This window comes from Lissotriton vulgaris, chromosome 2_1, assembly GCF_964263255.1.
Source record: "Lissotriton vulgaris chromosome 2_1, aLisVul1.2, whole genome shotgun sequence".
NCBI classification, from domain to species: Eukaryota; Metazoa; Chordata; class Amphibia; order Caudata; family Salamandridae; genus Lissotriton; species Lissotriton vulgaris.
Window position 1 is genome coordinate 741087736 of NC_141687.1, and position 72089 is coordinate 741159824.

A 72089-nucleotide genomic window follows, 5' to 3' on the forward strand; every position below is an offset into this window, starting at 1 on the left:
ACCCTTTAAGTAAATCACAAATGAATCCACACAATTCGATTTACAAGTAGAGAAAACACAGCTGCGTGTTGTGGAAGGACAGTTGTGAAACAGGAGAATGCATGAGACATGTAGCGAAGGACAGCAGATAAGATAACTAAAGGAAACAATGGTGTGAACCAACATGTAGTCCGGACGGGGATTAATCAGCTCAGACAGGAATTAGTGTACTCGACCAGACCCTGACACTCGTTAGTAAACATAAGCAAAGAAGCCACCTAACACGCAAAGGCAGAAACGACAAACACATCGCGTTCGCCGAGCTGCCTGAGTGAGGGCAACATAAAATGGCGGTGATCACAAAATGGAGGCTGATTACAAACGAGTTCGTAATTTTCAGAACCTCACCCCCTCCTTTTGCCAATACTCAGGCAAAAACAACCTAACTCATGTTAATCTGAGTCGGAATCAACACTGATGTTTGTAAGATCCTCAAGCTGTTGCTGCACCATCATTCTAATATTCTCTGTCTTCTGAGTAGAGGATTGTGGAATACATAAAGTAGCCAACAGGCCTCAAACTCCAGGACCACATTGAACGCATAGGCAACAGGAGAATATGATGGCCAAAATTGCTCCAAGGAACATTAAGATCTTCCATCCCCAAGTTAACAATATTCCCCAGAACCATCCCATAAAAGACCAATCTCCTTCATCCTGATGAATCGACTCGGAGACTTTGTGCAATTTGGAAATGGCTTGCTATACTGCCGGGGAGTCATCTGGAATATAAATGCAGCAACTAAATCTGATCAATCTACAAACACCTCCTCGGTCTGCTAAGATCATGTCTAACGCAATCCGATTTTGTAATGTCATAAGACGGTCAGCCTGCAGCTCTGCTGTAATATTACCAATCGCACCTGCAGTAACATTAATAGTGGTCTCAACCACTCGAACCAGTTGCCTGATGTGTCTGCTGTTGATCATCAGGCCCCAAAAGGGAAGGAATCCTTTAAGGAAATCTCCTCCCTCTTGTTCTGCTGTGTCTTTGGCATCAAATACACTTCTGCTATGTCTAACTCTGTATTGTCTGACGGAGCCGTATATGTAGGGGGAAGGAGGAAAGCTATGTAGCAGGTTCCAGAAAAATTGGAAGGCAGCCAAGTATAAGCTCGGTCATTACATACAAAATATGTTCCTTGAGACGGAACTAACGTAGGGAAATCAAGGGACGAGAAAATATACGTATATAAACATTTCTGATGGATGTCAGCTTTCTTGCTATTGACTTGGAGACAGAAATTACCTTGATGGGGTACAGTCCATACTGGAGAAGACTCACCCTTCTTAGTTTTGTCACCAAGAATAGAGACATAGTGGGTAATATTCCATCCATCATAAGCTCTCTTCTCATCTAATGGAATCTTATTCTTCTCTATAATCTTGTCCATTTCCACTATACCTTTAATCAAGGAGCTGTGACTAAAATCTAGTCCATTCCCAGAAGTTCTAACAGGGCTTCTAAGTCTGTTGTGGTATACGGCTGAAAACATTGTTAAATAGGCCCAAGATGAACCTTCATATGAGAAAGGAAGAACCAAATATGGCATTCCCTTTTGTGTATTGTGTGGCAGGAGTCCACACACCCAACAATCAGTCATAATAATGGCCAACTGATGTTGGTGCAACAACTGAATAAACGTATTATTCATATACTTGTCTCTCCTTATTTGTTCATGAGGGGGTAGAGTATGCATTTTGTGTGAAAAGACAGAAAGACGAGAAGGCAAAGAATTTGTAGAATTAGCAACATTTCCTGATTGCAAAATATTTATAATCCAACCTGTGCAAGCTAATAAAATACACAAAAACATAAGAACACACAAAGTTACGCCAAATCTACTACGCAGTAATTTACAAAACTTTGATCTCATTTCCTGCTTCCTATTTTGCCTACCTACGATTGTTGTACCATCCATCTTTATCTAAAAAAAAGGTCGCTCACGGCACTCTTCCTTAATCACTCAGCTAGTCACTTCTGTATATCCTGAGGCACTAGCCACTTACTAAAGAACAAAATCAGGTTACAGTCTGAGTCTCCTATCGTGACCCTGTGACGGAGACAGATGGCACATCTAATACTAATATCACACCAGAAAAGTAAAAAAGGACTTAAAAAAAGAATGTCTTTAAATAATAAAAGAAGTGTTCAGGAAAAATATTCAGTTCTTTTTGTTGACTCTTGGTCTTAGGTTGTAACGTGTTTTGCTCGGCACGGTCTGATCTTTAAACAATGTTTCTGGATTGGTAGTGTCTATTCGACGATACACAGGCACAGCGGCTTGAAGAATATCATCATCTGCTTTTTCAGACTGAGTCCCATAAATTTGAGCATCACTGAAGGGAACAAAACAAGGAACCGCTGCAAATCCACTGGTCGAAGGGTAATGGTAGCGGCACTTTCTTACAGTGCACTCCATGCACCCAACTGCGTTTCCAGACCACTTTCACCGCCGTGCGGGTAACGAGCAAAGCTTGCGTAGGCGTAGACTAGAGAGGCTCCTAATTCTTAGTCCGTTGAAAGTTCTTCGTACAGACCCAGTCACCGGGCAAGATGGTGTGACCTGGGTCTGTAGAGGCCTCCTGCAAAGCACTTTGAACCTGTTGGCAAATAACACTTAATTTAGTAGTCAAATCATGCAAATAATCAATTAACAGAGGATATGGTATGTCTGAGTATCTTTTAGGATGGGGGACGCCCCAAACATTAGCTGGGCGTCCAAATACCACTTCATATGGGCTAAGTCCCATACGAGAGTGCACAGTATTTCTGGTTGACAAAAGAGCTAGGGGCAACGCATCAGGCCAAGCAAGACCTGTACTGGCTTGAATCTTGGCTACCTTAAGCTTGAGTGTACCATTGTAACACTCAACCAAACCCGCTGACCGTGGATGGTTTGCCGCATGGAATTTCTGTTTAATACCAAGACCAGAACATACTTTCTGCATAATTTGGCCCATAAATTCACTTACATCGTCACTCCAGACAATGCGCGGCAAACCAAATCTAGGAAAGAATTCCTTAATTAATACTTTAGCAGTTGACAGAGCAGTGTTATCTTTCAAGGGGTAGGCCTCTATCCAAAGGGAAAAGGCACATACTACCACCAGAACATACTTGAGATTGTTGCAGCGATCCTTGTGAATGTAATCAATCTGCAACACTTCAAAAGGGTATGACGGGGGAGCAAAATGACCTGCCGTAGTTGCGGTACCCTTTCCTGGGTTATGCATTAGACAAACAATACAATGCTTAACCACATTTTCTGCACATTTCGGGATTCCTTCATTCTGCCACACAGGAGCCAAGAGCTTGCATATGCCTTTAGCACTAATGTGAGCTGGACCATGAGCCATAGTCACAACCGGCAACACATAAGCATCCGGTAACAACCATCGCTGATGTTCCGACAACTCTGTCCAACAACCCATCGAATCTAACATTCCTGTACTTTCTTTCCACATACTCAATTCCTTCTCAGTAGCCTCTCCCTGATTCGTTTTCACACTTTCAATCGTGTCTTCACACATTCCAATTTCCCTCACCCAATTTGCAGGACCTGCCACATACATTCGACTAGTGGTGTTTCTAGCTGTAGCTTTCGCTACCTCGTCTGCAAACGCATTTCCACGACCCACATCATCCGTAACTTTCTTATGTGCGCTACCCTTTATGATCGCTATTTGTGTAGGTAAGGTAAGTGACTCAAGAAGATCAGTTACTAACTGATCATGCTGAATTTTTGTCCCGTGGGAGGTAAAGAATCCTCTCTCCCTCCACAACTTTCCAAAACTATGTGCGACGCCGAACGCGTACTGACTATCTGTGTACACATTCACTCTCTTTCCCTTCGACAGCACACACGCTCTAGTCAAAGCTATCAACTCAGCTGCTTGGGCTGAATTGTGTCCAATACATGCCGTCTCAACAATTGTACATAAGGTGGTGACAGCATAGGCAAAAGTAGTTTCTCCATTCGGAAGCTTAAAACAAGAACCCATAGGATCCCGTCCGGGTCCTTGAGCGGAGTGTCCTTTAAATCAATCCTACCCTTCATTTCTTCTTCTGTTCGGAGAAAACAATCATGCTTTTCCTGATCACCTTTCTCATCTGGGAGCGGCAACAATGTAGCTGGATTTAACGTGTTACATCTTTGGATATGTACATGGCTCGCTAGAAGTGTCAGCTCGTAACCAGACAAACGAGCACTCGTAAGATGCTGTGTCTAGGTTCTATTCAACAAAGTATCCACTGCATGCGAAACCATAACAATAAGTGTGTTATCCAACACTAATCCGTCAGACTGTCTAATAGAAATTGCAGCAGCTGCTGTAGCTTTGAGACAACTGGGCAAAGCTTTAGCTACTGGGTCTAATGTAGCGGAGAAACAGGCGCATGGCCTCTGCTTATCTCCGAATTGCTGTGTCAAAACTGACAACGCGCAACCTTCTCTCTCGTGAACGTACAATGTAAAGGACTTGCTATAATCTGGAGTACCCAACACTAGAGCAGAACACAGAGCAGTACCTAAGTCAACAAAACTTTTCTGACATTCATCCGTCCAAGGGAGCGGATGGGGCGTATCTTTCAATGTTAATGCCACCAATGGTTTCGCCAATAGTGAAAAATTGGGAATCCATTGTCTACAGTAGGAAGTGATACCCAAAAAGGCACGCACTTCTCTTTGTGTGGTAGGTACAGACATCTGTGAAATAGCATGAATACGTTCTGGAGTCAATCGCCTTCCCTCCTTTGACAAGAGATGACCTAAATAGGTCACTTCTTGTCGGACATATTGCAACTTGGAGGGCGATACTTTATGGTTTAAAGCAGCCAAATGATGCAACAACACAACAGTCACACTCCTAAACACATCTTCCGTATCAGCAGCCACCAATAAATCATCCACATACTGAACAAGCGTAGCGCCTGGAGGTAAAGAAAAGGTATCAAGTTGACATTTAAGAGCTTTGCTATAGATGGATGGACTTTCACAATAGCCTTGAGGAGCTCTTTTAAATCTAAAACTTCGGCCACCCAGAGAGAAACCAAATATATCCCTACTTTCTTCAGCAATAGGAATACTAAAGAAAGCGTTCTTGAGGTCTATCACCGAAAACCAAGCTGCCGAAGCAGGGATCATTGTCAATAAAGCAGTAATATCCGGAAAAACAGGAAACTGTGGCACCACTATTTTATTGACTTCCCTCAGGTCAATAACAAATCGATAGACAGGAGGCTGTGAAGGATCCGTCCTCTTAAGGATTGGAAGAACAGGGCTATTACAGATATTGCCTCTGGTCTCTTCGACCACACCTTTCTGAATACAATCAACAACAATAGCCAATAGTGCTCTCTCTCCATCATTAGAAATACAATATTGGGGAATGCGTGGCATTCTAACATTATCTTTAATTGTGACAACATAGGGTGGGATCGCAAGACGACCCACGTCATTTGGGCCCGTGGCCCAGAGACTTTCTGGGAGAGAAAGCAACTCGGGCGGAAATTGGTTTCGGGACAAATACATGGGACAATCTCTTTCCCAACGTAAGATGCAAACCAGAAGGGGAACAATACAATGTTGCATGTAGCCTTTTCAACAGATCTAAACCCAGCAAATTCTCACCACAACCAGTAGTCAGAATAAGGGGAGCTTCCAAATCGTAGGGACCAATCGAGACAGGCAAAGGGCAAAAAACCAGATTACAGACAGGAGCGCCTGTCCAGCTTAGATACCTAGTGGAATGGCATCGCCTGTAATCGGAGAAGCATTGGCTGTTCCAGGACCAGGCAGTCATGGGCAGGCCACTGCAGGGTTTTCCCATCTCCGCAAACAACACAGACCACCCGAACGCTATGCTTCATACATGGCTTGGCAGTTCGGGCTGGACTGTTCCCATGAGGCACAGGGTCAGACTGATTTGCCTATGGCCATGTCTGAACTTGGGTGGCTGAGTGAGCTAAAGAATGGTGATGAATTAAACCCAGATCAGTTGACTGGGGGTGAGTGTTTGATTTGCTCAAACGCTCCGTCCATCATCCCCTTTTATATCGCTTTGTTCACCCTAATTTGGCAGGGTATGCTCAGACATGAGTCCCTTGCTCACTTGGCCACTGGATTCAAGATAGCTTGGCTGATGAGGATTATGAATCCGAAACCGGTCCCAGGATGCTCGTTTCCGGTTCAGGGAAGACATGGCTTGGCAGTTCGGGCTGAACTGTTCTCATGAGGCCCAGGGTCAGACTGATTTGCATATGGACATGTCGGAACTGGGGTGGCTGAGTGAGCTAAAGAATGATGATGGATTAAACACAGATCAGTTGACTGGGGGTGAGTGTTTGATTTGCTCAAACGCTCCGTCCATCATCCCCTTTTGTATCGCTTTGCTCGCCCTAAGTTGGCAGGGTATGCTCAGACGTGAGTCCCTTGCTCACTTGGCCACTGGATTCAAGATAGCCTGGCTGATGAGGATTATGAATCCGAAACCTGTCCCAGGATGCTTGTTTCCAGTCCAGTGAAGACACGGCTTGGCAGTTCGGGCTGGACTGTTCCCATGAGGCACAGGGTCAGACTGATTTGCCTATGGCCATGTCTGAACTTGGGTGGCTGAGTGAGCTAAAGAATGGTGATGGATTAAACCCAGATCAGTTGACTGGGGGTGAGTGTTTGATTTGCTCAAACGCTCCGTCCATCATCCCCTTTTGTATCGCTTTGTTCACCCTAATTTGGCAGGGTATGCTCAGACATGAGTCCCTTGCTCACTTGGCCACTGGATTCAAGATAGCTTGGCTGATGAGGATTATGAATCCGAAACCGGTCCCAGGATGCTCGTTTCCGGTTCAGGGAAGACATGGCTTGGCAGTTCGGGCTGGACTGTTCCCATGAGGCACAGGGTCAGACTGATTTGCATATGACCATGTCTGAACTGGGGTGGCTGAGTGAGCTAAAGAATGGTGATGGATTAAACCCAGATCAGTTGACTGGGGGTGAGTGTTTGATTTGCTCAAACGCTCCGTCCATCATCCCCTTTTGTATTGCTTTGTTCGCCCTAAGTTGGCAGGGTATGCTCAGACGTGAGTCCCTTTCTCACTTGGCCACTGGATTCAAGATAGCCTGGCTGATGAGGATTATGAATCCGAAACCGGTCCCAGGATGCTTGTTTTCGGTCCAGGGAAGACATGGCTTGGCAGTTCGTGCTGGACTGTTCCCATGAGGCACAGGGTCAGACTGATTTGCATATGGCCATGTCTGAACTGGGGTGGCTGAGTGAGTTAAAGAATGGTGATGGATTAAACCCAGATCAGTTGACTGGGGTGAGTGTTTGATTTGCTCAAACGCTCCGTCCATCATCCCCTTTTGTATCTCTTCATACATCACAGGCACTATTATGGAATCCTGGGACTGCACCAACGTTTCAAACCAGCTGACCACCTTCCCATCACCCCTCACACGACTATTACATAATCCACAGTTTCACCCCGGTACGGATGACCAGACGTTTCAGGCCTGGCGCTCCTCCCCCTGCAGGTCCCGGGGTCATCTTTTCGATTTAGATGGCATCATTCCATTTCCATAGCTCAAACAAGACTATGGCCTTTCAGAACTAGAATGCTTACCATATCTCCAAATTAGGCACTGGGCACTTCACCCACACATCAAACCACAGGCACAGCGTCTTCTGACTCCATATGAAAAATGGCTTATAACGTGTACCTCTGATAAGAAAATCATCTCCGACCTATACAAAATGCTCCTAGCCAATACCACACACACACACAACGCGGGCTGAGCCCACTGGGAAAGGGACCTAGGGAGATCACTAAGCCACAAGAATTGGAAGGCATGTCCCAGAGTGCCGGCACTCGGCCTACCATATGGGTCTCACGGAGACCTTGACCAAGATTGCCACCAATTGGTATTACACGCCAGAGTGCTTACTTTGCTTTGACCCCCGACGGAGTGACCTTTGTTGGAGGGAGTGTGGGGAGGTGGGTACCCTTGAACATGTTCTCTGGAGCTGTACCTGTATACAACCATATTGGTTCCAAGTCCTTGACGAAAAAGATTTACACGTTGAGACGCAGCTTCCACGCTTTCCTACCTACGTCCTCCTGGGCTTACCCAACCCATTGACATATCCACCTAAATCCTGGAAGGGTTGGCTGATTGCTATTGCCTTAGGAGCAGCCACACAAAACATCCAGGTACACTGGCACTCCACCCAACTCCCTACACACTCTGGCTGGCGTTAGGTATGGAGAAGCTCACTCTTTCGCTGTCCGGTAGAGGGTCTGAATTCCCAGAGTTGTGGCGGCCCTTCCTGACTTTACTAGTGTCCGAGTTCCGAGAGTTGACATGCCCTTGGTACCTCCGACTACTTCACCTCTCAGACACACAGATTCCAAGTAGCGATTCCATGAAAAACAGTAAACAACAGTGCTGAACATTAGGCTGCCTCCAATTTATTTTTCGTTAAGGGTGGACGAGGGGTGGGCGGGGGATGTGGGGGGACAGGAAAGGGGGGTAGTTGGGTTTTCTCCATTTGTTTCCCTCCCCTGTTAAATTTTGTGGGCCCGATCCACGCTTATTGCCTATGGTATGCTCTGTATTGCGACCTCGTTGTCTCTTCTACACTGTCTCTAAGGAGCTGAGGGTCTTGTCTTTTACATCTGTTTGAAAATCAATAAAAGATTTAAACCATAATGAAGGGGGTTTAGAACTCCCCGATTTTAAAATGTATTTTTGAGTTGCATTTGTGGGGTGATTACGTAGCCTCATGAGCACAGATAAACTGGACTTTTGGCATTAGCTCATTCTTGGGTCATATATCCAAATGTTTTTATACAGAATCAATGACCCCAATTACTTTAAACGGGTACGCTTCAAGTTCATTAGGGATTATGTACACATATGGAAGGGCATTATGGCGAGGTGCTCTATTTCTCTTATACATGATACATTCCCCTTTGGAGTAACCCAATGCTGCCAGAGATAGTTCAGGACTCTGAGGGTCCGAGATGTGCAAAGTACAGCATTTACAATTTGGGTCATCTTTATGATACTAACGGTTTTCGATCATTTGAAAACTTGCAACCGACATTCGCTATCCCTCAACAGCTGTTCTTTAAATATCACCATCCTAGGGATTACCTCGCCTGACACCTTTCATTGCAAAATATTTTAGTCTCAGCGAAATGGGATTGTTTGCATGCACAAAATCGGAGGGCAGCAATTAGCACGATGTATCAATGTTTATGTCAGGTTAGAATGGAGGGTTGTGAGAAGTTAGCAGCACGATGGAGTGTGACTCTGGGCTCAAATATCACTCCTGAAGAGGTCAAGATGGCATTTGATGTTATCGAGCAATCAGTATACTCAGTAAGTCTGAGACTTCAGCAGTTCAAACCAGCTGTGCACTATATTATACACTGTAGGGTATCAATAGATGGGCTCGAGGAGGGGGCTTCCAAGCGGGGACATCTGGCGGGGCACGTTGCAAATGCCCTAAATGTGGGATGCATGCAGCTGACATGGCGCACATGTTCGATACCTGCCCTGAACTAGTAACATTTTGGCAGAGGATATCATTTGTTATTAAGCTTCGACTAGGGGGTGAATATACTTTCTCGACAACTGAGAAGATGCTGGGCGTAAAGAGGACAGTTGTGGCTGTAGATCCATCATTGCAATAATGCTAGTAGCAACCCGACTTGCAATAGCCAGAGTCTGGATTTCACCTAAGTTTCCTTTAGTCGCTGAGTGGTGGGCCATTGTCAGAGAAACGTGATAAAGAGATAAGGCTCTAGTTATTGCTAGCGGAATTAGAGCCCTGCAAAAGTTTGACTGTATTAATGGTTGCTTGGAGGAACACATAGCGTACAAGCACATTTGGGATTCTGTATATCTGTATTTCTTTCTTTTTCTTACTGCTCAGAGAAGCTATGTTTGTTTTGCACATTATTGGTGATCTTGCCAGGCATGAACCCAAATTCAGCGATTTTTTTTGTTATCCTTAACTCCCTAAAGCAGCAGCTAGAGGTTTTGTTATGAACTTTGTTTCACGGAAAAAAAATTTTTTTGAAAACAAACATACCCAGTTATTAGCCAAAATTAAGCATCTTGAATATTCTTATTATCGGTCTAACTCTGAGGTCTCCTTAAAGAATCTTATTGAGGCAAAAATATCTTTTTTTAAGTCTTCTACAGAAGCTGCTTCCTCTTATCTTTTAAGAAGTAGTGCCCGTTATTATGGAGGCCAGAACAAGATGGGCAAATTACCTCCAAATTATTTAAAAATTCATCGGGAGCGGACAAAAATTGAATTTATCCGTAATAATGCTGCCGACTCTTTATTCAAGGATGATGATATTTTCAATGAATTTGTTTCTTTTTATAAAAATGTATACACACAGGAACAACGACCTTCCTCTGATGCACTTTCCTCTTTCTTCCACTCGATTCTCCCCCCTCTCGTTTCGGACATAGATTTTTTCTCATTGGATTCAGATATCACCTTATCTGAAATTAAAAATGCTGTTTCAAAATTAAAAAGAGGTAAAGCACCTGGCCCTGATGGTTTTACTATTGAATTCTATGCTCACTTCGGCTCTTTATTACTTCCCCATCTTTTTTGCTTTATCAATTTTTTATACAGTATAATTCTTCTTCAGGTTTTTTTCAAGAAGCAGTGATTTGTTTAATCCCTAAAGATAATAAAGACCCTTCTCTATGTAAAAATGATCACCCGATTTCCTTAGTTAACTTAGAATATAAGATTTTTGCAAAGATTCTTGCTCTTCGTATTGACCCCGTTCTCCCCCGTATTATTGGACCGGAACAATCTGGCTTTGTCAAAGGTCGAATATCCTCAGATAATTCCAGGTTTTTATTTAATATTCTAAGTAAAGCCTCTTCCTTTAATTATCCCATTGACGCTATAGCATTAGATGCTGAAAAAGCATTTGATAGAATTGGGTGGGATTTTATGTTCCAAGCTCTTAAATGGATTGGGTTTCCTGCTAAACTAATTTTGTCTCATTTCATTATTATATTCAGGACCGAAAGCCTCTATCTTTGTTAATGGCAAAACCTCTGATTACTTTTCTCTTTCTAGAGGAGTTTGTCAAGGTTGCCACCTATCCCCTCTTTTATTTATATTTGCCTTAGAACCATTTTTAATGAAAATCCGGCTTTATGACAGAAATTCTGTTTTTAAACTTGATATTACACAGGTTAAAATGTATGTCTATGCCGACAATATCCTTCTTTATTGTTCCATCCCTCTACTTCTCTTTCAGCTTTCCTTTCTCAAGTTGATATTTTCTCTCAATTATCTGGGTACCGACTTAACTCGGATAAGTGTGAAGTTCTTCCCTTAAATATTCTTTGCTTAAAACATGATTTTATTTCTAATGGTTTGTTTTGGACAACTTCTAGGATTAAATACTTAGGCTCATGGTTCTCTCCTACCATCCCAGAAACTCTGAAAGGAAACTTTGATACTCTTTCAAAAACTTTGTCCGCTCCTATAGATCGTTGGCATCCACTTTTTCTCTCCTGGTGGGGACGCCTAGACTCTATTAAGATGATGCTTTCTCCGCTAATTCTCTATCTTTTATCCATGATTCCTGTCCATATTCCCGGTTTCTATTTCAAGAAAATTGACTTTATTTTAAACAAATTCCTTTGGAAGAATAAGTCTCCTCGTATATCTCTTAATGCTCTCAAAGCTGATAAATCTTCAGGTGGTCTTAAATTTCCTGATTTCAAATCTTATCATTTTGATTTTTCATTGAGGCAATCATCTCGTCGGTTATCTTATGAGCAGGATCAGATTATCTACCCTCCTATTTGGTTGACGATTGAGAAATACTTTATAGCTCCATTTCAGTTTAACAAATCTCTTACTTTCACTAACAATATTTCTTCCTTTCGTTTTCAAGTGATCTCTCATAAAATATTAATACCTCTTCTCCCATCCTCCTTCCCTGCTTCATCTTCACTAGATCATCAACCCATTTGGCACAATCACTTATTACCTAATAAAGGTCGTACCATTTATTGGAAAACATGGAAAGCCAAAGGTTTACTCTGGATTTCTCAACTGGTATCTAATAATCTTCCTCGCTCTTTCTCGGATCTTCAATTATGTTTTTCTTTACTCTCTTCCTGTAGGTCTCAATATGAATCACTCCTTCCTCCTCTTTTGCAATACCTTCTTTCTTTACCACTCAACCCCACTATTTCTGCCAAGTGTTCCAATCTTTTTCCTTTAATATCTTCTAATACTTGGGCCTCATCTTTTTATCAAAATTTATTTTTCTCTTCTGACAGACCCAAGAGCAAATGTGAATTGGCCTGGGAAAAATATCTTGTAGAATGTTGGAGTATTCCTTTTTGGGACAAAATATGGTTTAAAATTTCATAAAAAGTCAAGAGTTGCTAATACTTCTTAGACCCTTTATTTCATACACAAACGCCTTCTTTTTACTCCAATGAAATTAGCCTCAATCAATCAAGCATTTGTATAGTGCACTACTCACCCGGAGGGTCTCAAGGCGCTTGGGGGGGCGGGTCCGCTACTGCTCGAACAGCCAGGTCTTGAGCTGCTTCCTGAAGACGAGGTGGTCTTGGGTCAGGCGGAGGTGGGTCAGGAGGGAGTTCCAGGTCTTGGCGGCCAGGTAGAAGAAGGAACCTTCCTCCTGTGGTGGCTCTTCGGGTGCGGGGGACGGCTGCGAGGGCATGGTTGGTCGATCGAAGCTGGCATGTGGGAGTGTAGAAGTTGAGGCGGCTGTTGAGGTATCTTGGGCCTTGGTTGTGGCGAGCTTTGTGTTCGTGGGTGAGGAGACGGAAGGTGATTCTCTTGTTGACCGGGAGCCAGTGCAGGTCTCTTAGGTGTCTGGAAATGTGGCTGTGTCGGGGATGTCGAAGATGAGCCTTGCTGAGGCGTTCTGGATCCGCTGGAGTCTCCTCTGGAGTTTGGCGGTGGTTCCGGCATAGAGGGAGTTGCCGTAGTCCAGTCAGCTGGTGACGAGGGCCTGTGTGACCGTCTTCCTGGTCTCGGTGGGGATCCACCTGAAGATCTTACGTAGCATGCGTAGGATGTTGAAGGCGAAGCACGACGAGGAGACGGCGTTGACTTGTTTGGTCATGGAGAGGGAGGAGTCCAGGATAAAGCCCAGTTTGCGTGCGTGGTCTGTGGGTTTGGGTGCGCTGCCCAGGGCGGTGGGCCACCAGGATCGTCCCAGGCGGAGGGTGACGGGCCTAGGATAAGGACTTCCGTCTTGTCTGAGTTCAGTTTCAGGCGGCTGTTCATGATCCACTCGGCTACGTCTGTCATCCCTTCGTGTAGGTTGGCTCTGGCGGTGGCAGGGTCGCTGGTGAGGGAGAGGATCAGCTGGGTGTCGTCGGCGTAAGAGATGATGTAGAAGTTGTGTTGGCGTGCGATGGCCGCGAGGGGGCTCATGTAGACGTTGAAGAGGGTGGGGCTGAGCGAGGAGCCTTGAGGAACGCCGCAGATGACTTCAGTGGCTTCTGATCTGAACGGGGGGAGGCGGACTCTCTGTGTCCTTCCGGCGAGGAAGGAGATGATCCAATCTAGTGTCTTCTCTTGGATTCCGACGTTGCTGAGGCGCTGCACTAGGGTGCGGTGGCAGACGGTGTCGAATGCCGCGGAGAGGTCCAGGAGGATGAGGGCCGCAGTTTCTCTGTTGTCGAGCAGGGCTCGGATGTCATCGGTGGCTGCGATGAGGGCGGTCTTGGTGCTGTGGTTGGCCCGGAAGCCGGACTGCGATAGGTCGAGGGATCCGTTCGTCTCGAGGAAGGCGGCAAGCTGCTTGTTGACGGTCTTCTCGATGACTTTGGCCGGGAACGGGAGGAGCGAGATGGGGAGGTAGTTTTTGAGCTCGGTGGGGTCCGCTGATGGTTTCTTCAGTAGAGCGCTGAGTTCGGCGTGCTTCCAGCTCTCTGGGAAGGTAGCGGTGGTGAAGGAGGTGTTGATGATGTCTCGCAGGTGGGGTGCGATGACAGCGTCAGCCTTGTTGAAGATGTGGAGACGGCAGGGGTCGGTTGGGGATCCGGAGTGGATGGACTTCATGGTGCGGATGGTGTCTTCGGTGGTGATCGGGGTCTAGGCGCGGAGGGTGGTGGTGGGGGTCGTTTGTGTGGTCATAGGGTGCGTCGGTTGTGTGTTGAAGCTGTTGTGAATGTCTGTGATCTTGTTGTGGAAGTAGGAGGCGAGGGAGTTGCAGAGGTCTTGTGATGGGGTGATGTCGTTGTTTCCGGCGTTGCGATTGGAGAGCTCTTTGACGATGTTGAAGAGTTCTTTGCTGTTGTGTGCGTTGTTGTCCAGTCATTCCTTGAATGCGGTTTTCTTGGTGGTGTGGATCAGTTGGTGGTGTTTTCGAGTAGCGAGCTTAAGGGTGGTCATGTTGTCTGGTGTAGGGTCTCTGCACCAGGCTCGCTCGAGGGCGGCAGTTCTTCTTGGAGCTCTTGAGTTCGTCGGTGAACCAAGGTGCTTTCTTACTGCCGGGTCTGCTGGGCGGGGTCCTCAGTGGGGCGAGGTCGTCTGCACAGTTGCTGATCCACATCGTGAGGTTGTTGGCGGCCTGGCTGGGGTTTGCAGAGCTGGCGGGGGGGCCTTGGCTCCGGGCTGCGGCGAGCTGGTTGGCTGTGATCTTGTTCCAGTTTCTGCGTGCGCCCTGTCGCTGGTGGTGGTGGATCGTGTTCTTTTTGAAGCTGAAGTGGACGCAGCTGTGGTCCGTCCAGTGGAGTCCGGTGGCGTGGCTGAAGGCGATGTGCTTGCTGGATGAGAAGATGGGGTCGAGTGTGGGTGGGGGAGGTCACCAGCTGCTTGAGACCGATGGTGGCGAGGTTGTCCAGCAGGGTGGTGGTGTTGCAGCCGTTGTTGTTCTCCAGGTGAAAGTTGAGGTCCCCGAGGAGGATGTAGTCAGCGGAGGGGAGGGCGTGCGGGCTGATAAAGTTGGCGATGTCTTCGCTGAATTGTGTGCGCGGTCCCGGGGGTCTGTAGATGAGGGTGCCTCTGAGGGTGGTCTTGGGGTCGGTGTGGATCTGGAAGTGTAGGTGCTCGGCGGCTGTGAGGGTGTCGTCGGTGTTGGTCGTGATGCGGATGGTGTTCTTGTGGACGATGGCGATGCCTCCTCCGGTCTGGTTGACGCAGTCCCTCCGGTTGATATTGTATCCTTCCGGGATGGCGATGGCGATGTCGGGCACTGAGGAGGCATTCATCCAGGTTTCCATGAGGAAGGCGATGTCTGGGGATGTAGTGTCGATCAGGTTCCAGGGTTGGACAGCATGTCTGTGGACGGAGCGAGTGTTGATCAGGATGCACTTCAGGTGGTTGCTGCTGGTGCTCGGTTTGGTGGGTGCTGGTGCAGTGCAGGTCCAGATGCAGGTGAGCTTGCAGGGGTGGCAGCTGAAGGGTCCGTGGGTCGTCTCGGTGTGGCTCGGTAGCAACCGGGGGTCCGACCGGGGTTGAGTGCGTTGAGGGTGGCTGCGTCGTAGGTCAGGCGGGTGGACTGGCGTCTGCGAGGGCCAGGGGGTCTGGCGCTGGGCACGGTCCAGGCGCAGACGGGCTTACCTTTGGCGCACCTTCGGCACTCAATTGGTGCTCCCGCTGCGCGCGTCCCTGCGCGGAGCGGTGGGGGGCGTCATAAGTAAGGAGCCGGGAGGGCGGGTCAGCTGGGTGGCGGGAGCGGGGCGGCCAGTGGGTAGGGGCGGCGGAGTCGCCTGGAGGTCAGTGGGGAGAAGGAGGGCAGAGGGCGGCTCAGCCTCCTTCTCTTCTGACCCTCCCTCAGACTGCTGGTCATCCACAGGGCCTTAGGCTGATTTAAAACATATGCTTTTTGATTGCCCTTCCCTTTCCCACTTCTGGCATTTGGTTTGGTCCCAAATTAATAAAATTGTCACTACCCAAATTCTTTTTTCCATTTCTAACATCTTTCTGGGCTTCTTATTACCCTCCTGGCCATTTTCAACCTCCACTCCCTCATTAATTGATCTACTACTAGTGATACCCCTACACCTAATTACCTCTAACTGGAAACAAGCTGAGAAACTTACTTTTAAGGCTTGGTGGAATGCTGTTTGTTTCCATCATAGATTAGATACAAGCTATGTCACCCCTATCTCTTTACATATTAAAAGAGATATTTTGTGCCTTTATCTTATTTACTATCCTCAGCCTTAGCTTCTTCTCCTATAGTTATTATTCCGGATGAAGTTAGGAAACCTCCATAAACTCTCTGTTGTCTTTTTATTTTTATGTTTCTTGATGATTCATTTCGATATTACTCCTTTTATCTTTTTAATGATACTTTATTTAATGTGCCATATTATAATTTATTATTACAAATGGGTTTTCGATTAGAATTGTAATTTAGGTAATATTTCCTCCCTAACTACGTATCAAGAGAGAGAGAGAGGACCAGAAAGCTAGTCCTTATCCCCGGGGTTTATATATAGTTAATCAAAAAGAGACTAGCTTATGCATTATGAGTTTGACAAAAAGTTTAAGGACTCAGGTATGTTTTGTCATGGGATAGGAGCACCTGGTTGGTGTGCTCATGAAGCCCTCACCCACCAACTTAGTTGGTGGCATGCTTCATCATCGGGCCCACCCAGTGACACCTAGAGTGTCCCGGGTGTGCTTCGACGCCTGGTTACAGCGGAGCAGGTATGTCGCTGAGTGTGCGGTGAAGAGTGTTGTGAATGTGATGTTAAAACGGCTTGCCGATGGTCCCAGTACCCGAAGGTGAATTAGACTTTAATACCTGGGCCACCGTCAGCGGTTAAAAATAAGGCTGTTGGATGTTAGAGGCGAGTTACGACCTCTCACATTCATGGTAAGTCAACATGTTTCAGCCAGTGCCTTATGAATATGCTGGCTTTCTTCAGGACTAAATAAAAGTAAGTGTATGTGATTAAACTAGTGAGTGTGTAATTCAGACTATGTGTATACACGCCATAAAGTGTTTATCTATGTGTGAGAGGGGGATTCCCTTCTCAAAACACCTGTCCATGCAACATATGGACAAAGACAAAACACACAAGGGGAAAAGAGAGTCACTTGAATGTATTGCATTATATGTGTCTGACTGCCGAATCTATAGCGAGGAGGGTGCAGGCTATTGGCGGCTGCTAGTGTAATGGTATTGGTGGTACCATTAGGGTGAGGTTCGCACTTGTAGTTCGGGGGTGGAGTGGCTAAAACACGGTAAACACTACCATAGTGCATATATGTGAAGAAAGGGCGCAAGATTGTTTCTTACACTAGTTTAAGCAGTATAATGCTCCAAGGTTGTGAAGAGGCAAGGGGTTGACCCTGTGGGAAAGAAAGGTTTTGGCCACTTTGATTAGAGACCTGCAAGGGAGAAAAGGTAGCGCTTACCAGTGGTCGTGGTGGTTGTTCAGTCAGACTCACAGCTTTTCTGGGTAGGGCCTGTTCTGGACCTGTAGTGCCTCCTTCGCACACCGGTAGGAAATGACCGGTATCGCCAAGCGTTTTATACCGTGGTTAATTGGGTTTTTGCTTGCATCTGCATAGTGGAGGAAAGGGTAGAGAGACTCAAACTGTTGAGTCATGGTGCTCGCTGGGGCACCCGGGTATGCTCTGCTACACGCGAGTCGCGTTCGCACATGCGTGTTGCCAGCGCTAGTGGTGCGCATGTGCGGGCGCTAGTCTTGTCTCCGCGCATGCGCATTGCGAGAAGCGCGCATATGTGTTCCAGTGCGCTTGCGTGGGCGCGGGGCGCTGAGTTATTAGCACATGAGGTGCCAGGGTGATGCACTGATTTGTTGGCGCTGGCAGGAGGCGATAATCCCGCTAGCGCGCGAAATTATTAATTATGGATGATTGTAATTTGCCAATGCGCTGAACTGATGGCACAATGGTGGAGTTAGGGTGAAGTGCCTTGGTGATGCACTAAAACCGTAGGTGCTGGCGGGGTGTGTTTACTGCCAGGGTGCGAGATGATGGGTGGTACTATCAACATGATCATGGGGGGCATCATTGACCCAGTATTAAGAACTGTGGGGCTCTATCTCAGGGGAGATAAATCACAAGGGGGTTGTAGGCGGATAAGTGCCAGCCCTGGTAGGTTTACAGGGTGGTGCTGTAGGTATAATCCTTTGAGTCATGGACATGTCAGGGAATTCCAAGGGATGGCGTCATTAAGGCCCTGGGTAGCTGTAGAAAGGCGATATATCCATCGCTGCTCTTTGCTCAGAAGTTTTTTGTCGTTGTCAATTGTGCTTTCTGGAATTTTCTCAATGACCGTCCAGTTTAGGTCGTTTGGTGTGTGGCAGTGGGTGATAAAGTGGTTGGTCAGTCTGCTGATGTGTTTCTTGCATCTTATGGTACTGCGATGCTCTGTTATTCTAGTCTTGACTTTGCGTGTTGCCATCCCAACATATCGGAGGTCACACGTGCATGTGAGAAGGTATATCACGTTGCGTGAATTGCAGTTGGTGTGGTTAGGTTGGGTCCAGATCTTAATTGGCTCCAATTCCAGAGTCTTTGTGTGTGTCGTAAGGTGACACACGCTGCAATCATTGCAGGGGTAGTGTCCTGTGGCCTTGGGTAGGCCCCATGCATTCAGGCCGGTGTTCGTCGGTTGTTTTTGTTGTGGTCTGGGTCGGGTGCTAACCAATTGGTCTTTGAGATTGTTGCATCGTTTATATGCAAATCTCGGGATGTCCAATGTCCTCTGCCAGAGTTGATTATTCTCCAATGTTTTTTGATGACCTTGGCTACTTCGTTGGACGCTGTGTTTTAGGTGGTGACACAGGTGATGGGTTGTTCTTGGTCCTGCTTTATGACGTTCTCAAGTAAGGCCTCACGGTTTTGTTTTCTAGCCCTTTTCTGCGTTTTACGGATGATGGCTTTAGGGTAGCCACAGTTTTCCAGTTTGATGGCCCGGTCCGCAGATATTTGTTTGTAATCTGTGATGCTGGTGTAGTTTCTACGTATGCGTAGAAACTGACCGAATGGTAGGTTCTCTCTGAGCGGGCGGGGGTGGAAGCTCGTGAAGTGGAGCAGTGAGTTCCTCGCAGTTGGCTTGTAATAGGTTGTTGTGACCAAGGTCCCGTCTTTGACTCGAATGTCCTGGTCTGGGAATGGGAGCTGTTGGTTACTGGCTGTGCTGGTAAATCTCAGGTATGGGTCCCTGATGTTGAGCCAGGTCATGAATCTGTCTAAGTCAGTCTGGGATCCCTGCCAGATGACTAGAATGTCATCTCTATATCTGTGCCAGTTCAAAATGTGATGACTGAAGGGGTTGGTGTCAGTGGCAATGTGGGTGCGTTCAAAGTTGTGTACATACAATCCTGCCACGCTTGGGGCGAAAACGCTGCCCATGGATGTTCCGTTCATTTGCAAATAGAAGGTACCTTCATATTCAAAGTAATTTTCTTTGAGAGCCAGGGTTGCACATGCTAGTATGAAGTCCCTCGGGGTGTGGTAAGGCCAGGGAGATTCCATTAGGATGTCGTGAAGGACTGCCAAGGTGGCATCCTGGGGGAGACTGGAGTACAGGCTCTCCACGTCTAACCCTACCAGTAGTTGTGTATCCGTGTTGAAATTCATGTTGTTGATAACCTGTAGAAGGTGTTTGGTGTCTTTTATATATGTTGCTGTTCCTTGCACTAAGAGGTTCAAGAAGAAATCACAGTACCGTGATAGTGGTTCCCAAAGGGAGTTTATACCTGACACGATAGGTCTGCCAGGAGGGGGGGTTTTGCCCTTGTGAACCTTGGGTACTGTGTAAAAGTACGGGGTCCTTGTGTGTTCAGGACATAAGTAGTCTGCTTCCTTTTTGGAGATGTGTTCTGCATCAGCCGCCCTCTTGACTAGTGCATGGATTGTTGTCCGTAGTCCTTGTGTGGGGTCATGTTCCAATCTGCGGTAGTTCATATTGTCTCTTAATAGTCTACGACACTCTGCGTCGTAGTCAGTTTTGTTCTGTAAGACAATGCCTCCCTCCTTGTCAGCTGGTTTTATGACAATTGTGGGGTTCTTTTGTAGGCGTTGTATGGTTTTCCTGTCTTCCCAGGACAAGTTGTTGAAGCCATTGGTAGGGTTGAGCTTCTCTATGTCATTGTACACAGCTTGTTCAAATGTTGTGATTTCAGGAAGGATGGTAGAGGGAGGTGGAACAAACGTGGATTTAGTTCTGAGTCCCGTGATGTTGGGGTTCTCGTTGGGTTGATCAGTCTCGGGGGTGGTTTTTCAAAGTAAGATTTCAGTTGAAGTTTTCTGAAAAATTGTGCCAATTCCACATGCAATTTGAATTTGTCGAGCCTGGTGGTGGGGACAAAAGACAAGCCTTTCTCCAGGACTGGCTGCTCTTTGTTGGACAGGGGGATGCTGGATAAGTTGAATACCAGTGATGGTTGGTCAGTAAGTCTTAGTGTTTGCTGGGTCCCGGTGTTGCCTCTTTTGCCTTCTGGCGTGTGTTCGAACTCACTGGGTTCTCTTCTTCGGCCCAGTGGACTTGCGGTTGTGGTTGGTATGGTCTTCTTCTGCCCCGAGCTCTTCGGCCCTGTCCTAAAAAAGGAATATGTGGTCCCTGGTTGCCTGCGAATAGTGGCATGGGTCCTGGGGGGTACATTGGTGGGAAACCGTAGTAGGGATTTTGTATGTGTCCATAATTTGGCGGGAGGCCGTAGAAATGTCCTCGTTGTCCTCCTTGCTAGGTGTTTATTGCCAACGTTGTCCACGTCTACTTCTTTCTCCTCGTTTGTGTGAGTCGGTGCTGGAATCACTGGAGACAGAACTATCATCACCTGAGGAGTTGGACATAATGGTGTCCTTTGTCTGCGGTGTGTAGTCATCTTCTGAATACGGGTACACTTTGGCATAACTGAATTTTTTGAGGTCTTTGTCAAATTTTTTAATTTTTGCCTGGGTCAGGTATTCTTTGTATTCATTTATTTCTTTGTTTTGGTCATCTAACTTTTTCTTATAGGAAGTGATGGTGGCTTTGAAATGGCTCTCTGTGGCTTGAATTTCAATCAAGATGGCATCTGATAGTCGTTTCGCTGTTTTGATAATGAGTATCTTCCAGTCCCTGGTGCAGTGCCAGGCCATCTGGGCCCAGTCCTTCCTGAAGGTTGGGTCATCAAGGAAGATTCTGGGGGCATTAGTTACTAGAAGTCCCCTTGGAGCAGTATTGGTTCTGAGATATTGGGTTAGGATTGTCCCATGAAGGATGGTGTGTATTCTGTTGCGCTCTTTCTCAGTTAGACAAAACATACCTGAGTCCTTAAACTTTTTGTCAAACTCATAATGCATAAGCTAGTCTCTTTTTGATCAACTATATATAAACCCGGGGATAAGGACTAGCTTTCTGGTCCTCTCTCTCTCTCTCTTGATACGTAGTTATATTGGCAGCGCGCAGCTGCAAGAGCATTCTTAGTACCATGGCGGGAAACCATGGCCTGACCTTTAATGAGAGTGACGTGGAAGATATACTTGCTGACCCGTCCTTCCAAGCAGACTTCAACATTGCTAGCACCATCGCACAAACCACCGATTGCGAGACTCTAACCGAGAAAAAGCGCAACAGAATAGGCACCATCCTTCATGGGACAATCCTAACTAAATATCTCAGAACCAATACGGCTCCAAGGGGACTTGATGACCCAACCTTCAGGAAGGACTGGGCCCAGATCGCCTGGCACTGCACCAGGGACTGGATGATACTCATTATCAAAACAGTGAAACGACTATCAGATGCCATCTTGATTGAAATTCAAGCCACAGAGAGCCATTTCAAAGCCACCATCACATCCTATAAGAAAAAGTTAGATGACCAAAACAGGGAAATAAATGAATACAAAGAATACCTGACCCAGGCAAAAGTTAAAAAATTTGACAAAGACCTCAAAAAATTCAGTTATGCCAAAGTGTACCCGTATTCAGAAGATGACTACACACCGCAGACAAAGGACACCAATATGTACAACTCCTCAGGTGATGATAGTTCTGTCTCCAGTGATTCCAGCACCGGCTCACACAAACGAGGAGGAAGAGGTAGACGTGGACAACGTTGGCCAAACATCTGGCAAGGAGGACAACAAGGACATTTCTACGGCCTCCCACCAAATTTTGGTCACATACAAAATCCCTACTACGGTTTCCCACCAATTTACCCCCCAGGACCCATGCCACTATTCGCAGGCAACCAGGGGCCACACATTCCTTTTTTAGGACAGGGCCGAAGAGCTCGGGGCAGAAGAAGACCATACCAACCACAACCGCAAGTCCACTGGGCCGAAGAAGAGAACCCAGTGAGTTCGAACACACGCCAGAAGGCGAAAGAGGCAACACCGGGACCCAACAAACACTAAGACTTACTGACCAACCATCACTGGTATTCAACTTATCCAGAACCCCCCTGTCCAACAAAGAGCAGACAGTCCTGGAGAAAGGCCTGTCTTTTGTCCCCACCACCAGGCTCGACAAATTCCAATTACATGTGAAATTGGCCCAATTTTTCAGAAAACTTAAACTGAAATCTTACTTTGAAAAACCACCCCCGAGACTGATCAACCCAACGAGAACCCCAAGATCACGGGACTCAGAATTAAATCCACGTTTGTTCCACCTCCCTCTACCATCCCTTCTGAAATCACAACATTTGAACAAGCTGTGTACAATGACATAGAGAACCTCAACCCTACCAACGGCTTCACAACTTGTCCTGGGAAGACAGGAAAACCATACAACGCCTAAAAAACAACCCCACAATTGTCATAAAACCAGCTGACAAGGGGGGAGGCATTGTCTTACAGGACAAAACTGCCTACGACGCAGAGTGTCGTAGACTATAAAGTGACAATAGGAACTACCGCAGATTGGAACATGACCCCACAGAAGGACTACGGACAACAATTCATGCACTAGTCAAGAGGGCGGCTGATGCAGAACACATCTCCACACAGGAAGCAGACTACTTATGTCCTGAACACACCAGGACCCCGTACATTTACACAGTACCCAAGGTTCACAAGGGCAAAACCCCCCCTCCTGGCAGACCTATCGTGTCAGGTATAAACTCCCTTTTGGAACCACTATCACGGTACTGTGATTTCTTCTTGAACCCCTTAGTGCAAGGAACACCAACATATATAAAAGACACCAAACACCTTCTACAGGTTATCAACAACATGAATTTCAATGCGGATACACAACTACTGGTAGGGTTGGACGTGGAGAGCCTGTACACCAGTCTCCCCCAGGATGCCACCTTTGCAGTCCTTCACGACATCCTAATGGAATCTCCCTGGACTTACCACACCCCGAGGGACTTCATACTAGCATGTGCAACCCTGGCTCTCAAAGAAAATTACTTTGAATATGAAGGTATCATCTATTTGCAAACGAATGGAACATCCATGGGCAGCGTTTTCGCCCCAAGCGTGGCAGGATTGTATGTACACAACTTTGAAAGCACCCACATTGCCACTGACACCAACCCCTTCAGTCATCACATTTTGAACTGGCACAGATATATAGATGACATTCTAGTCATCTGGCAGGGATCCCAGACTGACTTAGACAGATTCATGACCTGGCTCAACATCTGGGACCCATACCTGAGATTTACCAGCACAGCCAGTAACCAACAGCTCCCCTTCCTAGACCTGGACATTTGAGTCAAAGACGGGACCTTGGTCTCAACAACCTATTACAAGCCAACTGCGAGGAACTCACTGCTCCACTTCACGAGCTTCCACCCCCGCCCGCTCAGAGAGAACCTACCATTCGGTCAGTTTCTACGCATACGTAGAAACTGCACCAGCATCACAGATTACAAACAACAATCTGTGGACCTGGCCATCAAACTGGAAATCCGTGGCTACCCTAAAGCCATCATCCGTAAAACGCAGATAAGGGCTTGAAATCAAAACCGTGATGCCTTACTTGAGAACGTCATAAAGGAGGACCAAGAACAACCCATCACCTGTGTCACCACCTACAACACAGCGTCCAACGAAGTAGCCAAGGTCATCAAAAAGCATTGGAGAATAATCAACTCTGGACAGAGGACATGGGACATCCCGAGATTTGCATATAAACGATGCTACAATCTCAAAGACCAATTGGTTAGCACCCGACCCAGACTAGAACAAAAACAACCGACGAACACCGTCCTGAATGCATGGGGCCTACCCAAGGTCACAGGACACTACCCCTGCAATGATTGCAGCGTGTGTCACCTTACGACACACACAAAGACTCTGAACTTGGAGCCCAATAAGATCTGGACCCAACGTAACCACACCAACTGCAATTCACGCAACGTGATATACCTTCTCACATGCACGTGTGGCCTCCGGTATGTTGGGATGACAACACGCAAAGTCAAGACTAGAATAACAGAGCATCACAGTACCACAAGATGCAAGAAAAACATCAGCAGACTGACCAACCACTTTATCACCCACTGCCACACACCAAACGACCTAAACTGGACGGTCATTGAGCAAATTCCAGAAAGCACAATTGACAACGACAAAAAACTTCTGAGCAAAGAGCAGCGATGGATATATCGCCTTTCTACAGCTACCCAGGGCCTTAATGACGCCATCCCTTGGAATTCCCTGACATGTCCATGACTCAAAGGATTATACCTACAGCACCACCCTGTAAACCTACCAGGGCTGGCACTTATCCGCCTACAACCCCCTTGTGAGTTATCTCCCCTGAGATAGAGCCCCACAGTTCTTAATACTGGGTCAGTGGTGCCCCCCATGATCATGTTAATAGTACCACCCATTATCTCGCACCCTGGCAGTAAACACACCCCGCCAGCATTACGGTTTTAGTGCATCACCCAGGCACTTCACCCTAACTCCACCATTGTGCCAGCAGTTCAGCGCATTGGCAAATTACAATCATCCATAATTAATAATTTCGCGCGCTAGCGGGATTATCGCCTCCTGCCAGCGCCAACAAATAAGTGCATTACCCTGGTACCTCATGTGCTAATAACTCAGCGCCCCGCGCCCACGCAAGCGCACTGGAACACATACGCGCGCTTCTCGCAATGCGCATGCCCGAAGACAAGACTAGCGCCCGCACATGCGCACCACTACCGCTGGCAACACGCATGCGCGAACGTGACTCGCGTGTAGCAGAGCACACCCGGGCACCCTAGCGAGCAACATGACTCAACAGTTTGAGTCTCTCTACCCTTTCCTCCACTATGCAGATGCAAGCAATGACCCAATTAACCACGGTATAAAACGCTTGGCGATACCGGTCATTTCCTACCGGTATGCGAAGGAGGCACTACAGGTCCAGAGCAGGCCCTACCCAGAAAAGCTGTGAGTATGACTGAACAACCACCATGACCACTGGTAAGCGCTACCTTTTCTCCCTTGCAGGTTTCCTAATCAAAGTGGCCAAAACCTTTCTTTCCCACAGGGTCAACCCCTTACCTCTTCACAACCTTGGAGCATAATACTGCTTAAACTAGCGTAAGAAACAATCTTGCGCCCTTTCTTCACATATATGCACTATGGTTGTGTTTACCATGTTTTAGCCACTCCACCCCTGAACTACAAGTGTGAACCTCACCCTAATGGTACCACCAATACCATTACACTAACAGCCGCCTATATCGTGCACCCTCCTCGCTATAGATTCGGCAGTCAGATGTATATAATGCAATACATTCAAGTGACTCTCTTTTCCCCTTGTGTGTTTTGTCCTTGTCCATATGTTGCATGTACAGGTTTTTTGAGAAGGGAATCCCCCTTTCACACATAGATAAACACTTTAGGGCGTGTATACACATAGTCTGAATTACACACCCACTAGTTTAATCACATACACTTACTTTTATTTAGTCCTGAAGAAAGCCAGCATATTCATAAGGCACTGGCTGAAACATGTTGACTTACCATGGATGTGGGAGGTCGTAACTCGCCTCTAACATCCAACAGCCTTATTTTTAACCACTGACGGTGGCCCAGGTAATAAAGTCTAATTCACCTTCGGGTACTGGGACCATCGGCAAGCCGTTTTAACATCACATTCACAACACTCTTCACCGCACACTCAGCGACATACCTGCTCCGCTGTAACCAGGCGTCGAAGCACACCCGGGACACGCTAGGTGTCACTGGGTGGGCCCCATGATGAAGCATGCCACCAACTAGGTTGGTGGGTGAGGGCTTCATGAGCACACCAACCAGGTGCTCCTATCCCATGACAAAACATACCTGAGTCCTTAAACTTTTTGTCAAACTCATAATGCATAAGCTAGTCTCTTTTTGATTAACTATAATATTTCCTCCCTCCCCTCCCCCCTTTCCCCCCTTTTCCCCCTCAATTTCATTGCTCATAGAAACTTTTCATTGTGATTCCTGTTTTTATGCTTCTTTTTATGTATGTTATGATCTATTCTTCAATAAACTTTAAACTTTAAAAAAAATCCTTAACTCCCACTCCCAGTTTTTTGCTATGGTGAATTGTTATTGTGAATCAGAATATGTTGGTGTACCTTTCTATTGACAAATAAAAATATTTTTTTTTAAAAATCAAATGAGACTTGCAAATCATAATATTCCAGACAGGCTTTTAGCATTAGTTTGTTGATTTACTTTGAAAATACAAATTTGTGTGGTTGTACATTTTCACTTGATGCACTGCATGAGCACCTTCACTTTGCACATATAGAGCAGCCAACATCAGAATTCATTTAAATATCCTAATCCATAATTGTTTGAATGTATGAAAATCGTCATTCAAACAGATCTATTTGTGTTTTGTTCATCTTTTATCTGATTCTTTTTTTAAATTGCCATTGAGTAAGACAATGGAATAAAAAACTTTCTAGTTGGAGCACAAAAACATCATCATAAAATATCACGTCACAGGGAATTCATACATATTCTCAGACAACATTACACAGTTAAGATAATCATCACCTCAAAAGAATAAATACTTGCAGGTCGTTAAAGTCCAATTTTACTCAACATTCATAAGATCTAGCATTGTACCCCAATTCCTTAATCCTAATTTCCATCTCGGGGGTCCACAGGATAGTGATTCTTTTTTGGAAGCAAGAGGAGGCAATCGATAATCGGGCCCCCGCAGTTGCCATACACTTCAAATCCCTAGCCTGCTATGCAGTCCGACCAGTCTTAGACCACCCTTGACAGACCCAAAAGCATTGCCATGGGTGTGATCAGGATTTCTATGCCATTCATATTTGTTAGAAAGCACTCCATCGCCAACATAAGTTGATTTAGTTTAGAGCATGTAAAACCATATGGAGGGTATCAGCAAAATCTGCCTGACAGCTGAAGCATTTGCCATCGTTTGCGCTACCGCACTTGAGCATCTTAGCTGGAATGTAATATAGATTGATTATAGTTTTAAAGTGCTGGGCCTTAAGATTGGAAGACATCAACATTTTCTCCAGCATTTCGATTGTTCCTGCAAAGTTCCACCACCTTCACACAAAATAGTGGTCCATTGAAAATTTTGGGCCTCCAGGACATCCTCCATGCGTATAAAGGCTGCGATCTTATCTTTATGGATAATTACTTCAATGAGGGCCTTTTTAGCTGCAACCACCTGATGTAATATTTTCTGTAAATAATACAGAATCTGCAACAACCTGAAAAAGTCAGTTTTAGGGAGAAGTTATTTTTCAGCTAGTACAGAGAATGAATAAATGTGATCTTTATCATAGAAATCACCAAAACTCAAAATCCCCTTATGTCGCCCTCTGGCCATCGTAGTATCCCAGAAGATAGAAGTTAATCACAAGGAGGCAGAAGTACGTGTATAATATCTTATTCTCTCGATCTTTAATCTTCTTCAGGCCTGTTTCCAGACTTTAAGAGCTGCTCTGAGAACTTTGAAACATGTCTTCTTGTAGTAGCTTGCTTTAACCATCCTAAACAAACAACCCTCTGCCTCTGAGCACAGCAACATTTGATAGATAGAAGGAACCTCTAACACATCGCTGATCCTTTCCCCGGTTAAAAAAAAATCTGCATATTCTGCAGCAAGCATGCATAATAGTAAAATGCAAAGTTTGGGCCTGCCCAACGTTATGTTATGTTATGTTATAAAATTTATAGAGCGCTCAGCTGCCGCAGCAAAGTGGCGTCCCGGCGCTATAATGGACAAAATAACACAACCAGAAGAGGGAATTAGCCGGAACCAAGATTAGGGTAATGGAAACAGAAAAGTTTTGATGGCTCTTCGGAAGGACAATATGTCAGATATGGCACGGATGTCAACAGGTAGTGTGTTCCAGAGACTCGCTGCCAGAACGCCAAAGGAGCGACCGCCCACTCTGGCCTTCCTGAAGCGAGGAACACAGGCCAGAAATTGACCCGTTGAACGTAGTACTCTAGCAGGGGTGTAGTAGGTAATTGCCTGTGCAAGAATAGGAGGTGAAGAGGCCTTTAGAATCTTAAAGGTCAGGCACAGAGTTTGAACTTGATCCTCTGTCCGACAGGCAACCAATGGTGGATGGTGCGACTGACGGAACAGAATTTGGGCAGGCCTACTAGCATTCTGGCGGCTGCATTTTGCATACGCTGAAGGCGTGTTAATTCAGCTTGGTTAACGCCCAAAAGAAGCGAACTGGCGTAATCCAACCTAGAGAGTACTGTAGCTTGGACAATGAGTTGTCTAGTTGGGGCATCGAAAAATTTAAAAATAGGTCTGAGGCTCTGTAAGACCCCGAAACAGGTGCCAGCAACTCTTTTGGTATGGGGGATGAAAGTAAGGTTGGAATCAATCCAGACCCCGAGGTTCTTAGCCTCTGTCACAGGAGTGGGGGCTTGGCCTAGCTCCGGTGGCCACCAGTGGTCTCCCCAAAGATGAGCCTGTTTACCCAGAATTAGGACCTCTGTTTTTGATGCGTTAAGTTGGAGACAGTTCTTCGTCATCCAACTGGCCACCTCCTTTTGGGCTTTCTGAAATTTCGGGGCTTCAACCGCAGGGTCCCCATTTAGTGCAACCGCTAGCTGGGTGTCGTCGGCGTACGACACCATGGTTAAACCACAGTTTTTTGCAATAGTGGCTAGCGGCTGCACGTATAAATTAAAAAGAGTCGGGCTGAGTGCCAAGCCCTGTGGGACCCCTTGGGAGATATTGCGTGAGGCAGATTCAAATGGGGGGGTGGAGACTTTAAAGGTGCGTCCAGATAAAAAGGAACGAAACCATTCTAGTGCGGTATTCTCCACACCGGCCTCTTGTAGTCGTTAAAGAAGGATGGGATGGGAGACAGTGTCGAAAGCGGCACTGAGATCCAACAGGATCAGTGCCGCCATCTGTCCTGCATCTATCAACTTCCGCAAATGCTCCACCATGGCCAACAAAGCAGTTTCCGTGCTATGTCTTGCACGGAAACCATTCTGGGATGGATCTAGAATGCCTGAGTTTTGAAGATGGTTAGACAGGATTTTGTTGGCATATGCCTCCGCAAGTTTGGATACCCATGGGAGGAGGGAGATGGGTCGATAATGTTCAGGCTTTGAAGGGTCCAAGGTGGGCTTTTTTAAAATAGGGATAACCGTAGCTTGTTTCCATTTACTGGGAACAGTCCCGGACTCAAAGGATAGCCCAGTCCTCGACTTTCTCTACAAAGAAGGCCGCTATCGTTTCACAGTGATTCAAGGAGCGTTTTTCTATTGCCGCCGTTTTCTTGCTGATAAGATCTTTACAGACCTTAAAGATGAGTTTTGTCGGATTAGGGCAATTCTTAAACTCCTCGGAGTAGAACGTGGCTCGGGCTTTACATATGGCTCGATGGTATACTTTAATACTAGCCAAGTAAGTCTGCTTGAGGTCGGGCTCATAAGACTTACGCCAGGTTCTTTCTGCTCATTTGCAGGCAGTCTTAAATAGCCTAAGGGAGTCATCGTACCACGGGCTAGAGGGACCAGGTCGAACTTTGCTCCATCTAGCAGGGATTAGGGAGTCCAAGGCTAGGATCAGCCATTCACAGAAGTGGTCATATCCCAGCGAGGCATCTTTAGGAGGGTCAAGAGGGTGCGATGACAGAAGCTGATGGAAGCCGGCCAATCTCAATTTTCTCCAAGGCCGCTTAAAGATCGGTGGAGTGGAGTTCTTAAAAGGAGAGATGTTGCATATTAGCTGAACTTCTATTAGGTGGTGATCTGTCCAGGCCATGGGTCTGGGTGGGAGAGTGGTAACATTGTGAAGATTCGTCAGAAAGGGATCGAGGATATGCCCGCCCACATGAGTCTGACGATTAATAAGCTGATACAGCTGTAGGGCCTCAAGATCTGCAAGGAAACTACTAGCGGTAGTGGAGAGTGGAGTATCTAAGTGAAGGTTGAGATCACCTATGATGCTAAAGTTAGCTGATCTAAGGGCCAGCGAGGAGACAAACTCGGGAAGGGCGAGCCGGAAGGCGGCGTCCGGGCCAGGGGGTCTATAGATGAGTAATCCAGAGATGGTAAGGTGGGGATTTATGGAAATTGCAAAATGGGCACTTTCACAACCAGCTATGGGAATGGTCTTCCATGAGCATGGGTAGCATTATCTAGTTACAGCCGCAATTCCGCCACCTCGTGAGTTGCGGTTCAAAGTATACATGACATATTCATCAGGAAGCGCAAGGTTAATAGCTGCTGTGGCATCGTCATGAAGCCATGTTTCTGTTAAAAAGAAAATGTCAGGCTGTTCGTCTGTAAGTATAGTAAAGACATCTAAGTGGTGGCAGACCAAGGATCTAACATTAAGATGTAGTATTTTAAGTGTAATCTGTTGGCTGGTAACAGTAGGGGGGTTCACACTTAGGGTTGACTGTATAGGCTGTAAGTCCGCAATGGGTAGGGGCAGCGGAAGTTCAAAAGAGCACGTAGGGCATTGGACAGGCCCACAGAGGGGGTCAAGAGCTCCATGAGCACAAGAGCTTACCTTGGGACGGAGACCAGTGAGGAAATCACTGGATAGCATAGTGGGGAATGTCCAGGGAGCCCTGCCCTAGCCCTGCCTTAGCGCTGACGAGCGCAGACGGGCAGGACTCTGGCTTGACTCCGGCACGACTATGGCGCGCCCGCTGTACGTGTCCGCTGCGTGGAGCAATGGCTGTTTATTTTTATACTCAAGCCTCTCGCCACCAGGGAGGCTAACCCTATCAAAGATGGCCGCCGCCATCTCTTCGACCGTGCCCCCGATGAGTCAGCCCTGAATCGGCTGGTCACCCAGGGGAGGAGGCAGAGGAGCGAAAATGCAGCGCTCAATCCAGTGAGTTTTGTCAAGATTTAAAATTAGGCTAAAAGCGGTAGTGCCTCCACCCTCAGTCGGTGGAGACAAGCAGCGCGATAATTCTGCGCATGCAGGCGGGGGGGTAGGACACATAGGATAAATAAACACAGGAGCAAAGTAAAATCAGCTTAGAAGAGTTAAAAGAAATAGCAGCCCGGCTCAAGCCTCAGGCATCAATGGAAGTGTTTCCTCGCAAGCAAGTCCTACTGCTATTTTTATACTCAAGCCTCTCGCCACCAGGGAGGCTAACCCTATCAAAGATGGCCGCCGCCGTCTCTTCGACCATGCCCCCGATGAGTCAGCCCTGAATCGGCTGGTCACCCAGGGGAGGAGGCAGAGGAGCGAAAATGCAGCGCTCAATCCAGTGAGTTTTGTCAAGATTTAAAATTAGGCTAAAAACGGTGGTGCCTCCACCCTCAGTCGGTGGAGACAAGCAGAGTGATAATTCCGCATGTGCAGGCGGGGGGGGGGGGGTAGGACACAGAGGATAAACACAGGAGCAAAGTAAAATCAGCTTAGAAGAGTTAAAAGAAATAGCAGCCCGGCTCAAGCCTCAAGCATCAATGGAAGTTATCCAAAAACGTCCCTGGTTTTTGGATAACGTCATGAATCTCAATGATCTGCAAGGTTTCTTGTGGGCCCAGAGAAACCTACCACTTATGAACCGTAAATTCTGAAGATGAGCTCTGGTAAGCTCTAATAATACTGACCTGAAGTAATAAAGTACCTTAGGTAGTACATTTATTTTTTAAATATTACACCTCTCTACCAACTAGAGAAATGCAATCCTACAGAGCTCTTTTTTAATTCCAGCCAAAATGGGGTCCCAATTCACAGCCACTAAATCCTCCAAACATGCTCTATTTTTAAATACCTAAATACATTCCTTCCTCAGTAACTCTTGGATTGTTAAAACAAGCTTGGTTTGTTCAAATCATTGGAGTTTTTTCTATGTTTAATTTATACCCTGAGAGTTGTCCAAATAGAGAAGCCAGTCACTCTATTGCAGGTATTGCTACAGCTGGTTTTGGAGTAACAATAGCGACATCATCTGTGTAGGCAAACACTTGATAATCTTCCTGCCTAAATTGAACTCACTTAATAATCATACTGCGCTCCAGCATTATAAAAAAAAGGATAAATACATAGAAACAGTAACTGAGAACATGGACATCCCTATCCCAAGATGGGATAGGGATGTCCATGATAAACGTCTTCCTTTTACAAAACTTTTAACACCCCCAGCTTGCAGTTTAGTAACTTTTGAATGGGTTAGAGCTGCAATATAATTCACTAACTACTGATGCATTTCATTACAAATAGAAATTTGCAGGGAAGGCACCTTGCATTCCTCCATTTTAAGTGCAATTCGAAATGAATTGCACAACTCGTTTTGATTGTCAGAAAGGCTTTTCCGGCTCGCAGAAGGAAGGTAACAGATTCCGGAATATGATATTGCAGTCACAAACCCTGTGAATCGCAATGGTCCCTACTTGTGCCACAGTATTTTGCACATCAGGTCCTTCATCCATTCTTAATTTGACTAGCACGTGCCTGAAGCAGAGTGCAATGCCATTCTCTATTAATAGTTCTGTAAAATACTACTTTTTGTGCACGTGTTCACCTTAGGTATGTCTTTGATTCCGCACTCGACAGTCATTAATAGCTAAAGGGTGATGATGACCTTTTTCAATCACAGATTCACCCTGATTTTTCTATGCATTGACACAGACACTCGTGCCCACTTTTGCTGAGATTCCCGATGAAGACAGGCTCAGGACACTAACAACACACTAGGACACCTTAATCTTTACAAAAGACAGACTTAAAATGACATCTGACTATTACACAAGCTCCGTATCTCCAAGGTTTTGAATTATCTGCTCCTATCGTATCATCCAACGAAGTTATAATCGAGTACTGCATTACCAGATGAATCGCATGTTTAATGTAGTATTTGTTTCAACCACACGCCCACACGTTTTGGCAGGTCAACATGAAAGCTTGCTGTCCTTATAAGGGCATTTGTAACTCATTTTTGGCTTCATGCTGAGTCAGATGTTGCCCTGCTTTCTCTCGACATTTTTTAAAAGAAGCGATTCAATGGCCGCTCTATTATCCGTTTATCTGCCAATTGTTTGCTCTTTTTTCTTGTAGAAATTCATGTTGTGTTTACATGGACTAAAGTGCATTCATCTAGGGAAATGGCGAGTCTCATTACTTCCACATTGTACACTCTAAGTTCTGCTCTTGATGATCAATAGGATCTTCTACTGGTACACGAGCAGAGTAGTGTGAGGGTAAACTGAGTCTTTCATTTCCTGCAGATAATTATGTGTAGACCTTTTCTAGAAATTCGTTCTTATCTGAACCCCTGGTAAGAATAATCCATCAATTGACCACTGTATTCAACGTTCTTTATTTCAGATAAGTGCAACTGCCTATTTAATGCTTTCTGCAATCAGAAATTACTTTGCTTTAGAATGTCTCTTAAAACAGGGTAACATGCCTAAGTAAGTCTCTTCCAGGACCATTGATTTCAGATCCATGCGAAGGATATCCTGATGACACCCGTATCTCAATAACCACGCTCACGGATTGTTGCCTGCCTGAGGATTCTAGAATCATTTTGGGCGTCCTGGTTTGCTTTTCGCCTGCTCCCTGAAGTGCTTCTGCTGGTGTGAGCGCATTCCGCAGTCAGCGGAATTTGTCATCGCTCCCAGCTTGAAGCTTCCTAGGTCGAGGTTCTTGGGGAGAGCCTGACGAAGGGAACCGACCGGGGGACTGCGAGGCCCAGCATTCCTCACTCAGCGCAGCTGGTGCCTCTTCCCCCGGCAGCCACGCCCCCTGCCTCCTGTCTATTTCACCTTTCGTGACACCCGCTCCGCGGGTGCCGCTTACGGATTGTTGCCTGCCTGAGGATTCTAAAATCATTTTGGGCGTCCTGGTTTGCTTTTCGCCTGCTCCCTGAAGAGCTTCTGCTGGTGTGAGCGCATTCCGCAGTCAACGGAATTTGTCATCGCTCCCAGCTTGAAGCTTCCCAGGTCGAGGTTCGTGGGGAGAGCCTGACGAAGGGAACTGACCGGGGGACTGCGAGGCCCAGCATTCCTCACTCAGCGCAGCTGGTGCCTCTTCCCCCGGCGGCCACGCCCCCTGCTTCCACGTACAATATTGACGTAAGCTCCACCGCGACACGGGATGCGCGTGGAACGGAGCTCGGGGCGAAGACCGGGCAAAGAGCGGGCCGTTTGAGGCCGTTCGAGACCGGTGGAGACTGGACTGGGCTATTCCCCTTGGCCCCAACCTCGTTGCTATTTCAAGTTCGCCTGTTGAGACACCTATAGATTATAAGTTGGTATGTCCACACGCGAGTATAGAAGTAGGGCAGCCAAAGGGAAACTGCAAAATGGGACACTTGATGACTTTATTACCAGGACTAATACTGCCATAGACATTGAGATCAATAAAATGCAGCATAGGGTTTCCATTGAACTTGATGCTGCTAGAAGGTTATCCCAGGAGCTGGCTATGGCCAAAAAATCTTCTCTAGGCCAGTTTGCCCTTGCCAAAACACCTGAACGTTTAATAGGTCCGGCTCCTATTCTGACACAGGCAGTCATCCACCAGCCAGCACCCTCGTCCCTGCCAGCCCCAGCATTAATGGCGGAGTCTCCCCGTTTATCCCCAACCATTCTCAGTCCATCATTGGGTGGGGTGGTTGGGGTTGAGGGGGCCCCTCCGGAGATGGCACCTGCTGTTAAGTGTAAGGTAGTGAGCGAGAGGATCTCCCTTACCCCCCAAAAGGGTGCTATCCACAAACGAAAGCGCAATAACACATCTGCCTATTCTAGGAAAAAGGCCAAAGTCGCAAAGGCCCAGTTTTTTACGGGGACAAAGCCAATGACAAGAGGGAGGGCAACCTCCCTCCCCAGTTACCCTCTCATGCACCCCCTGTTGGGTCTCACGTATCCCTTTCTATGGGAAATAATTGCCCCTCTGCATTAGATTCTAGCTTAACTAAAGCGGTGGGGGATCATGATAATTTTGTAATAGAAAGTGAGAATGGTGGGGTTCCACTCTGTACGATACAAGGGAAGGATGTGGAATTTCTAACAATTGTTTGGGAAACATTAAAAAAAACTCTTAACCCCCCCTGGAAGGTAGACTGTCACGAATAGAAAACCAGCTACTTGAGACAGAAAAAAGCATTTTAACCTTAGCAACCCTGAGCATACCCGAAAATAAACCAACTAGTGCTCTAGTTGCTACTCTTACACCACCTGCACCTGCTGCCATTCCAACAGTAGTTCCTGTGACTAAACCCATTCCGAAACCTCGGCGCAAGGTTGTAGCAAGCACTCCCATTATTTCAGCATCGGAAGATGTAAACCAGTTGCTAGCGCATCCTCCACCAGCCCCGAAAGCTACGGCAGTCCCGAGAACTAAAGATCATAATACACACCACGTCACCTCACAGAGGGCAAAACCTAATAAAAACCATTATAGGGGCTATGTTGATCTCCCGCTAGATGTAAGACCTTGTGTAGTTGTTTTAACGGGGGTGCCGGAAATTCCATACCACCAGCAGGAAGACTTTGGCTCACTCAGAAACAAGGTAACCCATTGGCTTAATGTAAATAGGCCATTACCTAATCACCTGAGAAGCAAAATTCTCTTGGTGCACGGGTCCCCTGGATAGGTACCTCACATAAATCTATCACAGGTGATTGTGTTATTGTCTCCTTCGAAGATCCTAATACGGCCTACCACATCCACTCATGGAATAATTATGGAGGGAACACGCCCATAACACCTAGACCTCTAACCTATTTTTACCCCCCGCGCTCATATCCTAACACTGGGGGAAACTGGAATTGGATCCCGGCAAGAAACTGTGCCCAGGGCGGGTTACCCAACCACTGGCAAGGCGCACATGGTGGGTGGAATAGGGCACCCACTTATAATAGATTTGGGTGCCTCGAGGATGTGGATTGACTTTCCCATAGGGCCTCTGACACACTGCCCCCAGCCGACCCACACTGTTCTTTGCCTTGCCCTTTACCCCGCTCTGTTCTCTTACCACGAGAATGTTCCCCTGATAACTGTAAACCATTTATAGGTGAGACTATGCACATAGAGGGGGATGTTGTTGCACACGGTGTTGGTGGCACATTTCTTGAGCCTAACTACGATATTGTGAACCAACTCGTACCAGCTGGTCAGAATACTAAGGGTATCCCCTTTCTTAGGGAGCCGTATGAAATAAACCTGCAGCATCCAGAGGGATTGCTCTACACTAAGTCACCTTTCCTTGCTCTAGATACTCGGGGCAAAACATCTGTATCTAGCAGCCACATTGAGCGGCCAACATTGCCGATAGGGGGAGAACTCACTGAGCGACTTGTGGAATCATCAGGGAGGGAACAGCTAGCCTTGTCCCTGGCTAATGCCCCTAATATTGCTTTAGCTCCCTCCACTGTCGATTGTGTGCTGGATGTTGAGGGAGTTGGCAGCGAAGGCCTAAAGTTGCTTAGCTGGAACATAGCTGGCCTTGCACGCAATATAGACCTACCCGATTGGAACACATTTGTTGATTCCTTCGGGTTGTGTCTGTTTCAAGAAACTTGGACCGTAGAACCACACTATAAGGTGGGCTTCGCCACCTATTTTGTCCCTGCGATTCAAGCACCCGGAGGGAAAGGCCGTCCTTCTGGCGGCCTCCTAATTTGGGCAAGTATTTCTCTTGGTCTCTCTTTTAGGTCTATAGCTAGTAAATCTTCAGACTTGCAGAGAATCACAGCCAGAGGACCACGTGGGGGGAGAAGGCTTGAAATCTTTAACATTAATGTTAGAGGCTCGAGGGGTGGGTCTTCCACACTCTCTCTTACGGGCATTGAGGAGGGCCTTAGTTCCTGTGCACCAGATTCCCTAGTAATATTAGCAGGCGATTTTAACTGCACATTTGAACCCCTTGCTAGGGAGGATATACTGGGCACTGGGGAGGATGATGCCAGAAGAGGTATCCCTTCCCTCTCACTGGCCCCTATTAGAAGCTGGTCCCAAACTGCTATTGATTTTAATGCTCTCTGCCTGGAGCATGGCCTGAGGGCCACCAATGGTAGATCGTCCTCAGACCAGGCAGGTGCTCATACGTATAATAGAGTAGGACACTCTTCACGTATTGATTTTATTCTATTGAATTATACCCTTTGGCCCCACCTAATAGATATGGAGGTCCTATCGACGTCTGTTAGTGATCACAATCCTCTATCCTTGTCACTGTCCACTTTATGGACGGACTCTCCCTTGGCACAATGCCATCTTGCTAGGAAAACAACGCACGAAGTTATCCCTACTAATTGTAGCAGACGACTAAAATGGAACACCTTTGCGGCTAATGAAGACAAGATCCAGGGCGCCAAGTTAATTATGTCTAATACCGCTTTGCGGCTAGTCGCCCTTGAGGTTGTACCAATTTTTAAGAGAGGAAGTCGGGACGACCCTTCTAATTATCGTCCCATAAGCCTCCTGGATTCCACACAAAAGGTGGCAGGTAAAGTGGTCTTAGGTAGGCTCCTACAGTGGGTCGAAGAGAACAATATCTTATCCGACTTCCAAGCCGGGTTTAGATCGGCTATGGGAACGATCGAGCAAGCATTCCGGCTGTTGATGTTGTTTTGGAAAGTGGTTGTACTGGGCAAAGGCAGTCTATACCTTGCGTTTATAGATATAAGGACTGCCTTTGACCTGGTCCCATGTAACCACCTCTGGAGCGTCCTCCATTCACTAGGCATCCCCCCTTACCTATTGGATATGCTGTTAAGATTTCATACCAATAACTTTGCACAGATTAGGTGGGGAAAACAGGGTCAGAGAACAGCTCGAATACCGGTAAATAGGGGTGTCCGCCAGGGCTGTGTGCTAGCTCCCACTCTATTTTCATTATATGTCAATGGAGTGGTTGAGCATCTACTACAACATCCATTAGATGCACCATCCCTGGCGGGTAAGAAAATCCCCACACTCCTATTTGCCGATGACACCCTCCTCATCTCCAAGTCACCAGCGGGCTTGCAGTGTCTTCTAAATAATTTTAAGAACTTTTGCGATGCAAGGGGATTAGTCATCAATACCGGGAAGATGAAGTTTCTAGGTCCTAAATCCTCCTAAAAAACATTCTACCCGCCTACCCTTGACTCTGTCCAACTCGAGAGGGTCAAAGAGTTTGACTATCTTGGCATTCGTCTCTGCGACTCTCTGAGTTGGAAACCACACCATAATAAGATGCTGCTGACACATAAGAGGGTGACGGGGGCTCTCTTAAAGGAACACCGGGGCTCTTCTCTAAAACCCATTGCACCGGTTCTCGATATTTATAGAGCCCGAGCCGTCAGTGCAGCCCTTTATGGGGCCGAATTATGGGGTGTGCAAAATGTGGATCACCTAACTTATTCTGAAAATAAATTCCACAAAGATCTAATGGCCCTCCTTTACAGCACCCCAACCCTACCTCTCCTAATTGACATGGGCACATGTCCCATCAGTGATCAGGCAAAACTGCGCCCACTCCTCTTATGGGCTTGTATCTGGAGAGTCCCAGAACTCTCCAGCTATGCAGAGGGGCTAAAAGAGATCCTCCTCATGCCTGGCTGGGCTAAGATCCAGTGGTTAAGGGGAGTTAAGCGCCTCCTTTTAGACATGGGACTTGAGGATGCCTGGCTCACTCGATCGGCAAGTCAACCTTGAAGCAACTTTACTGGGCATGGGTGATTGAGGGTAGAAAAGCTAATGCTAACCTGTGCAGGGCTACGACTGAATTTCTACAGGTAAAGGAGGTTCACTTTTGTGAGCCTTATTTGGACTGTATTCGAACCCCGTGGGATAGGGCACTCTACTTCAAATTTAGGGTAGGGGTCCTCCCCTTAGGAATTATGACAGCTAGCTGGAGGGTCCCGATGCAGACAACCCCTTTTTGTCCCTGTTGTGTGGAGAGGTTAGAGACAGTTCCTCAACTACTGTTCGAGTGCCCGGCCTATGCAGCCCCCCGTAAAACATGGCTGAAGCCTCTGTGTAGAGAACTCAAAACTAGATCCCACAAGGAGGCCCTAAGTATCTTGCAAACTGACCCCCAGCCACTGTTTGCGATTGGCATGGCTAAATTCCTAGGCTGGGCCTGGCGTATTAGATTGAATAGACTTTCCCATCTTCTCTGAGAGCATCCTAGGCCACAAAGTTGAGAATTTTTCTAAACAGTTTTTTAAAGTATATGTTTTTACCAATGCTGTTTCTACTGTTTTTATGTAAATGTCTTGCTTTTTATGATATGAATTATATATCGAAATAAAGCTATTTACTACTAAAAAAAATAACCATGCTAGTTTGGCACATTGACAATACATGTTTTGATTAATTACACTCTAAAAGCATTATTCATTCATTTGACTCAGTGACATGTTTAAAGTCTAAACTTGGTTTTTACTTTGCAAGCTCCACCACTGTTTTCTCAGATCTTTTTCACGGACAATTCATTTAAGCACTGTGACATCAACTTTTTTTTTTCTGGCTCGGTAGCACACCTGTCGCCACGCGATTACGTGAGAAACACAGGGAGAAGGGCGCAGGCTTCACCCACATTTTTGGAGCCTGGAGTGCATGATTTGATTGGGCAGAATTTGGGTGCTTCCACAAATAAGTGCTTGTCCTCCTCTGCAGTTATGATCATTATGTTTATCTATCCAGCACCTGAGAGTGAACTTTCAGGTCAACAAACATGACATTATAATGCTGCTAAAGTGTATTAGCTAACTGGGTAATCTACAGTGCTTTTCTCTGGCAGCAGCTTAGATGGAAGGAGGGAAATTATTAACCTGAATGGATTTTTATATCTCACTTGACAGTGGCGCTCATGTGCTTATGTGATCAACAAAAAAAACTTTCAAGCGATCAACAAGAAAGAGTTTTTAGAGTCCTACTGGAAGAGGGGATTGAACTCCGCCCTCATGTTGGTCTACCTGAGAACAAGATTTGATTGAGACAAATGTGTATGCATTCACTAATAAGATTGCAAGAAATGGAACGTGTGGCTTATGGCAACGTTTATACTTAACTGAGCAGGACTGGGTTGTAATGGTAACAAATGATCATGGCTCTAGACCTGATCTGTTAATTATGAAATGTTAAGATAAAGGCACGAGGCCTTACATATTCACTGTGCAAAGCATGTGTTAAAGTATTACTAAATATGAAAGCCTACAAATAGGTTTTTTGTTATATTGAATCTCACAGATAACCATAGTAGGCAAGGGTTTTGATGCTGGCCACCCATTCTGACAAACCCTATGGGTTTCACTGTGATGATTCTTGTTACACTCACTTGGTAGAGTGGTGTTTGGTAGAGCGTAATGCGCATGCTTAAAGGTAAAGGATTATCTACTCATTCATTGGCCAGATTTCATAGGTTTAGTCGGTTTATAATTAAAATGTATGACAAAGTCAGTAGAAAAGAACTGCTTATTATGACAAGCATGCCTTAAAGACAACAGGCTTTTTTAGATGAATTATTATTATACTGTGAAAGTATGTAGACATGCACTTTGTTACATTAAATTGTACTTGTTACTGTAGTAGTACGGAAGAGTTTTGGTGTTGCTGATCTACCCAAACAAAATGTGGGGATAGAAAATAGGCACTATAATATTCCAAATTAGGCTCTCTTAGGTGAGACAGCATTTTGCTCTGACACATGTAATTATTATTAGTATGAATTAAAGCTACATGGAATCCCATAGATTAACTTAGAAGGTAAAGGTTATGGTGTTAGTTACCCACTCTGACAAGCATGAGTAGCGGAGATTTGCACTGCAAGTATCCTTGTTAAACCCTCTTAGGAGAGATACTATTTAGCCTTTCCTGACAAGCATGAGTATCGGAGATTTGCACTGCAAGTATCCTTGTTAAACACTGTTAGGAGAGATACTATTTAGCCTTGCCAACTGTACTTTTGTACACATTTGCAATTTTATGACTGTATGCCTGATGGTTGCCTAGTGGCAAAATTTACGCTCAATACAGAAGTCATGAGTCACGAGAACACTATCCAACTTTCTGGAAAGCAACTCCTGTCTGGATATATCGCAGTTCGGCTTTAGGCCGGCTCACGGGACGGAGGCTGCATTGGTCACCGTGTTGGACAATCTACGAGCGCGGGCCGACATGGGCAAGTCAGCATTTTTAGTGCTACTTGACATGTCGGCCGCGTTTGACACGGTGGACCATGCAGTAATATTGGACCGTCTTCAGAGTACAGGAGTAACTGGCTTGGCTTTGAGATGGATAACATCTTATCTCAGCAACAGACAGCAGGCAGTGCCACTACCACCTTTCCGATCTGCCATACAACAAGTGGATCAGGGCGTTCCCCAGGGGTCGGCGATCAGTCCGATCTTGTTCAACCTGTATCTTCGACCTCTGGTTGCCCTGATAAGTCATTCGGCATATCCGTCATCAATTATGCCGATGACACTCAATTGATTTTTTCATTTGAGGGCACTAAGGCAATATCGAGAGACACTTTCCACTGCTGTATGTCGGCTGTAGCTGAGTGGTTGCGAGCCAACTCGCTTCAATTCAACGGATCTAAAACGGAGGTTCTTCATTGCTCCCTAGACCGTACCCCTCGTCCGCTTCCGGACGATTTTTGGCCTACATCTATTCCAGGTACGGTAGAGGCTGCTGAGTCGGCCCATAATTTGGGAGTTCTGTTTGAACCCAACCTGCAGCTTGATGCCTCTGTGAATAGAACTATAGCGGGTTGCATGGGCTTACTTCGCGCCCTACGTAAGATCTTACCGCTTCTCCCCAAGGAGGCAAGGGCAGAGGTAGTGCGCAGCTCTATTCTTAGTCGATTAGATTACTGCAACGCACTACTTCTGGAAGCCCCAAAAACTTTGATTTTAAAGCTGCAGGGGATCCAAAATATGGCGGCTAAATTGGCTCCTTCCCATCCTCGTTCCGCCTCTTCCTCTGGCGCATTGGCTGATCTTCATTGGTTACCTGTCCAACAGAGAATTTCCTTCAATGCGTTATGCCTTGTCTTTAAGGCTTTGCATGGACAGGGGCCGATACCGCTCCAAAATCTCTTTTCCTGGTACTGCGCTGCCAGACCTTTAAGATCCTCCTCCGCGTTTCTAGTGATGGTCCCTAGGATCAATAAAGTGAGGATGGGTGGCCGTGCTTTTAGTTTCACGGCCGCTACTCTTTGGAACACCCTCCCGTTGATGCTGAGGTGTAGACAAGAATTCACCTCATTTAAAAAGGACCTCAAGACCTTTTTGTTCCCCAGAGCAATGTAATGGTAGTCTGCCTGCAGGATAAACACAGTCTCAGCGCCAGGATACCCTTTGGGTGGCAGTCGCGCTTAAGAAGTAAGTAAATAAATATAAATGAGTTGGTTATGGTGATAAGGCAATGATAACAGTTATAGGCTTGAATGGTGTGCAGGGAAATATATATATATATATATATATATATATATATATATATATATATATATATATATATATATTTCACACCAGTTATAGTTAGCTGGAAATTTTACTGACATAAAACCATTGAAATTCCCACGTTATAGTTAGTTGGACTCACTATAACGTGCGCGTGTAATGCACTGCTGATGACGTCACATATTACATCACTCATGACATGGTCAGTGACATCACTCATGACATCACTGATGACACCATCCAGTGAATGTGTATCTTTCTGAAAAATAAATATGTTTTATATATGTATATGTAAAGGTCGATGGAAGAATAAATGGTTAAATAAGTGTCTTAATGGATATTTTTTTTTTAAATGATTGGTTAACTGGCTTATTACGTGTATCATAGTGAATACATATATTAGCAAGTATTGTTTCAATATTTAAATGTTTGTATCAGTGTTTCACTTTGTATATAAGTGGGTGCATGGGTTGGTGAGTAGCTACATGTGTGTTTCTATGGCTTATTAGATGTTTTTTTAGTATCAGTATAAATGTCTGTATGATTTGGTGGGGGTGTTACTTAGCACACTGATGCATAAATGACTGACTCACTGTTTGTATGTGTTTTGAAGACAGCATATGTGCCAGACTGTATGGGTGAGTGAGTGTGTATATGTATGTGTTAGTAAGTGAATGACTGTCTCACTATTGTCTTTATCAGTAACTACATATGTTATAATCTAGTATATGTGAGTATTGGTGTATATAAGTGAGTATATGTGAGAGTGAGAGATTGAAAGAGTTCTTGTTTTAATAAGTATGTGTTTCTATAAGTGATTGTTTAAGAGAATAAGTATGTGTAAGTTTCCTTAGAAGTAAGGTGGTAGTGTGTGTATAGCTGTATATGCAAATAAATGGATGTTCAATAGTTTATTTGCATGTGTGAGAATGTGTGTGAGCAACTTTTGGAAGACTGTCGGTGTATTAACGGATGTATAGGTGTCTCACTACATATGATGAGTGATTATATGTATGAGTGACTATATAGAAGTGTTGGTGAGTGAGTGGATGTGTATATAAATGGTGGAATTACTGAATTGGTTGTTGTAACTGGTATAGGTATGTCCACTTTTTTTTTAAATGTTAGGTTTTTTTTTCAAAATGTGTTTCAAGGTTTACTTTACAGTGAAAGTAGGTCAGTCTCTCTGTCACAAGGATGGTGTCATCAGTGATGTCATGAGTGATGTCACTGACCATGTCATGAGTGATGTAATATGTGATGTCATCAGCAGTGCATTACACGCGCAAGTTATAGTGAGTCCAACTAACTATAACGTGGCAATTTCAATGGTTTTATGTCAGTAAAATTTCCAGCTAACTATAACTGGTGTGAAACCTATGGTTTTTTCAGTGAATTTGATAGGTTTTTAAATGCTAATTCCTAACTATAACTGGTGTGAAACCTATGGTCTTTTTCAGTGAATTTCAAAGGTTTTTTAAATGCTAATTCCTAACTATAACTGGTGTGAAAACTTTGTTTTTTTCTGTGAAATTCATTGGTTTTTAAACTGCTAATTCCTAACTATAACTGGTGTGAAACCTATGTTTTTTTCAGTGAATTTCATAGGTTTTTTAAATGCTAATTCCTTTCTATATCGAGTTTCTAACCTATGTTTTTTTTTTACAATTTGCTGTTTTGTGTAAGTATTAATTTTAAAGTTTTTTTTTTAATAATTTTTTCCCGGGGCGCTCTGGGTGCGCGCTCCGGTAAGCTCTCCGGAAAGCGCACCCAAAGCGCTACTTTCGTTCGTGGAAAAAATATGAATGAAAAGTTAATAATAACGCAAAACATTTCATAACATACAAATAAAAGCAGTTTTTTTTTATAAGGAAATGAAAATGATTTTGCATTTCCGTAAAACTATGAAGACGTCACTTCGGCGCGCAACGTAAGCGCCCCCGGAAGAGCCTACGTTCGCGACGCGTATGCGCCCCCCGGAAGCGCCTACGTTCGCGCCGCGTATGCGCCCCGGAAGCGCCTACGTTCGCGCAGCGTATTCGCCCCGGAAGCGCCTACGTTTGCGCCACGTATGCGCCCCCGGAAGCGCTCCGGAGCGCTCAGCGTCAGCGCGTCAAGTCATGTGACCTTAAAATAACACTTTTCATTGGTTGCTAACAGTTTTTTTTACAAAGAATGAAATCCCCACCCATTTCCTTCACTTCTTCTTTCACTTTTGTGACTGAAAGACCTGTTTTTGCTCCTGGATCTTTCTTGGTTTACCATGGCTGCCAGAGAATCCAGCAGTGATGAAGAACCTGATTTCATCAATGAAGAGCCTCCTACCCCAAAGGTGAAGGAACATTTTATTTGGAATTTTTTTTAAATACCACCTAACCAAAAAAAGGTGAATGCTCCAAAAGTGGAGTGCAGGATCTGCAAACAAGTCCCGTCACGGGGTGACCCCAAAAAAAAATACTCATTTGGGAACTTTACAATGATCCGCCATGTGGAGAGGAGGCGCCCCCAGAATTTTGCCCGGGAAAGTGTCAGGGCTCTGACACAAGAGGTTCCCAGTGATGGGGCCTCTACATCCACCGGAGGAGCAACTACTTCTGGGAGGGGGCAAGCGCAGGAGCTTGTGCCAAATATCCAACCTGCTTTTAACCATGGTGTCCTGAGATGCAGATACTGCAATCAACTCCTTACCTTTGGGGAGCAAAGTGTCCAGCTCATGGTTCGAGCATTGGAAAACCATCACTGTCCTTTCCACCCCTAATTTTTTTTGTTTTTTTTGCTCCTGTTGAGCAGTTTCCATTCCCTGTTTTTGTTCCTGTTTTGAAAAAAGAAGAAAACAAAAAGTTCTTTTCAGAACTACCTCCAATTCTCATCAAAGAGCTATATTCTTTAAAAAATGAAAAAGAGTAAGTGAAATGAAGTGCATTGATAATGGAAAGGAAAATGAGTAAGAAAGAACAGAAAGGTATGAGAGGAGAAAGGAAGTGAAGTAGGGGGACTGAAAGAAGGTGAATGTTGGGAAGGAAAGTAAGGAGAAGAAGAGTAAATATAGGGAATGTTGATATTCAAAGAAAATGTTGAAAAGGAACGGGGGTGTGGAAGGGTAAGAAAAGATGCATTGCTGGAGTTGAAGGCTGAAGGCCTCATTTATGAAACCATGCGTCACCTTAACACCACCAGAGCGTCATATTTACAAAGTGGTGCATCTAGGTAGATGCATCACTTTGTAAGCCCCTGCGCCACATTATTCCTACATCAGGTGTAATGTATGCAAAAGGGACGTATTGACGCAAGAAAGGGTCATAGAGGTGACGCAGTGAAATATATGAGATATCACTGCGTCACTTTTATGAAGCTGTTGCGTCCAAATCTTACGCCTGTTTCACAGCAGGCGTGCAGGCCCTTTCACATGGGGCTTGGCCCCATGTGAAAGGATACATTGCTGGAGTTGCTTCATTTTTGAGACATACTCCAGCAATGCATCACTTTTGCGCTAACAGATACGTCTAAAATACTGACGTATCTGTAAGAACTTCCAACATAATAAGTCATAAAATTAATATGACGCATGAGTAGAAGACTGAAGGACTCATTTATGAAGCCATACGTCACTTTAACACCACCAGAGCGTCACTTTTTTTGACGCACCAGTGCTGTAAAAAATGCACCTTATTCAGTCATATTTACAAAGTGACACATCTAGGTAGTTGCGTCACTTTGTAAGCTCCTGCGCCACATTATTCCTACGTCAGGTGTAATGTATGCAAAAGGGACGTATTGACACAAGAAAGGGTCGTAGAGGTGACGCAGTGAAATATATGAGATATCACTGCGTCACTTTTATGACGCTGTTGCGTCCAAATCTTATGCCTGTTTCACAGCAGGCGTGCAGGCCCTTTTCACATGGGGCTTGGCCCCATGTGAAAGGATACATTGCTGGAGTTGCTTCATTTTTGAGACATACTCCAGCAAAGCTTCACTTTTGCGCTTACAGATACGTCTGAAATACTAACGTATCTAAAAGAACTTCCAACATAATACGTCATAAATTTATTATGACGCATGAGTAGAAGACTAAAGGACTCATTTATGAGGCCATGCGTCACTTTAACGCCACCGATGCTTCACTTTTTATGACGCACCAGTGCTGTAAAAAATGCACCTTATTCAGTCATATTTACAAAGTGACGCATCTAGGTAGTTACGTCACTTTGTAGGCCCCTGCGCCACATTATTCCTACCTCAGGTGTAATGTATGCAAAAGGGACGTATTGATGCAAGAAAGGGTCGTAGAGGTGACACAGTGAATAAACTGGGGGCCTCATTTCTGAAAAGTGACGCATCGCTGCGTGAAAACAGTGATACGTCACTTTTCTATGCGCTCTCCTTACGACATTCCAGATGTGTCATATTTAATGTATGACGAATCATGTCGCAAGGAGTTACAGATACGTCAGTATTTCTGACGTATCTGTAAACAAAAAAGTGACGCATTGCTGGAGTGGGTAACAAAAGTGATGCAACTCCAGTAATGCGTTCTTTCACATGGGGAAAGCCCCATGTGAAAGGTCTTGCGTCAGTCTTAAGCCTGCTGTGTGGCAGGCGCAAGATTTTGACACAACAGCATCCTAAAAGTGACGCAGTGAAATCTCATAGATTTCACTGCGTCACTATTACGAAACTTTTTGCGGGGGAACGCCCCTTCTGCATACATTATACCTGACGCAGGTATAATGTGGTGCAGGGTTTTAAAAAGTGACCCATCTACCCAGATGCGTCACTTTTTAAATATAGCGCAACGAGGCGCATTTTTTACACCACTGGTGTGTCACAAAAAGTCAATTACAGGCGGCGCAAAACTGTCGCAAGGCCTTCATAAATAAGGCCCTGCATTTTCCCCATGCTTCGCTCCCCGGTGCGCATCCCGTGTGCGTACCGGGCGCTCTCCCCGCGCAAATCGAAAAAAAAATATTTTTTTTAAATGCCCCGCGGGACCCTATTTTAGCCCCCACATCAAACCTAGGGGGTCAGAAGGGGGTCTACCCTGCCCCCTTATAGTAATTTCTCTTTTTTTTATGTCACCTCTTGTGTCTCGATCCTACCGAGACACAAGATGGCGGCCGCTCCGGACTGTTTCGAATGTTTACAGACACCCGTGAGCCAATCAGCTTTCCGTGCGCAAGTCGCGTGGCGCGCCCGGTGCTCTCCCCGCTGCGCGTACCGGGGCGCGCTTATAGATATATATATTCTTTTGCACCTAAATTACTCAAAATCCACTAGAGCACATATCTTGAGACATAGCAAAGGCACATTGGGCTACCAGTCCCTACAATTTTGCCAAATTTGGTGGAAATCCATTCAGCCATTCGGGCTAAAAGTGAGGTCGACCGCCCTATGGAAATTAAATGCTAATTCCTTTCTATATCGAGTTTCTAACCTATGTTTTTTTTTACAATTTGCTGTTTTGTGTAAGTATTAATTTTTAAGTTTTTTTTTTTATCATTTTTTCCCGGGGCGCTCTGGGTGCGCGCTCCGGTAAGCTCTCCGGAAAGCGCACCCAAAGCGCTACTTTCGTTCGTGAAAAAAATATGAATGAAAAGTTAATAATAACTCAAAACATTTCGTAACATACAAATAAAAGCAGTTTTTTTTTTATAAGGAAATGAAAATGATTTTGCATCTCCGTAAAACTATGAAGACGTCACTTCGGCGCACAACGTAAGCGCCCCCAGAAGCGCCTACGTTCGCGCCGCGTATGCGCCCCCGGAAGCGCCTACGTTCGTGCCGCGTATGCGCCCCGGAAGCGCCTACGTTCGCGCCGCGTATGCGCCCCGGAAGCAACTACGTTCGCGCCGCGTATGCGCCCCGGAAGCGCCTACATTTGCGCCGTGTATGCGCCCCCGGAAGCGCTCTGGAGCGCGCAGCGTCAGCGCGTCAAGTCATGTGACTTAAAATAACACTTTTCATTGGTTGCTAACAGTTTTTTTTACAAAGAATGAAATCCCTACCCATTTCCTTCACTTCTTTCACTTTTGTGAATGAAAGACCTGTTTTTGCTCCTGGATCTTTCTTGGTTTACCATGGCTGCCAGAGAATCCAGCAGTGATGAAGAACCTGATTTCATCAATGAAGAGCCTCCTACCCCAAAGGTGAAGGAACATTTTATTTGGAATTTTTTTTAAATACCACCTAACCAAAAAAAGGTGAATGCTCCAAAAGTGGAGTGCAGGATCTGCAAACAAGTCCTGTCACGGGGTGACCCCAAAAAAAAATACTCATTTGGGAACTTTACGATGATCCGGCATGTGTAGAGGAGGCATCCCCAGAATTTTGCCCGGGAAAGTGTCAGCGCTCTGGCACAAGAGGTTCCCAGTGATGGGGCCTCTACATCCACCGGAGGAGCAACTACTTCTGGGAGGGGGCAATCACAGGAGCTCGTGCCAAATATCCAACCTACTTTTAACCATGGTGTCCTGAGATGCAGATACTGCAATCAACTCCTTACTTTTGGGGAGCAAAGTGTCCAGCTCATGGTTCGAGCATTGGAAAACCATCACTGCCCTTTCCACCCCTAATTTGTTTTGTTTTTTTTGCTCCTGTTGAGCAGTTTCCATTCCCTGTTTTTGTTCCTGTTTTGAAAAAAGAAGAAAACAAAAAGTTATTTTCAGAACTACCTCCAATTCTCATCAAAGAGCTATATTCTTCAAAAAATGAAAAAGAGTAAGTGAAATGAAGTGCATTGATAATGGAAAGGAAAATGAGTAAGAAAGAACAGAAAGGTATGAGAGGAGAAAGGAAGTGAAGTAGGGGGACTGAAAGAAGGTGAATGTTGGGAAGGAAAGTAAGGAGAAGAAGAGTAAATATAGGGAATGTTGATATTCAAAGAAAATGTTGAAAAGGAACGGGGGTGTGGAAGGGTAAGAAAAGATGCATTGCTGGAGTTGAAGGCTGAAGGCCTCATTTATGAAACCATGCGTCACCTTAACACCACCAGAGCGTCATATTTACAAAGTGGTGCATCTAGGTAGATGCATCACTTTGTAATCCCCTGCGCCACATTATTCCTACATCAGGTGTGATGTATGCAAAAGGGACGTATTGACGCAAGAAAGGGTCGTAGAGGTGACGCAGTGAAATCTATGAGATATCACTGCGTCACTTTTATGACGCTGTTGCGTCCAAATCTTACGCCTGTTTCACAGCAGGCGTGCAGGCCCTTTCACATGGGGCTTGGCCACATGTGAAAGGATACATTGCTGGATTTGCTTCATTTTTGAGACATACTCCAGCAATGCATCACTTTTGCGCTAACAGATACGTCTAAAATACTGACGTATCTGTAAGAACTTCCAACATAATAAGTCATAAAATTAATATGACGCATGAGTAGAAGACTGAAGGACTCATTTATGAGGCCATACATCACTTTAACACCACCAGAGCGTCACTTATTTTGACGCACCAGTGCTGTAAAAAATGCACCTTATATAGTCATATTTACAAAGTGACACATCTAGGTAGTTGCGTCACTTTGTAAGCTCCTGCGCCACATTATTCCTATGTCAGGTGTAATGTATGCAAAAGGGACATATTGACACAAGAAAGGGTCGTAGAAGTGACGCAGTGAAATCTATGACATATCAACGCGTCACTTTTATGACGCTGTTGCTTTTAAATATTACGCCTGTTGCGCAGCAGGTGTGCAGGCCCTTTCACATGGGGCTTGGCCCCATGTGAAAGGATGCATTGCTGGAGTAGCTTCATTTTTGTGACATACTCCAACAATGCTTCACTTTTGTGCTTACAGATACGTCTGAAATACTAACGTATCTAAAAGAACTTCCAACATAATACGTCATAAATTTAATATGACGCATGAGTAGAAGACTGAAGGACTCATTTAAGAGGCCATGCGTCACTTTAACGCCACCGATGCGTCACTTATTGTGACGCACCAGTGCTGTAAAAAATGCACCTTATTCAGTCATATTTACAAAGTGACGCATCTAGGTAGTTACGTCACTTTGTAAGCCCCTGTGCCACATTATTCCTACCTCAGGTGTAATGTATGCAAAAAGGACGTATTGATGCAAGAAAGGGTCGTAGAGGTGACACAGTAAATAAACTGGGGGCCTCATTTCTGAAAAGTGACGCATCGCTGCGTGAAAACAGCGCAGGGTCACTTTTCTGTGCGCACTCCTTACGACATTCCAGATGTGTCATATTTAATGTATGACGAATCATGTCGCAAGGAGTTACAGATACGTCAGTATTTCTGACGTATCTGTAAACACAAAAGTGACGCATTGCTGGAGTGTGTCACAAAAGTGATGCAACTCCAGTAATGCGTCCTTTCACATGGGGAAAGCCCCATGTGAAAGGTCTTGCGTCAGTCTTACGCCTGCTGTGAGGCAGGCGCAAGATTTTGACACAACAGCATCCTAAAAGTGACGCAGTGAAATTTCATAGATTTCACTGCGTCACTATTACGAAGCTTTTTGCGGGCGAACGCTCCTTCTGCATACATTATACCTGACGCAGGTATAATGTGGTGCAGGGTTTTAAAAAGTGACCCATCTACCCAGATGCGTCACTTTTTAAATATAGCGCAACAAGGCGCATTTTTTACACCGCTGGTGCGTCACAAAAAGTGACTTACAGGCGGCGCAAAATTGTCGCAAGGCCTTCATAAATAGGGCCCTGGATTTTCCCCATGCTTCGCTCCCCGGTGCGCTTCCCGCTCTCCCCGCGCAAATCGAAAAAAAATATTTTTTTTAAATGCCCCGCGGGACCCTATTTTAGCCCCCACATAAAACCTAGGGGGTCAGGAGGGGGTCTACCCTGCCCCGTTATAGTCATTTCTCCCTTTTTTTTATGTCACCTCTTGTGTCTCGATCCTACCGAGACACAAGATGGCGGCCGCTCCGGACTGTTTCGAATGTTTACAGACACCCGTGAGCCAATCAGCTTTCTGTGCGCAAGTTGCGTGGCGCGCCCGGTGCGCTCCCTGTTGCGCGTACCGGGGCGCGCTTATAGATATATATTTTTTTTGCACCTAAAATACTCAAAATCCACTGGAGCACATATCTTGAGACATAGCAAAGGCACATCGGGCTACCAGTCCCTACAATTTTGCCAAGTTTGGTGGAAATGCATTCAGCCGTTCGGGCTAAAAGTGAGGTTGACCGCCCTATGGAAATTAACATGGGGAAAACGCGTTTTGGGACCCCCCTTTTATCTCGGCACCTGCTTGATGATTCCCCCCCAAACTTTCAGAGAAGGACCGGAGCTCGAAGAGGCCATTTTGAGGAAATTTCAGGCGGATTCGTCAACCGGCGCCAAAGTTATTCCAAATAGAATTTTGAGATTTAACATTGAAAAAAATCCTAACTATAACTACCTACTGGCGACCGCCAGTAGGTAATTTTCACTTTTCTTTATTAGTGACATTGCATCATATTACACAGCAAAATTCGTCAAATACATGTTACATCATGTCAACCATTTTTTCTCATGACAGTGTTCAACACTCACCCAGTGGATTTCTATACACTGAAATGCACATTACATTTTGTATCCATTTTTTTATGGAATAGCGACAAGAATAAAATATTAAAGAAACCAAAAATGATCTTAGAACATAAAAAGAAAGAAGTTACCCCCCTCCTGACAGCAACCAGCAGCATTACCACCGCAGGTATGCTATTTCATGCAGACTGGCATATCTGACTTGGTTCTTGTGTGAGAAGGCCATTTGCATTTTCTTCACTAGGTACTGGTGAAGTGTGTTTGGGAAATTCTGTAAGCACAGTTTCATCATCCCTCCTGTCTGTTGTCAAGGACACTCCTGTCAACATGTGTCCCCACTCTGCAGGTCTCTCTCAGCATTCTCATCCACTCTCACTGCCCAGAGAAGACACTTTTTGGCCACACCCCACTCACACATATCATCTCTCCATTTTTCCAGCGAAGGGGGCGTAGAGAAAATCCAATGTATCGCAATCCGCTGTTTTTCAGAAACAGGCCCAGGGTTGCAAACTTATGCTGTATCCGTGTCCCTTTTTTTAAGGGTTGGAAGGACACCCAATAAGCGCTGCTTTATGGAGACTTCTATTTACACTTCTGTTGCGGTACAACAAGTCTGTGCTACCTGATTCCAGGGTCTGTGCCGAAACATGGACAGGATGGTATTAGCCCTGGTGTGAACTGAGCTTGACGCTGTGGGGCTAGACATGAACGGTGCAAGTAACAGAATTGGGTGAGCTTAAACCTGGCATCACTTGTTGCTTCAACCACCTGAGCTAGTGCCCTTCTCCATTCCCCGTCCATCAAGAGAAGCAGTAAGTCCTCCTCCCATTTACCTCTAACCACCAATAAGTCAACTGTACCGTCCTCCTTCAGTGCCTTATAGATGCATGAGATAAGTCCCCTGCTGGACCCTGGGTCCAGCAGTGTTCTCAACATGCATGACTCCTGCGGCTCCTCCAGAAATGTGATCCATATCTCACGGACCATACGCAAAATTTAGCATATTGTAAGAATTTACCTACTGGTAAATGGAAACATTCTTGGGCCTCAACAAATGTCAGAAAGGTTCCGTTCAGGTACAGGTCTCCTACCGTTACACATCCCCCATCGTACCATTTTGTGATGTCCATGGGTGTCTGAATATTTTGGAATCCCTGTAGCCAATGGAGTGGTAGCGCATTGGTATAAGGAGCTCTGCGGACAACCAATGTCACTGCCTTCTCCCAGGCTTCTGTCACTTGCCATACTATATGTGGACAGTCCTTGGGGACCCTCAAGCACCTCACAAAGAACCTTGGCATCCCTGAACCACCATTCCACTCCACCAGTAGCTTTTTCTTCACCTTGAGTTTTTCCATGCACCACTGTGCTGCACACTGCAGCAATCCCACTATATATTATAGTCTAGAATCTGGGAGACCTAGAACATCCATATCCAATTTGAGAATCTTGAGTTTAACTTTACTCCATCCCCCGGCCCACACAAGTGAGACTAGGATGCTGTTCAGCATGTCAAACGTGGAACTCAGCATGCTGCAAAAGTAATGCTGCAGGATATACAGACAGTGGGGCAGCATCACCATTTTGCTATGGCTACTCTCCCTGTAACCGACAGCGGAAGCTTATTTCAAAATGAAATTAACGCTTATAATCCTATGAGGACTTTACCCATGTTCAACTCATAATGGACTTCTGCTGGTGGGCTAACTGAATGCCTAAGTATCTGAAATGGTCATTTTCCCAATCTAATTCCACTTCAGGAAGATCCTTGGGTGCTACTCATGCAAAGGCCACTAGCAGGAATAATATTGTTTTCCCACGGTTAATATGGAGGCCGAACCCCACAACAAAGGAGGCCAATGTCTCCAGGAGCACTTGGATTGCCACTTCTGGCTGTCTAACGTAAAGGAGTGCGTTGTCTGCATACAATGAGATCACTTGTATATATCCATCTAATGTTATACAAAATGGTGCCATATTGCTCCTCAGTCTTACCACTAGGGGCTCCATTGCAAGCATGATACGTAGTAGAGATAGTGGGCACTCCTGTTGTGTGCCCCTTTCAATCTTTATAGCTTCCGATACTTGACCACCATCCCGCACTCTGGCTCTCAGTTGGTGATAGAGCAATCTGACCCTGGCGACATATTCCCTGCCAAATCCCATTCTCCTTAGTACATCCCACAAATATTCCCACTGTAAAGTATCAAAAGCTTTTTCAATATCTAGGGCAACATCCGCAGCCCGGAGTTCACTAGCGGCCACTGAAGGTATGACATCACACATCTGCCGTATATATTAATGTGCCTCTCCCAGGCATGAACTCGCATTGGTCCTCATGCACCATGGAGGTCACAACTTTACTTAGTCTAACGGCCAAGACTTTAGCATGTAATTTAGCATCTACTCTTAGCATGGATAAAGGTCAATATGCTGCAGGGTCTTTTGTATTTCTGCCAGGCTAAGGGAGCATGACTATATGCGCCTCCCTCATGTATCACAGCAGACATCCTGCCCTTTTTGCCTCCTGCAGGTTCTCCATTAGGTGTGGAAGCAGGAGATCTGCATATGTCTAGTAGAATTCTAATGGAATTATGTCCGGGCCCAGTGATTCAGAGCGAGCCATACTTTGTAGTGCTTAGTGTAATTCTTCTAGTTGGAGTACCACCTCCAATTTCTCCCTCTGCTTCTCTGTGGGGTTTCGGACGGAGACATCCAGAATATACTCCCCCCTACAGGCGACTCCGTCTCCGGCACCTCGCAGTATATTTCAGATAGATGGTTGAACACTACTGTGTTGACACCAGCCTGTTTGGTGGCCATGGTTTCATCAGGACATCACAATGCCAGTATCAGCGGGGTGGGTGTTCCCACTTCAACAGTCACTCTAATAACCTTCCAGATCTGTTTCTCTCCTTATAGGGAAGTTGAAGAGGTTCATGACGGACAAGTCAATCCAATCCATCCCATATCTCCTCAACTTGGTGTTGCACCTGCAGGAGTGAATCATGATCTGGCTCTGACGCCTGTCTCTTGCATTGAAGTTTGGTCAATCTTTCTTTTGTAGCTGTCAATTACAGTTCTAGCCATCTTCTTGTGCCCCCCACCCTGGACAGGCAGTCCCCGAGGGTAACCACTTTAAACATGTCCCATTCCATGCCCCTGGTCTTTGTAGTTGACCAGTTCATGGCGAAGTAACCCACAACTACCTGTCTAAATTCCTCTCTAAATAACAAAAGCACAGAGAGACCCTCGGCCTTTGTCTCTCAGGACCCCACTCCAGCAAAACCGGAGCATGTTCTGATAAAACTGGCCAAGCAATTTAATTTGTGTTACAGCACCACATGCTGCCAAAGAGAGCATAAAACAGTTGAGCCTACTCTACACCTCGCAGGCCGGAGCATAACAGGTATAACCCTGTTCACCCACATGTGTTTTGCACCAGATATCTATAAAGTGTAGCCTGCTCATCATCTCACTCAGATCAGTCGACATGTGAGGTTTAGTGTGCTGTTTCTGCACAGATTTAAAATTCCCTGCCCATATTAACGGCATGCCAATGTATAACTGTCCTCTCCATTTCTTATGAAGTTTCTGTGTATTAGTATCTAACAAGTGTGTCTCCTGTAGCATAGCAACATGAGTGCCTTGTCACCACAGATAAGTTTGTACCCTATAGCGTTTCACGAACAAATCTAGCCCCCTCATGTTCCATGTCATGATTTTGTACTGTTCCATATCTCCCAGTCTGTGTCTGCTCTGCCCATGGTATGTACTGCCTGTGTGCTGCCACAGCCGCAGCCAGAGACAGTTGTAACCTGAACATTTGAAACCACCTACCCCTGGGTAGACACTGTATGAACAAAACATGCATCGCCATATATTCACCACTCCGACAACCCAAACCCCTAAACTTTAGCAATGAGTAAAGATCATCTGTCCTGTCATAGAAATCCGAAAACATAAACTACAGTGCACTTACAAACTTACACTTATACTCCTCATGTAAATCCACTATATTCCTTCTGCCGTGCAAGGGATAGTGCTCTACTTGGGCTAACTGTAGACCAGTTGGTAGTGGCCCCAACCACGGTCCCTACTCACACCCACTTGTACAACTATCGACTCCTCACACTCACACTGTCATACCAATAAACATCCAATTAAAAGGATACTCAAATTAAGGAAATAAGAATAGGACTCCTCACACTCACACTGTCATACCAATAAACATCCAATAAAAAGGATACTCAAATTAAGGAAATAAGAATAGGAGAGAATAGGAGTGAGAAGATAAAGTAGGAAACAACAATTCAGAAATGAGTTGAAAAGAAATTTGGGGGGAGGGAGACATTGTCCACCTGTCTGATAACGGTGTCCACCCTGGTCCATTTCTTCATCTTCAGGGTGGATGAGGCTTACACTGTTGTAGCATAGTACCATGTTTGACAAGAGTATCATTGATGATGGCACATTTTCCGCAAGTCCGTATCGCGTCCCTCCTCCCTTAAATATTGCCTCTGTCCATGATCGACTTAGGGGCCTCCCAGCTGTGAAGTGTCCTTAACAATGTTGACCATGTTTTCATCAGAACCGGTGGCTGTTACAACTTCTACTAAGGTCATTGCGGCCACTTGTTCATCTTTTTGTGTCAAACGGTCTATTCCCAGGGACCTCCTGCCCTCACTGTCAGAGTCTGTTCTTTCCAAGTCTAGGAATCAGCGTACTACCACTCACTGTGTTGATCTTGAGAATGTTTTGACCTTCTGTGGTGGCAACTGCTCTTTCCCCATTTGGGGATAGATGAGTGTTTCCCCACTGCTCTCCCTCTATTTAGTGTCCTCTCATCCCCATGGACCTCCAGCAATCCCAGGCTGCCTCTCGGGTTGTAAAGAAGTGTGCCCAATCTGCGTGGAGAACCTTCAATTTTGCAGGATAGAGGAGCATGTACTGGAGTTCCATGGCTCGCAGTTTTTGTTTCACTCGGATGAAGGATGCTCTTTGCTGCTGAACCAAATGAGTGTAATCTTTAAATGTACGGATTATTTGGTTCCCGTAGGTAGAGTCTCCTTCATGCCTAGCCACCTTAAGGATACACTTCGGTAGTTGCATAAATCTTACATGTGCCATCGGACAATTTAGACCTCTGGTTGCTCTCACAGTGTGCTCCCCGCCACTCTTCACTCTTTGTTCCTAATGGATTAGTAACATATATAAACATGCGGTTCTTATAGGCGCAGCTATCTTGTTTTCTACTCTGTTTCTGGTGCTGGGCCTAATTTTTTATCCCTCTAATTAACCTACCCCCATGTTTATTTATTGTCTAAGTGTGTGTTTTTGTGTCCTTGTATTTTATATTTTGTTAAAAATTTTAATGTTTTATGTGACTTTTTATATTTTTGTTTATTTTCCCCTTTACTTCCTTAAAAATTCTTCTTTCCTTTCCTTACTTTTCCAGTTTGTTTTCTTTACCCCACCCAGGAGCATGGCTGGGCAGGGCAACCAGGGAAGCAGCCTACCAGGCCCACTGAACAGCAAGCACCAGCCACCTATCTTGTGGCTAAATGCCACTCAGGTTTGTAGCCCTGGGCTAGCTTCAGGGAGGAGGAGGGGGCAGCACTATTCTTATTGTAAAACACCACCTCCCTTCCATGCTGGCAGGAGGTGACAGGCCCGGCAGTGAATACCCCCCTGCACTGAGGAGGGTGCAAGGGGCGTGGGGTGCACTGGCAAGGTTCTCTGGCTGCACTGGCTTACTCAGCATGTAAAGTAGGGTTTGTCCACAAACTCGGGTGGTTTGCCCAAAGATTGGTCATCTAACACATTTGAATCTGACCATTCCTCCTCCTACTCCTCTGCTGTTTCAGAAATGGTGTATTTGTGTGGTATGAAATGTTGGTTAATTCTGATCATAGTAAATCTCTCCACGTTTAGAGGTGAGAGACAGGTCTTTCTCACTGTAAAAGCCACACTAGATGCACTTAGGGAAACACTGGCTTTTGCACAAGCCAGATTTTTAGTTGCCAGCCTGCTGAGCTCTGACCATTGGCACATCTTCACATACCAATGCATCAATGGGTTTTGATCCACATAGACCTCTTTTTGGATCATCCAGATAGTCCTGAAAAAAACTTGAAAACAACTCTGGATTGTCATTGGTGCTGGCACTTGCTCATCCTCTTTTGCCTTTGCCTCTGCACTGGTATTAAGCCTTGCCAATTAAAAACAATACAATGCAGGGGTTGGGTCCGGCACTTTTGTTGTTGTTGTTGGCAGTTTTCTGGGTGATGGTGTTGTTGGCTGCTGTGAGACAAGACTGCCTTCTCTGGAAGTGGAAGGTGGCACCTGAGAGCTGCGGAGTGGGACTCTAAGTTCCAGACATTCTTCTTCCAGGTCTCTGGCTTGCTCAATAATCCACTTCTTGTATTTTGAAACATTCCCTTCAAAAAAAGGAATAAAAGTGGGCACAATTTATTTGTACTGTGGATCAAGTAGTGTGACATAGATATACTGTTGGTACTCTGTTGGTACTAGATGGTGTCATGTTGCAGACTTGTATTACAAGACAAGAGAAGGATAAAGCTCTCAACCAAGGCATGCACTTCTGTGTTTTCATTCACACTTGGGGGGCGGACCTTTCAGACACCTTCTTTAGCTGGTCTTGTAGCAGATACAACAACAGGATAGCTTGGCTTTTCTTGCTGTCCTACTTGCTAAATTCTGTTGTGAAAACCCCAAAATCGAATAGCACCTGTGGCAGGCATTTGACAAGGCCCCATTTGGCCACATCCATGGTCATGGCTTTCCTAACTGCATCACTGCCTCTTTGAATGACATAATCATTGATCTGTTTGTATAGGCATTGCAACGTGTAATAGGTTGAGTTCTAATGTGTTGGCACCTCCTTTATCAGGGGCTCAGCTTTTGCCCTGTTACCATACTGAATAATCTGCAACTGCTTCCAGGCTGTATAAGAGTGGCTGAGATCAGTGCAGATTATTCTGCAGATGGTCAGTATGTTTCAGACTATGTCCCATTTTTTGATCAAGCCATGAACCTCCAGGTTGATGCAATGGGCTAAACCTAGAATCCTGAAAAAGCTACTGTCAGACATGGCCTAGACTATGTTACTGTCATTGTCCATGGCAAGAAATCCATTTCTGAGAAGTATGAGTCTGAGCCATTCAAACACCTTGCTGTTAAATTCCTCCAAGATGTTTACAGCTTCATGTGATTTTTCCATGTTGAACATGGCCACAGTTGCAGATTCATAATGCTCCTAATACTTTATTCAGGGCCAAGCCTGTAGATATCTTTTGATGGACTACCACAAAAGAGATCCATTGTGTAATAATGCACATGTAATCAATTGATTCACATGTCTGTCATCAGGTGGATAGTGTGAACAACTATTTGCTGCAAAGTGTGTCCAACCAATTGCAACACATCTTGCTGCAGAGCTGGAATAGCAACTCTGGCAAAATGAGTTTCGCTTATAACCTTCCATTTTGAGTAGATGTCAGCTACAAATAGTAAGAATCCCACTCCTTCCACAAAATAAAAAGGGAGGATAGCCAGCACTAATATTTTTGCTAGCTTCCCATTGTACAAATGTGCTTTTATGTGGTAGGCCACCTGCCTAAACATGCCCATAATAGAAAGTGGGATTTTCTTCATTTCTGGTGCCACTGACACCGGCAACTTTCGAGAAGTAGTTAGTGGTAGACTTAATGTGCGTCATGGTGATTCAGTCACTGTATGCTGTGGATGAGGACAGGGCTGCTTTGCATGAGGATGTTAACCTCTTCTTCCTCATCACCTCCCATCATGATTGGACTTGTAGCCGATGTTCGCCAGCTTTTCTCGCCACCACGACCATGTTCAGCAATTTTTTATGGTGTTCCTTCAAATTGATTGCTTGGTGCTTTTTCATGTGGGTCATTTGACCTCCAGTACCATAATGTGAACCATGCTTGTAGTGACGAACATTTGCGTGGGTAATGGTGCATCCTGCAATTTGTGCCCCTCTTTGCTAATCATAAAAAAGTCCCAAACTGGGAGTAGTTTTTACCATGCCACTACCAATGCCTGAAGAATAAATGGAGGTTGGTGGGTTTGTTGTTGATTGCCTCTCTGCAGTGAATTCTTTACTGACATAGGGTTTGGTACAGATCTCAGCTGGGGCTTTATAAATATGGGAGTGGACAATGCTACCTGTGCCACTCTCTCAGAGCAGGTTGGGTAGCAATGTTGGATTATGCGTCACCTTCCACAAGGGCTAGTACATCATTATAATCCTCTTCATCATCCCCTTCCATAATTCTAAGGGTTTCAGGACCATTTATTTTCCCTTGACACTCCTGGCACCTCTTGGACTATGCTGGGGTCTACTCCAAGTCTGTATCACCATCATCAGGAGTGGTGCTTGGAGAAGATGGTAGATTAGTAGCCTTTCTTTTCCTTGTTGGAAATCTAGCATCCAATAATTCTATCAAGTCAAGAGGAGGTTCTTGGCAAGCAGGAAGCTCTACCTCCGCTATTGCTCCAACTTCAGGAAGATCTACTATTTGTGGCTGTTGTCCACTTTGCTGTGTTTCCTGAAATGATTTGGTACTACTTTGCGAAAGGGACAAATCCAATTCAGCATCACTGCTCATTGGTGTCGTCATGATTGCTGTGGCTGCCTTCCTGACAGACATGGTCCTGGGTTTAGGTTGGGGTGTTGATGCAGGACTGCTGCTCCCAAATTGCTGCCACGAAGGCTGGGGCGGCAGACACAGACCCTAAAATGGTTTTGGGCAACATGCCGTTGGTGGAAAGATGCTTCTTCTCACTCACCACCTTCTTATGAGAAACTATCTTTGCAGCCATGTTAAAGCTCTCTGTTGACAGTGGCACTAAGCTGCACATGCAAGAGAGATTGGAGGATTGACGTCTGAGTTCACTTGTACAGGCCTTCTATTTAACAGTACTGCAGGAGATGTCTCTTCTCTTGTATACCTAAAAGCAAACAAGCAAGAAAAACATTTAGTGAAATGTGGCACTGTTGCAGTTTGAATTAGTATAGACATAGTCAATATTAGTGTGGTTGATTACTTAGGTAGTAAATAATAACTACTTTAAAGTCAAACCACAACACCATATCATAAAATATAAATTGCCATACGGAAAAAAAAACACAATAGACTCCTGCAACACATAGAGCTCCTACTTTTATGTCCATAAAGGAGACACATGTGGCACTCAGTGAATTGCATGGGTAAAAGGAATGATTATCATTTAAAAAGTGCATGTAAGTTTGTGTGTGTATGGCAGGCAATGTGATCCAGGGGAAATGTAATAATCATTAAAAGAAAATGTATGATGTTGAAGTGCCTGCAGTGCATTGCAGCCAGAGTTCCCAGGAGGAAATGGAGTTATACTACCTAAAATAAAAACGAAATGCTCTTGTGCGGATGTGCGCCTATGATGGATTGATGGATGGATGGATGGATGGATGGATGGATGGATGGATGGATGGATGGATGGATGGATGGATGGATGGATGGATGGATGGATGGATGGATGGATGGATGGATGGATGGATGAATGGATGGATGGATGGATGGATAAATTTATCAACCAAGACAACATTAAAAAAATTACAACAAATATAACAAAAATAAATTGAAACATTTTTTAAAATTTTTACAAAAATTTAAAAAACATTGTATTAAAAAGTTAAACTTTTTCCTGGGGGTGCCACATGGTTAAACAACACTGAGTAATGAGGCATTGAGAAAAAAGAACGCATGCAAGTCTATTACAAATGTGCTGTGGCTGGTTGCACAAAATGTCTGCCAGCCACATGGCTAAACAAAGCAAGCACAAAGGCATGGAGAACAAAAAGAACGCATTCTGGCCTATGGACAATAAATGCACAAAATGCCAACACTGGCTGGATGCACAAAATGGACGCCAGCCAGTGCCACATGGTCAAGCAACTGATTTCAATCAAGGGTTCAAGTAGTATATTACATACAACATAAACCAGAATAATATAGAATATATATCACATAAAACAGAACTAAAATGTATAAGACATAAAACTATAGACAAGTGATACCCCTACATAAATTATGAAAATATAAAAAAATAGGACAATTATATAAAATCAGAAGACAATGGCGCTCTCTTAGTTACACAACAAACCATAAAGGCAATTAACTGTTTAAAAATAAAGAATGGCGGAGGAACAATTGTTACACATAAACTGTTGAGACAAAACAAAGAGGAGTATCAGAGATTGTGTCCTTTTCAATCAAGGCCACATGTAAGCATCAACGGCATTTCGAACACACTAAACTTGAGTGGCCATCATCAGGACAAACAATATTCAATGGTGGAGCATCCAATAAAGAAATTTTTTTTCATTCTCTTTATCACAAGGAGTCCAAGGTAAAAATTGTAATAGACTCCAGTGGTATGTAGTCCACACACAAGAGATCAATTCATGTGAGAATAATGTATATCAAACAATATTAAACAATATCAAAGGCGTTTTACTTCCGCCTTTAATCTGAGATGCTGTCATGGACGGGTATGGCACTCGGAATGATGACTGGCTCTTAGTTCTGAGCTGTCAAGGTTTTCTTTTCAAGTGACCATTCATGTACTAATTGGCCCTTGTTGGAGTGATTGGATTCCTCTCTAACATCTATTTTGAGTGTATAATGATATACATTATTCTCACTTGTATTGATCGCTTGTTTGTGGACAACATGTCCCTGGTTCAGATAATAGGGCTGCCCCTGTTGGCAGTAACTAATTACATGGTCAACGAAAAGCACTAAGCAAGAAGGCTTGGGGTACAAAGAGAGCATGCAAGCCAATTGCAAAAGCACACTGGCTGGATACACATAATGGCACTAGCCAGTGTCGCATGGCCGAACAACAACACTGAGCAAGAAGGCATGGGGAACAAAGAACACATGCAAGCCTATAGGAAAAGCACAATGGCTGGATGCACAAAATGGCTGGCAGCAACATTGCCAAACAACTACAGCAAGCAGGAAGGCATGGAGAACAAAGAGAACCCCTTCAGGCCTATGGACCTGGACAACACCCGTGCACATGGCATGGAGAAATAAGATCAATCAATGGTGACCTATGCCAAACGTACAAACACACTGGATGGACAACGGGGGTGTTAAACCTGGCATCTTTGGTGTGGTTTCCCCTGTCTTTTTTGATGCTGTGCTGGATTTCGTTTTTGTTGGTTTAGATGCTTTGGACACTCTGCCACTGCTGATCAGTGTCAGAGTGTAAGTGCTCCCTGTGTAAATTGTTATTATAAATAAATAAATAAATAACAAAGCATTTGTAAAGCGCAATGGTTACGCTATCTCGGCGTGTCCCCGCGCTGGGTGAGTTGACTGTGAACAGAGCTACTCCTTCCGCCAATTATGATTGGATATACATGATTGTCATATTTGTATCACCAAGAAGTACCTAGTAAAGTGCACTGGGTGTGCCAGGGCTGGTGATGACAAATGCTACTAGTGGGCCTGCAGCACTGATTGTGCCACCCACAGGAGTAGCCCCAAAATGGCGTCTCAGAACTGCCACCACAGTGCCTGTGTGCAGTCTGTGAACTGCCATGTCCTCCTGGTCAGTGTCCCCACTGACCAGGCCTAACCCTTCCCTTTTTGTGCACAGTCAATCAATCAATCAAAGACATTTATAGAGCGCACTACATACCCGTAGGGTCTCAAGGCGCTGGGGGTTGGGGGGTGCCGCTACTGCTCGAACAGCCAGGTCTTCAGCTTCTTCCTGAAGGAGAGGTGGTCTTGGGTCAGGCGCAGGTCGGTCGGGAGGGAGTTCCAGGTCTTGGCGGCCAGGTAGTAGAAGGACCTTCTTCCTGTAGACGCTCTTCGGATGCGGGGGACGGCGGCGTGGGCGTGGTTGGCTGATCGGAGGTGGGGTTTGGGAGCGTAGAAGTTGATTCGGCTGTTGAGGTAGCTCGGGCCTTGGTCGTGTAGGGCTTTGTGTGCGTGGGTGAGGAGGCGGAAGGTGATTCTTTTGTTGACGGGGAGCCAGTGTAGGTCTCTCAGATGTCCGGAGATGTGGCTGGTTCGTGGGATGTCGAGGATGAGTCTGGCTGAGGCGTTCTGGATCCGCTGGAGTCTCTTCTGGAGCTTGGCGGTGGTACCGGCGTAGAGGGCGTTGCCGTAGTCCAGTCGGCTAGTGACGAGGGCCTGGGTGACGGTCTTCCTGGTCTCGGTGGGGATCCACCAGAAGATCTTCCGTAGCATGCGTAGGATGTTGAAGCACGCCGAGGAGACGTTGTTGACTTGCCTGGTCATGGAGAGGGAGGAGTCCAGGATGAAGCCCAGGCTGCGTGCATGGTCGGTCGGTTTGGGTGCGGTGCCCAGGGCGGGAGGCCACCAGGAGTCGTCCCAGGCGGAGGGTGAAGAGCCCAGGATGAGGACCTCCGTCTTGTCTGAGTTCAGTTTCAGGCAGCTGGTCGTCATCCACTCGGCTACCTCTTTCATCCCTTCGTGCAGGTTGGCTCTGGCGGCGGCGGGGTCGTTGGTCAGGGAGAGGATCAGCTGGGTGTCGTTGGCGTAGGAGATTATACTGAGGTTGTGTTGGCGTGCGATGGCCGCGAGGGGGCTCATGTAGACGTTGAAGAGGGTGGGGCTCAGTGAGGAACCTTGAGGGACGCCGCAGATGACTTTGGTGGCCTCTGACTTGTACGGTGGTAGGCGGACTCCCCTATGGAAGGCCCAAGGTACCCCCTTGGGCAGGGTGCAGTATATGTGAAAGGTAGAGCATGTACTTGTGCAGGTGACATGCTCTGGTAGGGAATTAAAGCCATATTCGTTTTTCACTGCTGCAAGGCTATCTTGCTTCATAGGCTATCATGGGGGATGCTGGCTGTAGTGGCTACCAGCATATCTTCCCATAGGAACAAGATAGGACATAAAAGTCTACTATCCCTGAACTCAGAATTTAATAACACACCTTTTTGGAAAGGTTGTTTTTAAATCCTGTGTTTGAGAACAGCACTTTTAGAAAGTTGTTGTTCTCTTGTCTGCCCTTTCTGTGTGCCTTGGCCTGTTTGTGTATTGACTGTCTGGTTTGAGAGTGACAGGGGCTGGGGATTCCCCAGGAGGCTGGCTGAGTCAGCCCTAGGCTGAATGAATGCATTTGCAACTTGAGTGTTGGGAGGAGATAGCACCTGGGCCTGAAAAGGGTTGTGCCTGCCTTCCACAATGCTGGCTCCACCTCCTGCTGGGCGGCTGACGACCCTGCCCCTCACTCTGAAAGGAAAGGAGAAGACAGGAAAACAAAGTGCTCAAGGAACACCCATAACTGGTTCAGACCGGGCTCAGAGCCCTCCTGCACAAAGGGAACAAAGACTTTTAGGGGTATAAGTATAGGACCCCTGACTATAGAAAATTAGATCATCCTGGAATCAAGAAGGAACCTCTGCCAAGGAGAAAGCTGAAACTGAAGAAGGAAGATTGTCCAGCTGTTGCTATGCTGGATTGCCCTGCTGTTGCCTTGCTGTCAAGGAGAGGGGAAGGACTTTGATTTGTGCTGTGTGCCCTTGCTTGAAGGAATCTCCAAGGGCATGAGAAGAGCTGGCTCCCTGTTTTTGAAGTCCCAGGAACAAAAGGACCTCACTCCCAGCTTCCCTTGAGCTCTACTGAGAGAGTTCTGTCCTTCCTGAAGTGCGTGGCCCATGTGTGGTGGCTCTTGAAGTTGTACTTGTGTTGGGAAGCTGGAAATCACGCTTTAAAAACTGTGCTACAGAAAAGTTATTGCATCCCTCGCTGCGGAGCGCATCCCCAACAGTGCTAGGAAATTCCCGCCACTACAAAGGCCGAGATCGTCGCAGCGCCTGTTGCCGCTGCCAGAACCTTCGCATCCTTCGTTTGCGGGACGCACCAGACCGGTGCGGGAAGACTATCATCGCTGCGAGTGTCGTCGCAGAGCCAGTCGTCACAGGATGAGATCACCCCACCGCTTGCTTGCGGACCGCATCACATCGCTGCGAACATCGTCGTAGAGCCATCGCATCAAGGAGCTGCGAGAGAGAGATCGCCGCTGGATCGCGCATCGTCGCCCCGGAGATCGACGCAGCCCCTACGAGATTGTTGCATCGTGCCTTTGCGAGAACAAACTTCCTACAGAACCTACGCACCGGAATCCATACAAGTGGCCTTCCTTCCCATACAGACCGGATTCATCGCAACACGACCGCTGCCATAGCAGGGTTGTCGCATCGCCTCCCCAAGGTCTCAGGAGCAACGCATCGCTTGTTTTCCACTGCACCAGCTTCTGCTTTTGGAACTTTGTCACAACTAAAGGTACTGTTGGTTAAATGTGTCGCAACCGTGAACTTTTCACGCAACTGTGGATTATTTTATTGCAACCTAAAGAATTCTTTTGCAACCATATTCTTGAACAGTGTATGTTGTATTTTTGTCATTTTTATTCATGTGTAGTTTGAATTAAATACCTTTATTTTTCTAAACTGTCAGTTTGTGGTGTTTAATGCACCCATGACTAACACTGGGCTGTGGCTACTGGATGGCCCCTTGGCAAACTAGGCCACATAGTAAAATAAATAAATGTTGCAAATTTAAGAAACATGGAGAACAGGGACTGCACTGTGAAACATCATTCCTTTACAAAAAGATGAAAAATTCAATGCAAAAATATACCTAGGCCTTTACTGAAAAAATGCAGGTTATCCTTCACAATACGTTTGAAAAATCAAATAAAAGTACAGAAAAATACTGGTGCATGCACTTAGCAAGCAGATAACAACCTTGTTCACGAGTTTTTGAACTTACTTTTGAAATACCACGTACATTTCCTTAAATCTATTGGTCTATATGCAGTAGATAAGGAAAGTGAATATTCCAGCTCCAAGTTTTAATGAAAAGTGACCAGGAGATGGACAAAGCACTGGGAGAAGTCTGCTGGACAGGAACAGGAGGTTGGAGTCTCTGGGGCACTTCCTTCCACGTTGAATTATTTCTTTTTTTTAAATAAAGGCTTTGTGCAGAAAAAAAACCCAACCTTATGGAGAAGAAAATCCACTTGAAAAGTCTCTTAGCTTTTTCTCAAGTATAAAAGCTGTTTGAGTGGTGCCATCATGATTGTCATTTGCTTGCTGTACCTAAGGGCTCCTCCATGTATGTCTGTCATGCTGAGCTGGGTGTTTCGTTCCTTACAGATCAAATAAAGATGCAACCCATATTATTGTGCCACAAAGTTTGGTCATCAGAACATACTGTCCCGAATCGTTCAATTATCAGGGACTGTCTTAAATCAAGTCTGTGAACATGTATGCCGCGGCTGATGTATATCCAACACTTTTGTAGCGAGTTGGGGCACCCAGAGTACTTTAAGAAGCCATAATCCCTTGAAGCAATTGCCAGATTGGCACTGAAGAATAAATGCATCACACACCTAGAGAATTGAAGATTGACTGAAGAAATAATACTAACATCTGTTTTAAATAATTCACTTATTCTCACTACTTATAAAATTCAACCTTACTTGAAAGCAGTATCCAATTCTAGGCATAGAATTGTTCTGACTAATTTTAGAATGGATACCTTCCTTAATTAGCTTCCCTGATATGAACAACTGGTCATCAAATTTAGGAAACTGCCCTTGTGATAATACGACGACACACATCGCAATGCAAGTTGTAATTTTCTGCAAGTGTTATCATAAATGGAGACACCGTTACATGTAATCTTCTTGAAAAATACAACACTTCATGCAATGTCGCCCTGCCTGTCTCTTTTTACAATCGTTGCAATCCTTTGAGATTTGCTGTGGGATGCCAAGCTTCTTATGGGATGCGCTTTGTGCTAGAAAGAAAATTGTATAATTTAGCTATTTTTGCACACATTGTTATGTAATTGTACACACGAATGATCTAATGTAACAAGTAGTTTTGGTAGGATTTCATAGAGGACCATTAACCTGAGTTTTTTGCATTTTATCACGTAATCACTTTACGCAAATGTTCCTCTTGGGGAGTGACAGGGTTTGACGGTCGCTATAATGAATTGTTCTCTTTTTAAATGTATTTTTAGGTCTTCTTAAATATAAGCGTAATTTTATATACTTTTTTGGTACTATTATGGCCTAATTTTTTTAGGTCAAATTAAGTTATTACTGACTGACTGATTGTCATTACATTGGCGCTGTTGTAGCGAAAAGCAGTGTGAGCGAGTGCAAAGTCTTGTGCCAGCTTGCCAGTGGCCCGAGATTATGGCAGAGCTTGAGAGTGAGCAACAAAATAAATCTTGAGTGAACAAACGGAAAAACACCTCTGCTTCGCACTTAGGAAGGCAGAATTCGGGAACACTGTGCTCGTCCTTGGAGCTCAGGTGTGCAACATTTCTGCAAACTCCGTGAGCAGAGTAGAGTTTTACACGTAGGCCTTATAATAACACTCAAGAAATGATGTCCAGTATGTGCTATTTGTTTAAAAAAAGGGAAAAGTACATTTATTACAAACACGCTTCTCAATAATATGCAGTAATTTACAAATATACATAAAGCTGATGGAAATACCTTTTGATAACCTGGTATATTCACTTTTGACACCTAAAATGGGGTCTAGTTCAACAAACCATATGTACTTAAATGCAATGATTGAACATAACTTAGATGAACACTTAATACTGGCAATAAAGAATATATACTTTGGTCATGAGTGGCTGCCAATCTCATTATCCCCGCAATCATTTCTCCATGGGAATCAAGGCAATAATTATATATCATCATGGATGAGACCACTTAAGACTAGCAATAAATCATGTATACTTTGGTAACAAATGGCTGTCAATCTCATTATTTAAAGAAAGTATTTATTAGAAAAATATATATGCATGTCTAAATTATTTTGTGAATTCCTAATAAACTTGGAACATGGAAAACACACTCATACACATAGCCTCTCAAAGACATTATACATGGTAGGAACTCCTCGAATTTTTATGTCAGTAGACTGCCAATTCTGTAGCTCCCCCAACACTTTCTGACTCGTTGATGGTCATCCTGTCGTCCTTGAGCCACCACAAAGTGAGAAACATGGCGAAAACTGGCCAAAGTAACCAAGTCCCAGAGAGCATTATGGGGTGCTCCTTGCGATTGTGGTACATATTTCATCAGGTGCTCTCACTTTTGCGCCTTGGCGAGCCAAGTCTTTTATTTTCATGGTTCTTTGGGTTCTTGGCAGTGCAGCATCTCAACACTGGCCTTTTTTGTTGTTTCAGGGTGCCCGATCTCACTCAAGCACCTGCACTTCCTTTCTGTTGGGGGGCAGCCCCGGGAGCCAACTCCTGGCTATCCCCACATGCTCCACATGTGGACAGCAATCCTGTGTGCTGTTGAGGGAACTGGCAGATCTATCCTTACTCACCTGCTTCTCCGTGCTGGGCGCACACTTGGGGCCCAGTGATGGGTCTCAGAAACCCCAATTATAAACCATGCCTGGGGCATTGGTTCCCCAGGTCCTCTGTAGCATCAGCGAGGGGCTACACATACTTATTCTCCTTGTGCCACATGCTCAGGATCTGACTAGGCGTCATAGGTCACCCAAATTTGAACATATCAGTCCCCATTTTGTTCCTGGTGGTGAGCCCTAGTCACCTGAAGCACTTTTTTGTAGACCTCCTGGTCTCAAAGGGGACTTTCGCAGGGAGCTTGTTTCACTAGCTCCCTGTGCCAGCCTTTCTTTTGCTTTTTCCTCTGTGTCTCGCTCCTTCTTGGTGCAGAAGCCCAGACTTACCTCCAACTAGTCCTCACGAGGTGTTAGGGGACCAGTTTCCCTGGTCCTGGGGAGAGCTCCATTGGTCCTGGGGGCAATTAAAAGTCAAAGTCCTTAGCCCAGAAATCCCTCAAGGGTTCTTACTTCCATCTGTCCATAGCATCCACCTCCAGCTCAAGTGTCCAACAGAAAAGCACAACCAAGTGAGCTCTCCTAACAGTGCTAAACATTTTAAGTGCGGGCAGGAGGTTCCAGCAGGGATGCATCTCTGGCCTGTCCACATTACCTCTCCACCCCTGTCTCCGCCTTTCTGTGCAGCATTCTGGGGCATTTCAACATGGTGTCATCTTGGAGTCACTTGCCAACAATGCTATGGGACCTCAGCTCCACCCCTCACTGGCATCACCACCAGGCCTGTCCCAGCAAACCTTCAAAGGAAGTCACCTACTGGATTGGCTCCAGAGGTCTGGACTCCTTTATCCGCCTAGTGTGCTTGAGCAGGCCCATCCCCGGCACATGGTGACAGCTGGGCAGAGCATGCCACCCCAACTCTTTCCTCCTCAGGAGCTGAGTGAAGCACTGTCAGTTCCCCCCTTTGTGTGGGGAGGCCTTTGTTCTTGATGCTGGAGAGAAATGCAATTAAATTAGCTCAGAAGGGTGATGAAAGGTCTGAGTTCTGATCCTGAGCTAACCAGAGAAATAGGACATTCTTGAAGAACCATAAGGTGAACAGATATGCTCCTGGAATTTGCAGAATAGATTTCCTACTGCCTAATATACCCAAATATGGTATGACTCTGGTGTTTTTATCAATGGAGAAGCAAATCTGCACTCTAAGGCATCCCTTCCCATAGGATGTACCATGGAGTATCACTGCAGACAAGACATTAAACCACACTGACTTTCCCTATGAATGTACGCTAGCATTATGAGGCCTAACCCAGGACAATACCCAATCCAGCAGAGTCCCCTCTGTGCCAGGCTACCTCTGCACAATTACAGGCCAGAGCATGACAGGAATCTCCAACATGCAGCCCTCACATGTGTGCACATGAGTGTGCACAATTCCCATGTAACCAGGCAAGTGCCCTGTTCCCTTGCAGCATTGCAGTGGTCTTACCTTAAAAGACAGACACTGGCAGAAAACGAGCAGTGGGTGAGTCACAGGTGATGAGGCTCCCCCACAATATAAGCTAAAAACAAGTAGGTCAAAATGAAAAAATCATAGTGGATTAGATGGGCAGAATCACCTCCTGACACTCAATTTAAAAGGTAACTCACATCAATAAGTGAGGGGTCTAAATCTGAACATTTATCTGTAGTACTCCTTTTATGTACAAATGTGTGGCTCCACAAAGATGGTTTATATAGTGATTATGTATGTGATAGATCCACTATAAAAAATGTTTTAATGCTACTAATTTACATTTCCAGGAATTTAGGTGCAAACGTCTGAGAATATAGGATGATTTTTTTGCTCTTTATGTGAATGCTTCCAGAATTGCTCCATCATAACTTATTTGTGAATAATAGTTTTCATCCTAATCAAAAAGAGGGGTAGGGATTTTACAGTATAAATTGTCAAGGAATTTATATTTCGTTTCAGCTACTTTTGATAAGAATGTGGTTTTTACCAATTTTAAATGTGTCATTATATGAATTAAAATGCATGGAATTGATTCTTAAGATGAAAGTTACTATGTTATATAATATGATAAGCATAAGTATTATGTTTCTATAGATTATTAAAAACAAATTCAACCTTGACAAAGTAAATATAAATAAAAATACAATCAGGAATTTTGACGCTGATTATGATTGCGGCAGGGCCCTCATCGCCAGCCATGTGGTGGTGGTCCTTCCGCAATCGTACCACAATTTTCCCCCTGCTACATTACGCAGACGGAGAGAATCGCACTCGGACTGTGGTGGACAAAA